Genomic DNA, 72,089 nt, shown 5'->3' on the forward strand with positions numbered 1-72,089 from the left:
ACAGATATTCTTCACAATAAAACAATTTTTTATTTGTCTTAATATTACATTTTATTATTTAATATCACGCCATTTATGGTGCCTCTGTCTAATCTCGCCAGATGGCACCAGCGGGCCTAGGTTCTGAAGTTCGTTTTTCTTTTTTCGAGGTTTTTTCTGTTTTTTTTTTCTTCTGTTTAGAGGAGGCCGTCTCAAACAGGTTTTCCAAGTCCGTTAAATTGTCCGCGTCAGCTTCCGCTAGATTCTCTTGTTCATCGGCGATTTCTTCTTGAAAAACGTCATCAAGATTTGTATAACCGTAAGCCCCTTCTTCTAGCTCTCTTTTTGGCGTAAAAAATGTCTTTTGAAAACAATTTGCCAAAACTTCGGCTTGCCGTTTCACCAGATCTCCAACATAGGTTGGTCCATATTGTTGGTAAAATTCTTCTTGTGTTGGTGTCCCAACAGCCGTTTCGCTTTTAAAAACCTTTTGCCGAGGCTCGGTTTTATAACGAGGAGGCGTGGTGAAAGAACTGCCCGACGTGCTTGTTGTAGGTGATGACGTTGCATAGCTTGGCCATGAAAATTGTTTTTTTCGCGGCGGCGTTTTAGGGGTGGCCGGTAATGGCGGCGCGCTGGCGGTGGCCATTGAAGGGCTCACGACTTCAAATTTAGGTAAGGGAATTTGTTTTTCAATACTTAAATATTTCTTAAAAGCGTCTAAATATTTATATAATTTATCGTAGGCATTCAATGGCGATTTTAAAATATCCTCAATTTCTCGATCCAAGGCCGAATGTTCTTGGGCCGCTGTTGAAGTTACGGCAGTAGCCGGTACTAGTACCATTTGTTTCATAGTTTAGCAGCTATGGCCTGGACAATTGAGGGCAAGATTGCTCCAAGTAACGTCGTGAGAAAGCCACCTGATTGATGCAAGAGCAGCTTTTTTTTGCTTTTCTGCGACAAGGTACTCGACCCCAGTTGTCTAATAATTTTCTTGTACTTTGCTAGCCTTTTCTTACGTTCTTTACTCAAAAAATGCCCCCGCCCTTTAAATTCTTACAAATTGTCTGAATGCTCTTTAATTGAGGAGCGCTACTGTTGTTCAAAAGGGTTCGCCGTTGTTTACAGCTAGTTTGACGCAAAATTTTGTAAATAAGGGACAAATTTGGCAAACTTTGTCGAGGGACGCGCTACTACGAGACGGGAGCGTTTTCCTGATCGACGTTTAACGCGCGGTGCCATTATTCAAATGACAATTAAATTTAATCGACATACACATACATAGGCGTCTCGTGAGGTAGAACACGCGATCTTAACCGCAAATTTTCCGGAGTTTCTTGTTTTAAATCAATTAACAAATAGCTATAGGGTTCTCTAGTGGCTAGTCTGTACGCGTCCGTAATACGCTTCGGGTTATCTGGACTAATTTGTTGCGCTAAATATCTAATAGAGGCATCATCTCGAGGATTTTTCATTATTATAAAATAGGAAGAGTTTTGAGAAATTATCCGCGATTGGCTACCCTTGGGAAACAGTTGTTGCGTAATAATAATGACCGTATATCCTAAATGATGCGACGTCACGCAAACTAAATCGGCAATATGAGCTTGCTTAAATAATTGACTAGCCAAATCGTCTAGTATCAAGTAGGAATCGCGATGCGTCTCCCAAAAGTCCGGATCGGCGGGTGGCAATCCTTGAATAAATTGAATTCCCGGAATCAATTGTATAAATTTTTCGTAGTTTGGTTGCCAGGCCGCGTAGCAGTAAATAACCTTTTTATGCGGCGGGTCAAACATAAGCTCATGATTTTGCAATAAATTACTTAAAAGACAACTTTTCCCCGCTTGCGTCGGCCCGTCGACTAGAAACTGGGCGGGTGTTTGGAACTTTAAAGAATGCGAGACTGACTCGGTCGGATTCATTTCGAATAATAAACATTTATTAACGTTGACATGTTATTTATAATCATTAAACAACATATATTTAAAAAAATAAACAAAAATACAATAAACCCAAAAACCCTTAATAAACACAATTAAAAAAAATAGAAAATATTTAAACAATGTAAACAAAACCCTTTTACCCAAAAATCCCCTATGAAGTAATTGTTTTAAATAGTTTTTTTTCAAATTCCAAACAGCGTTGCCGGAAGCGTTGGGCGTTGAGTAGGTCAAAATTCACGCGCGACTCGGAGGGTAGGATGTAAACACGCACTACAGTAGCAAACACGACGGATGGATGCGCACGCGCACTTTTTCGTTTCCCGACCGTTCTTCGCTGGTGGTTGGGCATTTTTGGACCAAATGGTCGCAAACATCCGTGCCCTCGTTGGTCAGGAAGTCGGGAAACCCTTGACGCAGTGGCTTATTGTTGCACGGTTTTTTGGAAACCATCGTGCACGGCGGACTGTGCTTGCGATGTTCCCTGGATGGATGGTCCGTGCAACGCCACTGGTACAAGGCAATGCCACAAAAGGCGCAGCGCGTCGTCTCTGTTTCTGCATCTGCAAGATAGAAACCGTCTTAGGCCAGGGCTTCGATGGGAACGCAAGATTCCCACAAGCCCTCAAAAGTGTCTCCGCCTAACCTCGTAATTCATGCGAAAGAGATGTTGAAGCGGGTGTTGCCTCTTTGAAACCGTACGGTCGACTGGTTCTCAAATCAGCGTTCAACAATCTCTTATTCGAGGTTTGGCGGAATTTTTTGGTGATTTTAACGGCCTCTAATTGCAGCTTGTATTTGTCCCGTTTAAAATTAAAAGGGACATTTACTGTAACTTCCTTTTCCGGGTTCATCGCTACACTTTCAAAGGTTTCAAAGTCAAGTTTTTCCAAATTTTCTCGATTTAGGGTTAACCCTTTAATTTTTTTTTACTTCTTTTCCTTTGCTAGTGCGAAACGAGTAACTTTTGCCGCCGGAACTACAAAAGGAAGTTATATAATCACCGCCGAGTTCGTCCGCCCAGCAACCAATATGATTGCCAGTCGGTATGTCAAACTCTCCCGGTAGATGGCGGTAGATTATGGAGTCGGTGTCACAATACAAAGCTGCGCGGTCTAATTGAAGCAGCATCTTGTTCAATTCGAGTCGCCCGTAGCAAGAGACAAAGCTACCCACGATCGCCGACCCTAGTTTATAGTCCGAAACGTAATCGCTTTTGGCTTTGTACGATAAGAGAGCGATCGACTCCGTAACTGGCCTTAAATCGACTAATTCCAGAGTGTAATCGCTCGCGTATCGTATTAATTCGTAATAATTGTTGATAAAGATGCTGCGAATCTTTCCCGTATTTAACGCCATGCGACCCCAAAGAGAATTTAAATTAATTTTAGCGATATTACGCAGGGAAGGATTTGATTGAATATCCGCTACGGTCAGAGAAAGCTTTTCATTCGTGTTTATATCGGCGATATACGCTTCTTTTTGCAGAGGCGTCTGCGCGTGAGTGGGAAATCCGGAATTCTTCACTTTCAAGGCGATAAAATCAGTCATGTACTGCGCGAAGAAGTATTCCGTTTTTGGATAATGGTAAACTTCGAATATATCGAGGAGTTTATAACCATGCTCCATAGCGGCATAGACTTCTACCGTTGGCCAAACTGATTCGAAAGCCCGTTCATTGACAGTGTAATCGCAGATTTCCGCTCGCAATTCTAAACACGTGCGACAGAGGGCGTAGGCTAATTTACCACCGCTGCGAAAAGGAATTAAGGGGATGTGGAGATCTTGAGGGGCCAGCAGACGACAACTCATAACGCCAAAATACCAGCCTTGCGATTTGTCAAAATCTCTGTTATAGATTATGGGGAGGCCGCTAGGGTACGGACAATCGCGACAAACTTTCGGGTACAAAGAAATAATATCCTTGTAGAAAATTTTCTCCTCACCTTGCACGTGGCAGTTAAGAACAAAATTTTCCGTTCGTCCCCCATAGAGAGCGCTACGGGCTGATATTTGAGGTCGAAAAGTTAAACTTTTGCAGAAAGCCTTAGCTTCGGCGTTTTCTTTTAAAAGCTTAGCAAATTGACACTCAAAGATGGAGGTATATTCATAGCCGACCATCTTCTCTTTAATAAAATGCTCTCTATCTATCGTCCGCTCGTACAGAAATCTGTTGCTGGCTTTGAGTTGGGTATTGTAGACGTTAAGTTTTTGGCATGGACAACCGTGAAAGTAGCAACCGTGAAAATCGTAGATTTTGGGCGGAGTTTCACTGTAACCGTCGGCTAAATAGCGCCCCACGCGATATTCACCGCCATAGCTTAAAGCGGTTCGCAATTTTATATCTTCCGTTTTCTCCACCCGAGCAAGATATTTTAAGCTAATCTGACTGATTAAATTTTGCGTTATAGCCGTTAGAAGGAACAATGCCCATGCTGTAAGGTTTATAGTAATTATTAAGATATATAGTGGTTAAAGCACCCGCCAAAGTGATATTTTTTAAGCAAAAGGGGTCTAATTTTGTTAGATCGACGTAAATTTTTCTAGAAGCTTCGACGCCTTGTCTTAGGACTTTGACGTCTTGAATGCAATATTTAATAAGCTCCTCTTTGATGTTATAAATAGATCCTTCCATTGACGCGTACCAAGTTTGAAAATCCCGATAATCATTGGCTTTCATTTGAGCCACGTTGAAGTACGAAGCTTCAGGGATGACGCCAATGTAATTGAGATTTTCCTCGGTATGAAAATCAAATGGAAAGAATCCTTTCGCCACATCGCCGAGGTTAAACATGCTAGTGAAATTACGCAGAGGTTGGCTAATGTATAGGACTGTTCACGAGCCGAGCTGAGCGAGCTTTCTAAAAGCTCGACTCGGCTCGAGTCAAAAAAACGGCGGCTCGGCTCTAGCTCGGCTCGGCTCGAAAATGATCGAGCCGAGCCGAGCTGGCTCGATTAATATATACATGTTTAAAAATTTGCTACTACCAACGTCAACCTTGAGAACGACTATCCCCATGTTTAGGAATGCAGTGGTTTAGTAAAACCCGCTCGGTAAAATATTCTCAAGGTTAGAGAAGAGAGATTTTTCCCACGCTTTATTTCATGTAAAATTACAACGGAACGCTATTGATGGAGAGTATAATGACTAAAAGCATTATATCAGTGACTAAGCTCGCGAGTCGTAGTGGCTCGATGCCTGTCGGCTCGGCTCGGCTCGACCATAAAAAAGCTCGCTCGTTTATTAATCGAGCCGCAAAAGTGGCGGCTCGGCTGGGCTCGAACTCGGCTCGCTCGTCACGAGCCCGAGCTGGCTCGAGCTCGTGAACAGTCCTACTAATGTAATTAAAGCTATCGAGGAATCTAATTTGCGGTCCCTCGAGATGGATCATTAGAATTTTACTGCCGTCAAAGATTACCGCAGGGGTGACGTGTCTATGAACTAGAGCGTTAAGAATTAAGAAGTTATCGAAAGCTTTCGCGTAATGAGCTACGACTTGCGTGTTAGTAAAGCGCGGTTGATACGTTTTACGTTTTTGTCCAGTCAAAACTACCTGCTCTACGCTAAATAAATAATTTAAAAATTGCACGAAGCAGTTGGCGCCGTAAAAAATTTTGGTTTCAAAGCCAGCTTCAGTTTGGACGTCGCAAACTAGTAAAATGGGGACGTGGATATTATTTCTGAGAATAGTCTCAATGTCGTAATAAATAAACCGCGAGGGTTTCATTTTGGTTTCCAAAGGCATAACAAAATGTTCACCTGGCGGATCGACTATTTTACATTGAGAGCATTCGGGATTGCAGTCGTGATCCTCGCCCATAAGCCGCCCACATTCTAAACATCGTTTTTGACTAGCACAGGTGCCATTAAGTAAATGAGTTTCGTAGCAAGGGCCAGGGAAAAAGTAGCGGTAGCATTCGTCGCAACGTTTTAAAACGTCCTCGCTTGTTAAATGAAAAGCTTCTCCTTGACACCGAAAACATATATAGGGTTTTGTATCCTCGGGGCATTTATGCTCTTTTAACAATTCGTATTTGTAAAAAGATTTCAAGCATAAATCGCAAGAAATACAACCGCCCATCATGCCGTGCCAAGTTTTCGCAGGGTGGATATGGTCGCCAATTTTTAATAGATAGATAAATTTAGGAGCTTGTGGTCCTTTGAAAAATATGGTAAAATTATTCGCAGCATCAACTATCACGATCCTATAATGGGGAGCTAAATAACTTTGAAATTTTTGAATGTCATCTAGAGTAACGAAACCTTCGGGGACTCCGGCTTTTCTGTGCAAGATTTTCGCAATATTACCTTGAAGGTCGCTATTGCGTCTCAGTTTGTCAAAATTGTTCTGGTTAAAGGGCGGACCTTGCTTTTTTGGTCGATAAAAATTGCGATCGGCCAACTCTTTACCCAGAACTATACTCCGAGCAAAACAGAGGTAATTGTTTTCCATAAAAATAAATTGGTTATTTTGTTTTACGAAATAATCCAAATTAACCAAAGTTCTATTTTTTATGGACTTATAATAAACTCCTATATTTGCGTCAAGGTTTAGAAAAATAATGTCAAACTGAAAATCTTCGCCATTAAAGACAAAGTCACGACTAGATTGCGTCACTCTATAGATTGTGCGCATAATTCGCTTACTGGTGAATTTGTCAATTTTTATAAATTTAATATTTACGGGGGTCGTCAATCCGGGGGAGCTTAAAACAAATCGAACTCGATTATAATCCGGGTTCTCGGTTACCAATTTGCTTATAACTTCGTCGAGAATTTTTCGAAAAATTCTAAAAAAATCTCTTGTTGGAATGTCTTCCAGATTTTTGAACGCTATACGCAAATCGATTTGTTTACAATGCCACTTGCGACTCGTTTTGTCAATCTGCCGCTCAATTGTGTAGAAACGGTTTACCTGCGCGTGTTCCTCCCTCTCACTACTCTCCGAGTCGCTGCCGCTGCTGCTGCTGCTCGAACTCATTTTTTGAATTTCTACCATAAATAAAAAAAATTAGAAAAAAATTTTGGTTTGCAAATTTATTGTTAATAAGATACTTACTTTGCTGGGCGGCTTCTATGTGGCGTCTGCGTCGTTTTTTACGTCCTCCACCAACCGGTGGAATGCGTTCAAGAGCTTGACACCGTCCCTGCTCTTGGCGTCAAGAACTCTCTTCAGCCGCTTGTGGCTGCACTCCCAGAGCTTGTCAGCCTGGGAGTCTTTGATATCTTTGAATTTGTAGACACTAATGTCTACGTAGAACTCACCCTTACGCGCCGGTACTTTTGTTTCAAAGTACTGGCCGTCGCTGCGCAAGCGATACGAGCCCTCTATTCCGTTAACGCCGACGACGTGCTTTTGCAGCACTTCCTGGACGAAAGTATCGTCGTCCGAGTCTAGCAGTATTTCAACGGGTTCGGGCTTAAGGAAAGGGGTGATGGTTTTTTTCCCTTACTGGTAGTAGGGGCTGCAAAATCTTCTTGCGACGACGGCGGTGAATTAAGAAGACTTTGAGATTCTTGAAGATATTTACTCATGGTTGCAAGTTAGATTATGATAGTCCAATGCCAATGCTCGAGCTTTTATACCAAAATCTCAGGGCCATTTTTTTTAGAATACAGGCCCAGACATGGTTTTTTTTATAACACAACCTTATTCTACTCTTATTAAGAGTTTAAAAAAATATAATTATGTCTGATACGCTATTTTTTAATTTAACCTGAAATACATTTTTACCTCTCCGTGTGACGTAGTCCAGGAGAGGCTCTGTAACGGCCGTGTCTGTCTGTCTGTCTGTCTGTCTGTGTGTGTGTATCTGTCTGTCCGTTGTTACACCCACGTGACCGCGTTCGCAGTTTGCGTATCGGAGCAAACGTGTTCGCCATTTCCGAACTGCTTTCACAGTCACGGAAATGGCTCCTCTACTTGAATTCTCACACCACCATCTTCTGATCTTTGTCCATCCCACATGAACACCAGTCTGGTACTTTTCTGGCTTCCAACACCATCATCTTCTGTTCTTTGTCAATCCCACATTGACACCAGTCTGCACTTACACTGGCTTCTAACACCACCATCCACTGGTCTGCCGTCTATTCCACTTAGACACCAATCTTTATCATTGGCTTCTACTCCATTATCATCGTTTGGTTTTAGGATATACGCGGCGATCAGCTAGGGTTACGAGAAACGTCTAGCCTCCCTAAGGTGGGATCGGCCACCAAAGGTTTTCGCAATTGCGCTTTTTCCTTACTATTATAATGGAATCGAATCGTATATATACCCCAAATTTGAAAAAAGCGGGTGAGAGGGGTACCCTTCACTTTAAACGACAATATTAGCAAAGTTTGAGATGATAATAGGTATAACTTTATTTTAAACGATTTAACTATTATTAATGTTAATTATTGAAGATTAAAATAATTAAAAATAATTATATTTATTTAAATATTAAAGATAAACCTCTCGTACAAAGAGATATTATCACTGCCTCCTGTATCAACCAAGGCCCGTGCGTGCGATATATTTCCTTCATTGCCTCCTATATCTACCGAGGCCCGTGCATGCGATATATTTCCTTCATTGCCTCCAGATCTATCAAGGCCCGTGAATTGTGATATATTTCATTCATTGCCTCCTATATATATAAAGGATGAGGGCAAAAGTGTTTTCATTGGATAATTTTGTTTATATAATCTTCTCGACACGGAGAGGTAATATTTTGGTTTTCCCAACTTGTTTATTGTGGAGTTGATACTAAAGATTAAAGAGGATATTAGTATACCTATCTATATAAAAAATATCCTCTATAGTTTAATATTAATATACATTTGTTTAGATTTAAATCATGTTAAAAAACAATTTCCGTCCCTCCCAAAGTCATTACTTTTAACCTTCACTAATAAATTGTTTTTTTCCGGTACGCGACAATTTGGTCTCGCCGCTATGGTCTTGCCGATTTGGTCTCGCTGTTTTGGTCTCGCCGTTTTGGTCTCGGGACAAATGGGTCTCGGGACAATTGGGTCTCGGGACAAATGGGTCTCGGGACAAATGGGTCTCGGGACAAATGGGTCTCGGGACAATTGGGTCTCGGGACAAATGGGTCTCGGGACAAATGGGTCTCGGGACAATTGGGTCTCGGGACAAATGGGTCTCGGGACAAATGGGTCTCGGGACAATTGGGTCTCGGGACTATTGGGTCTCGGGACTATTGGGTCTCGGGACTATTGGGTCTCGGGACAAATGGGTCTCGTGACAAATGGGTCTCGGGACAAATGGGTCTCGGGACAAATGGGTCTCGGGACAATTGGGTCTCGGGACAATTGGGTCTCGGGACAAATGGGTATCGGGACAATTGGGTCTCGGCACAATTGGGTCTCGGGACAAATGGGTCTCGGGACCTAACCCAACTCAACCTTGTTTGAAGGTAAGAAGATTATTTTATGAGTATTAAAAGCCCGCCTCTTACAACGAACCATTTATTAGCAATAATAGAAATATTTTGGAAGGTGTCAGACAATTAATAGGAGAATATTTTGGAAAAGGTGGCAGCTAATTAATTGGAGAATATTTTGGAAAAGGTGGCAGCTAATTAATTGGAGAATGTTTTGGAAAAGGTGGCAGCTAACTATTAGGAGAACATTTTGGAAAAGGTGGCAGCTAACTATTAGGAGAACATTTTGGAAAAGGTGGCAGCTAATTAGTAGGAGAATGTTTTGGAAAAGGTGTCAGATAATTAATAGGAGAATGTTTTGGAAAAGGTGTCAGATAATTAATAGGAGAATATTTTGGAAATGGTGGCAGCCAATTAATTATAGAATATTTTGGAAAAGGTGGCAGCTAACTATTAGGGGAATATTTTGGAAAAGGTGGCAGCTAATTAATAGGAGAATATTTTGGAAAAGGTGGCAGCTAATTGGTAGGAGAATGTTTTGGAAATGGTGGCAACGAATTATTGGAACCATTGTTTTGGAAATGGTGGCAACGAATTATTGGAACCATTGTTTTGGAAAAGGTAGCAACGAATTATTTGGACCATTGCTTTGGAAAAGGTAGCATCGAATTATTTGGACCATTGCTTTGGAAAAGGAGGTAACTAATTAGGTAACCAAATAATCACGAGACCAAATAATCACGATACCAAATAGTCCCGAGACCAAATAATCACGATACCAAATAGTCCCGAGACCAAATAATCACGATACCAAATAGTCCCGAGACCAAATAATCACGATACCAAATAGTCCCGAGACCAAATAATCACGATACCAAATAGTCCCGAGACCAAAGAGTCCCGAGACCAAAGAGTCCCGAGACCAAAGAGTCCCGAGACCAAAGAGTCCCGAGACCAAATAGTACCGAGACCAAAGAGTCCCGAGACCAAATAGTACCGAGACCAAAGAGTCCCGAGACCAAATAGTACCGAGACCAAATCGGTGAGACCAATTAGTCCCGCGACCAAATCGGCAAGACCAAAATGGCGAGACCAATTCGGCGAGACCAAATTTTCCTGTTCCGGTTTTTTTCTTATATAAAGCGATCTCATGAGAATTATTCAAATTTAATTATTCCAAACACACCCAAACAAGCTTTTGCATACGAATAATATTTGTCCCCTCGGGCTTCTATCAAAGTAACTCCTTTTTAACCTTCGCTAAAGGGTTTTTTTATATAAAACGATCTTGTTTGAATTATTTAAAACATGCCTAGACAACTTTTTTGCATACGAAAAAAAAACTTATACCTCGGATAAATTTCTAATTTTATGCCTATATATCTAATTAACTTTTAGCTATTTATAGAATTTTAAGAATCTTGAAAGTATTGGCTAGACACTATAAGATTTGACCTCGATAATTTAGTGTATAAACTCAACATTTCAAAATGAAAGTTATCCGTTGTTTAACAACGTTATTTTTCTAAAGACTTAAACAGTACCTCTTTAAAATGTCTTTCACCACCGCTCCTCGTTTGCCCTGCCTGCCTGTCATCAAAATCCATCCGGCAGCGCTTACTCCCCGTCGTGCCACTCCCCAGTCGGCCGGACTGGACTTACATTGTCCAGTCGATACCGTAATTGACCCTCACGGTATCAAAATTGTGTCGACTGGGTTAGACGTTATGCTGCCGGCGGACAGCTACGGCCGCATTGTTGGCCGTAGCAGCTTGACGGCCCAAGGGCTGTTTGTTGCCGAGGGGACGATAGGTATGTTTATTAGTTATTTTATGATGCCAAAAGTATAATATTTCTTAACAATAACAGACGCCGACTATCGGGGACCCCTAAAAGTGGTGATTGCCAATGTCGGGGGGACTCCCTACTCTGTTCGGCGGGGCGATAGAGTCGCCCAATTGATTGTTACGTCGGTGCTATTGTTAAGACCAGTGGAAACGGCGGTAAATATTTTTTAAGTTTTTTAATATAGGGTTCAACATGTAACACATTTTTTATGTTGTTTCTAGACTCTGACCCCTAGGTCACGCGGCATTGGGGGGTTCGGCTCGACCGGTGTTTAGTCTTTATTTTTTAAATGGTGGTGGGTTTTTTTTATATAAATATTTGTTATTTTATATTTTATTGTATATATTGTATGTTATTAAAAATTTTATTCGTATATTTGTTATTCTTTTCAGACTTATAATTATAGGCTTATTTTCTAACTCCGCCTTAATTAACCTATCCAATGAAATTATCTCTTTACTTACTCGCTGCCTAATAAGACAAGTAGGAACCAATTAGAACTGCCGCTTAACTCGCTAGTATGTTACATATAGCACGTACTAGCTATTTAAATATCATTTACTATCGTAACAGACCCAATATGCTGTGCCTCATTTTCTTTTTTGTTTACGGGTTAATAGTCAACGTTTTGTTAACTCTTTACGAAATCGAGCGGCGAAGCAGGAAACAATTGGAAAATAAACCTCGACGTCCCTCCACTAATCACCCTTCCGAGTCAAATAACGATACGGGGTCAACGTGAAAAGCGAACTCTTTAAAACTTATTTGTTTATCCTTGCTGGTTGTTGATTATTTTGTAATATATATTTTGTATTTATTTATCACGCATATCTGTACATCTTATAAAAAGGAAATATCTGATGGCTTAAAATCTGTGTTTTTATTAACTTTAGGCCTACAGAAAGCTGGTTCGGACTATCAGGCTAGGGATGACGTCAAGGCTGAATATAGCTTTAGTTTTGGTTTAAGTTAAGAAGATGATGTCATGGGGGTTGAAACTAACAGGCAGGAGCTCGGGCTAGTCCATACTTGTCTGGAAAGTTTGGTTTGGATTTGGTAGATGAGGGTCTGGCAGCCATCTTGGGGTGGCGGCCATCTTGGATCCATGCGTATTTGTATAGTCCCTACTACTAATTTATTCTTTGATTTCGCCAAAGATTTTGTGATTTCTTCTTTGATTTCGCAAAGATTTCGTAATTTATTCTTTGATTTCGCCAAAGATTTCGGAATTTATTCTTGGATTTCGCCAAAGATTTCGTGATTTCTTCTTTGATTTCGCCAAAGATTTCGTGATTTACTCTTTAATTTCGTAATTTCTTCTTTGATTTCGCCAAAGATTTCGTGATTTATTCTTTGATTTCGCCAAAGATTTCGTGATTTCTTCATTGATTTTGCCAAAGATTTCGCGATTTCTTCGTTGATTTCGCCAAAGATTTCGTGATTTCTTCGTTGATTTCGCGATTTATTCTTTGATTTCGCGATTTATTCTTTGATTTCGCCAAAGATTTCGTGATTTATTCTTTGATTTCGCCAAAGATTTCGTGATTTCTTCTTTGATTTCGCCAAAGATTTCGGAATTTATTCTTTGATTTCGCAAAAGATTTCGTGATATATTCTTTGATTTCGCCAAAGATATCGTGATTTCTTCTTTGATTTCGCCAAAAATTTCGGAATTTATTCTTTGATTTCGCCAAAGATTTCGTGATTTATTCTTTGATTTCGCCAAAGATTTCGTGATTTCTTCTTTGATTTCGCGAAAGATTTCGTGATTTCTTCTTTGATTTCGCCAAAGATTTCGTGATTTACTCTTTAATTTCGTGATTTCTTCTTTGATTTCGACAAAGATTTCGTGATTTACTCTTTAACTTCGTGATTTCTTGAAAGATTTCGTGATTTTGTGTGAAATATTTCGCGCGAAACGTACGGGATTCCTTGTAAATGTCGGACCTCTCGAGCTTGAGTAAGTTTGCTCTGAAGGAGTTGCTTCAACTATAAAAAACGACTCCCTGGGAAATCGGTTTTTCAAAAGTTGTATGAACCCTGAAGGGGTACTGAAATTTTGCATTATAGTTTGCATGGTGCTTATTGTTAAGCATATTTAATATTTTAGTAATAAAAATCCAAGTAAAAAGTTAAGAATTAATTATTCAACAGTCGTAAAGTGTGACTCTCTTGACAACAAAATTGTTACGTTATTGAATTAACATTCCTGAAATTAAAATGTCAAGTGATAGTATGCAGGGTAGTTATTGTTAAGCATATTTAATAGTTTAGTAATTAAAATTAAGTAATGAAGTAAGAATTAATTATTCAACGCTTAAAGTGTAACTATCTTAACAACAAAACGGTTGCGTTAATGAATTTACATCACTGAAATTGAAGTGTCAAAATGAACAACGTGATTAAGTGGCTTGTCTAACATGACACAATCATATATTTGAAATCAAATTCGCCCGTCAAATTTTGATTTTAAGTGCAACATTGACCTCGGAAGGGCATAGAGTTACTGTTCTAAATCAGGTTCTGTTGAGAAAGCACCATCAAGTTAAATCTGAAGAACTTCAGGTTAAGCAACTAAAATTGCAGTTGGCCGCGGCTGAACAGAATCTCTCAACGACTAAAAAGTCGTTGCAAGACCTACAGGGGCTGGTAGATATTTATTGCATAACTTCTACATATTTGCGACAAAAAATTTGAATTCAAAAACGTGAATTTTAAGGTTACTGGTTTACAAAAATCCGTTTTGAATCGCAAATCGTCCATAACGGTTTTAGAAAAAGAATGCATGACAATTGGTAAAGATATTAAAGGTCGCGGTTCATCACGTTGATGTTTGAACGTTAAATCTTAATCCACTTTAGCTTTTGTTCTAGTGCAAACTGCTTTTGAATAAGAGTGTAACAATGGCTATTTTCGAACTGCAAAGTGGAAAGTCCAATGATATCTAAGAACGGTTCCCCCTATTGTTCCAACGAATTCCCCCTATTGTTCCAACGAATTCCTACTATGGTTCCAACGAATTACCCCTATTGTTCCAACGAATTACCCCTATTGTTGTATGATAACTTTATAAAGAAAAATGTATGTACATTTCAGAGATTAAATACAATGCTAATAGACAATAATATGGTAGTAGAATAATTATACATAATACTATGGACTATAAATTCAGTTAATAGGAACAGAGCTACCATAGCTTATAACTTCAGGAACTTTTTTTAGTTGAGCTTTAAATTGTGCAACCGAACGGAGTGAGACTTGTTCGGGGAGATCATTCCACAGAGAAATAGTTTTGCGGAAGAAGGAATAGCGTAAGACGTTGGTACGCAAAGGGGGAAGAAAGAGTTTTCCACTATGACCCCTAGTGCCCTGGGAATGCGATTTAAATTCGAAATACGGCTGAGTGGGAACGCACAAAATTTTAAAGAGACCGACGAGATCTAGGAAGGAACGACGGTGGGAAAGGGATTACCAGCCAAGAGTAGATAAACGAAGGTGTCGTGGTTTATGCCGAAGGTAATGAGGGATGCGGCTAGCGCGAGCTTCGACATTGTCAACCAGCCAATTCTTAATCCTTGAAGTCTGCCTGATAACTCCCGCCAATTTGAAATTTTGACCTAAAAAAAACCATTACAATTTTTGGATTGACAGCATATTTCATACGCCTATTTATGTCTTCAATGCCTTTTTCCATTGGCAGCTAGCATTTAATCTGCCACAATGGAGCAACATTAAATTAGAAATAGATGCATTTAATGCAATTCTAAACTGAATTTCGTTCTCAATCCAAGAAAATGACTCCATAGCAACTTTTTTTCCTCCTGAGGGGGGAAACGAGCTAGGGCTGAATGAAGCCTTACAGCTGCGATTTCTTAGGTTGAAAATTGTTAAGGGAATTAAAGGTTTAAGTGTTGTTTTAGTTTGGTTTTAAATTGCACAAGTGACTCTAGGGAGATAATCTCAGGGGGTAGGGAGTTCCAGATGGGGACCAACCGATGGAAAAAAGAGTGCTTCAGTTGATTTTGACGGGCCTATTGATGAAATAATTTTCTATGGTGACCACGGGTGGGGATAGACGAGGGAGCAGCGGAAAAAATCTTTGGTGGGGACAATTTAGGATTTTGAATAAACTGATTAGGTCGAGGTAAGACCGACGAGTAGTCAAAGAGGCCAACCGAGGGTAGATAGCCTACTGTCTCTAGGTTGATGTTTTAGGTTACGCGGTAGTCGAGAGAAGGAACCCTGAATGTTGTCTAGTTGCTGAATGTCGAGAGCTGAGTGAGGGTTCCAGATTTGGCAACCAAACTCAAGGACTGGGCGAACGTAGCAGTTATAAATGCGGGGCAGAAACTCAGGGGTGATGCCTGGGAAATTGGCTTTGATAGTGGCCAGTAAACCTTTAGCGCGATCACAAGTCTTTCTCACATGGGAATGAAATTTTAGATTATGATCTATTTGAACACCCAGATCTCGACACTGATTAATACGTTTTATATTTTGCCCTGGAAAGAAAATAAGGGGATGGCGAATCTAGGTCTGAAGGGGTATTTTGTAAGGTTAGGACTAATGATTTGGTTTCGTTAAAGAAAAGACCGTTACGTTTCGACCAAACCTCAAGCTTATGGAGATCAGATTGTAGGGTGAGCACGTCAGTATAGGAGTCTATCACTCGGAAGATTTTAAGGTCATTAGCAAATAAACAAAGAGGGGATGTTAGATCATTGGGCAGATCATTGATGTATATGAGGAATAGTAAGGGGCCTAGAACACTTCCCTGAGGAACGCCACTGGTAACAGGTAGAAAATCACTCAGGGAATCACTAACCCGGACTGCTTGAGAACGACCAAGAAGATACGATTCTAGCCACCGAAGAATATTATTTGTGACGCCGTAAGCTTGAAGTTTTGCAAGGAGTCGACAGTGGGGAACTGAGTCAAACGCCTTGGCAATATCGAGATATATTACGTCAACGCGTTTGGATTGGTCTAAAGCTTCTAGCCAAGTGAAAAGGGCTGATTGGAGATTAGATTCTACAGACTTGCCATTGAGAAACCCATGTTGGAAATTGCTAAGGCGGAGGTTAAGTTGGGCTAATAGTGAAGAGTATAAACATTTCTCGAAGACTTTGCACACAGCCGACGTCAAACTAATTGGGCGATAATTTATCGCGTCACATTTACTTCCCTTCCCTTTATATATGGGGGTAACATGAGCTACGCGCCAGTCATACGGAAGGGACCCAGTGGTTAGAGAGGAACAAAGAAGGTAATGTATGGGAAGACAAATGCTTGAGGCACAGTTTTCAAGTAGACGATTGGGGATCCTATCTGGTCCTGAGGCACTTTTTATGTCTAATTTACGCAGGATCTTACGAATTTCATTAGGGTGCGACCTGAATTCAGGCATCGGAGCTGAAAGACTTTCAGGGAGGTTTTCTAAATACGGATCAGAATTATTAAAATTTTTAACAAGTGTTTGATTGAGGCAGTTCGCCTTGGCTAAGTTACAATCTGATTTTTGACCGTTCGCAAGTTTAATATTTAGGCGAGTTGGTATAGCACGAATGTCTTTCCGGACAAAACGATAGAAGGCTCGCGGGTTAGTTTTTAAGTGTTTTAGTTTACGCTCGTATGAGGCTGATTTAGCTTTGAAAAGAAGTAACTTCACAAGTTTGAGTTGAGTCTTGTAGAGAGGTTGAAGGTGGTTATACACTAACTGGTTACCAGTGTTGTTGGCGTGCTGGAGTTTCTTCCAAAGCCGTTCCTTCTTACGAATGGCACGTTTAGTTGAGGAAGTGATCCAGGGACGTTTGTTGCAGTCAGCGGAGTGGTCATAGAGCGGGACAGCCTCTGACACACATTTGAATAGAGCGGATTTAAAGTAATGCCAGGCTTTATTAATTGGGAGGTTTGTCAGGGGTGACCAATCTACGTCAGTGACCATGAAATTTAGTTTGTTGTAGTCTCCGCGGGAATAGTTGAAGTCATAGTTAAACTTTGGTTTTGGGGGTGGTATCCCAGGCAGAGGAAACTCGACTTGAATGGTTACATGATAACTGCCTCCCACTGGAGGTAATTCTGTGACAAGGGGTTTGACGTTAGCATGAGTCAAAACTAGGTCGATAGTACTGAATCCCAACGTACGTCGTTGACTGTGTCGAGTTGGGAAATTGACGCACTGATTTAAAGCTGAGGTGCTTATAGAGTCTAACAAGGCAGCATGAGATGCTGAGGAACCAGGTACAGGTGACAAGGTTTACCAGTATATGACAGGCAAGTTAAAGTCACCAGTAACGAGAACGTCCGAGCAGCGAATACTGACCAACTGTCTATCTTCAAGTAACCAGTATTTAGCTTCCAGTGGGTATTGGGAGGGCGATAGACACAACCCAAGGTGATCCAAGTAGGGGAGTGTTGTGGTTTAAATTCAACCCAGAGCGATTCAGGATGGAGTGGTTGAAAGTCAAGTTTGTGATGAATAAAGTGTTGAAGAAGATAAATTAAAACTCCGCCTCCGGGTTTAAGCAGTCTGTCCTGACGGAGCAAGACGTAGCCAGGGAGATTATAAATAGAGTCATCTTGGGTAGGAGTTGCCCAAGTTTCCGTAACACAGATGCAGTCAGCTTGCCATTTAGAAGAGAGGGAGCAAAGTTCTTTGCGTTACCATAGAGACTCTGGGCATTAAAATAGATGATTTTTAAATGTGAGTTTGGGAGTGACGTAGCAACATGGGACGAGATTGGGTGAGCAGCTAGTTTTTTTGTAAAGAGAGATCTGGAAGCATCCTTGGTGGATTGAGTGGCACTGTTTTAGGATAGGAGAGATGGGCAGAAGTTTGTGATGAGGGATAGTTTTGCAACTGTGAACTGCTTCTAGGAGGTTCCTCGCAGATAATCCTGCCCTGGCGGATAAAAAGGCCAGTCTCACCCTGATGGCGGCGGTGACGTAGCTCAGCGACGAGTCGCCTTCGAGCCTCACGCTGTTCGACCGTGCGGTCAGGGGCGATTGGGTACTAAAATTCACCAAGGTGGCGATAGTAATTGATGTATTTAATAAAGTACTGACGATGGCTGACAGATTGGAAGGTGAGACGCAAGGGACGGTTTTGACCTTGTTGAAATTGACCAAGTCTTTTAAGGACAATACGTTCACACTGGGTGTAATTAAAATCGAGATATTGAAGTGTCTCATATGAAAAATCACAATCATACATATAGTCATTGTAGTCGGGCACGTGAAAAAGTATTGCATTGTATTTTAAGGAATTTGTGGCCGACTGGCCATTCACTTGGTGGTTGAAGGTGCCAGTAGGCGGGTTGGTGCTGTTTGAGTTACGAGAGGAGTGTTTATTAGGCCAGTTTGCCTGAGAGGTATGAATGTGAGGTTCTTTAGGGGTCGTTAGATGAGGTTCTTCGACTGGGGTTTCTTTGTTAGTTGACAGTCTAGATTTAAGTTTCAAAATTTCATCACTCTGGGCTTGTAGTTGTAGTGCAAGGATCTCATGGAACGTTTTTAGAGATGCTATTTCCTTTGCAATTTGGTCATCAGCGTTGGAAAGGGGGGAGCAGTGGGTACATCATTCTTTGTAGTGTGAAGCTCATTTTGAAGTTGCTTGAAGCGATCTTCTAAGTCTTGAAGACGAGACGAGGTAGGCATGGTAGTTTGTAGGTCCTGAAGTTCTTTCTTAAGAGCAGCAATGTCTTTAGCTATCACTGGAGCAGAGGTTCTAAGGGGGACAGCAACCATCTTAGTAGAGGCAAGTTCTTGGGAAAGAGTAGCAATAACCTTGAGAATCTTGGGACCGAGTATGATACAGGACGGGCAGAAGAAAACCAGATTTTTACAGGGGTGAGAGTTGTGATAATCAAAGAGGTCATCGGAGATATTTACACAAATGGTGTGACAGCAGGCTTGTCATGCTTCACATTGGAAGGCTTTGTGATCATCTGCCACTGTTAGTAGGCAGAATGTGCAATTGTTGGCAATCAATTTTGTATTGCGCTTGACAGTAGTGGATAGAGACTTGCTAGTAGTGGAGAGAGACTTGCTAGTGGAAACAGTGAGTTTTGGTCGACCACGTTTCTTTTTTTCGATAGGAGGTGTTGTTTGGCTTGAGGAGTTGCTGCGAAGGGGGGAAAGGTATCATGGTTACTTTGACGTTACTTAATGTCATTTGAGTCTTTAGGTAATACGTTGACAATAGTATAACCTATGTTTCGAGGAAAATAAGTTTTAAATAAATAGGGTGGGGAAAAATAGAGTCGGATCTCTGATTTCAAAAGAGTGAGAAAACTGATGGGGAGATTGATCCAGTAGGAAGCAGAGTCCACATAGGGGAATTAAGTATAATTTTCGGGTTATGTAACGCACTGAGCAATTGCTTTAGATGTAGACACGCCCAGTATCGGATGAATTGTGAATTGTTTATAAAGGATTGACAATTCCGTTATCTGCTCATACAATTTGGCACCACACAGGAGGTCAAGGTGTCATATTTAACAATCGAGGCCGTAAAGGGCATTTTGGTTGAAAATTACAAGAAGCCTTTACCCGTCAGCAAATATTTTAGCGCTTCTGAACTAATTGACGGTTTAGTCTATGTTTTTGGTGAGAAGTTTCATACAAGCAAAGAATGATCCTTAATATTATTTCTAAGTAGAGATAAAGTTGATAAAGAGTATTGTAAAATAGATAGAAATTGCATTTTTTGGAAAGACATTTTCAAGAAAACTATTTCCCCACAAAAAGAATTTTTCGTGAAAATCAGAGCTTGCTATTTATTGTCATTTTTTTATGAATTTTTAAAGTATTTAAAATATGATTTATCAAAGGAAGTTGAGGTTTAAAGCCATTTTCGACTTGGCAAAAAAATTTGCCTTCCTTTTTAGCCACATCGTAAGATGTGAGCTATTTGTTTCACTGGGGAAGGAAGTGGGAGTTGCCGTTGCCGTTTCTGTTGTGGTGGCCGTGGGTGTGTTCGTCCTCCCTCGTAATACATTATAATTAATTAATAAAAAATATTAGATTTGCATTTAATTGAGCAACATAAAATTAATTATGTCATAGAAAAATTTAAACATTGTAGTTTTATTTTTAATATTGTAGTCCAACTTGGTTTAAATAGATGTCGCTGTGTAAGTTGCCCTGACACTATGAATACATTACACCCTGAAGACATGAATGTACACCAATTACACCCTGAATACATGAATGTACACCAATTACACCCTGAATACACGAATCCTGAATACATGAATGTACACCATTATACCCTGAATACATGAATGTACACCATTATACCCTGAATACATGAATGTACACCATTATACCCTGAATACATGAATGTACACCATTATACATGAATGTACACCAATTACACCCTGAATACATGAATCCTGAATACATGAATGTCATAAATGGGTTTTGTCGTAGTTTTTTACCATTTCTAGTGTTAACAATCATGCCTATGACAATGAAAAGATTTTCAATTTCTTTTAATCATTTAGCTTTAATGAAAACTTGTTTTAACTGTTCAGTTACAATAAAATAAAATTTAATACAAACATTGAGTGCTTCTTGGATATTTTGTTTTCAATTATATTTTGTTTTCAATTACTCGTTAAAACTTGTAGCATGTAGTAAAACTAAAAATAAATTGTAGCATGTAATAAAAAGAAACTAAACTTGTAGCATGTAAGAAACTAAAAAAATCCAAAAGTTTTTCTAACAAATTTTTGTTGCCGGCTTTATCATTACGATGATGTCTTGACGATCGCCGTAATCCATGTCTTTGTTGGTGGTTATCATTGCCAATCCGTCCTCGTTCACGGCGATGGTGCCCTCGTTTGACATTAGGACAATGTCTTATTAAATGTTGAGGAGATTTGCAATGATAGCAACGTTTTTCCAAGTTTCTGGAGTTTTCCTTTTTTGTTCCATTTGTCGGCGATGTTGGATCAGTAGTAGTTTTTTCTAAGTTGTTATCTTCGATATGGAGATCATTCATACGGGCTTCATCCATAGTAATTACTTCATTCATGTGTGCATCATCGATAGTATTTACTTCATTCATATGGGCTTCATCGACAATGTTTTCTTGATTCGTTTTATTGTCGTCACTGTCTTTGCCCTCTGAAAGTAACGTGTTATTCCCAAAAATATTTTGAACTATGTTAAACCAAAAAAAAAAGAAATTAATAACGTATACCTTGAGTATTTGGGAGAGACATATTTGTTTGTGTCCGCTCTTCCACAAAGATTTAGAAAGAATGGCGGATAACTCTGTTTTGTTTTTGGGAATACTATCGTAGAATCTACTCCTCTACTGTATACCCTCTATGGTAGAACAAACTCTTTTCCGAAAATGGTCCACTCTGGTGGTCTTTTTTATTTCCAAGAATTTGAAGCTCTTGCACTATAAGGGAAAAGGCTACCCATGACGTAGGTGTTTCGTTATAGGACCACAAGGCCTACGTGACAGTTTCCATCACCTCTCTATACAAATTTTACACGAAAAAAAGTCCCTTCGACCTTAAAATAGAATCCTACTTTACGCTGAAGAATTAAACTATTTTACCCATCCACCACCACCCCCACAACAGGCTCGCGGGACAAACAAAAAATTTCCTTCCCCTAAACCGTGCTATACAAATTCTCATTTCTGGGAATTTTGGTATTTCAAAAACCAGCGTAAAAATCCTGTTTTTAAAATAGAGCATTCCAAGCCTTAAGTTACAAAGTATCTACGTTATTGAAGAGTTAGCCCTACAAGCCCGAAGTAAATTGGTTTTTTGCTTATAAGTAACCATTCTGAAACAAAAGTTCGTTTCCTTAGTATTTTCATTAAGAAGAAAAAAAAAATGTCGAAATATGACTATAAGATATTGAACTGACTACATCCGTAACTTTCTAATCGAGTAACACAAGTTCAACATCTCGAAATTTGACCAGTCTCATCGGCGGCGGCTACTGCTGGCTGAGAAATAGAGTAATATCGGTAGAGACGGGGAGTGAACTGTGTATCCCCTTCGTTGGAGGCAACTTTGTATTAGAGAATACTATTTGCCTTCGGAAGGGGGGATATAACTAAGGTAAGAGATAGAGGCTTATGACGTTGCCATATATGTGAAAGATATTACTCTATGCATAAATGCCAAGAAGAGAGAAAACAAAATTCCCAATCCTGTCTTTACCCGCTCCTTGATTTCCCTAACCTAATCCCTGGTCAAAATTTCATATGTGGTCCATTAGATAGCTATGATTATACAGTGAAAAATATATTATTGTTTATACTAGTAATATCGGCTGTATTACAGCAGGCTTCCTATTTTCGAATATCCAAAACTTTTAATGTTAATTTTAAATTAAACTTCCCCATTATTTGTATGTTCACATTTAAATAAATACCTCTCAAAAGCGAGAGTATACAAACGATGTGTCTTTAATATGGGCTTTGACCATCTTGTTTCCTTAAACGAAGAACAAGAACTCCAACGGAAAGCATTTATCAACACTATCGTAGCGCTAATTGTCAAGCTTCTTCGTAAGTATTTTAAGTTAAAAAAAAAAGAACGGAACAAGTATATAGCTACCTACACTAAAAATATAGAAGAGTGCAACGGTTTAGGCCTACCGTTGCAGACGACCCATTGCAGACGACAGTGGACGGAAGCCTCACATTTTAAAACCGCCGGTTTATGCTCAGTCCACTGCCGTCGCGTAACTACATCAACCCCAAACATCCTAGATCGTTCCGGTTGCCACCCTTTTGCGGATAGGAGTTAGCATCCAAATGGAATTATACATAAAGAGAAATTTTCTATTGTATAAGGCAGTTCTCATTTACACCCGGGTAAATGTAGTCGTTATAATTTAATGAACCTCATGGTTCCGTCTCTTCAGTTATGTTTAATTTTTTATTTAGTTTATGTGAATAAAATCAAACGTTTTGATTAACTGCTTGCTATGCCTTCTAATTTAAGTTAAAGGATTTGAAAGCCCTTGTCAACGGAACGGACATTGAATCTTTTCCGTTACAAGCGATCGAGGGATTCGGGTTGATCTTCCTGACCTTTTACCCGAAAGCGTGGTGAGATGCTACGAAAACACCTGCAAAAAAGAGGCATTATGGACGAAGCCCTTTGGTCTGCCATCAAGAGAATTTAAAAATGTAGCCAAATTGCGGAGATTCAACTCATTTGGAACCGCGTTTTGGCGTCCAAGGTTAGATATGCTTTATTTATTTCAGGGTTCGCTGAAAGTTGAAAATGAAAGCCGAAGCTGAAAGATGGGCCTTATTCAATGAGGTTTTTTACGAATGTTGAAACGTTGAGAAGAAACTATCAAATGATATTGATCTTTCAGCTTCGACAGCAGGTTTCAGCGCCATTGCGAGCGCAGGTAAATCTCATCACGTTAATAATAATTTTATGCAAATAGGGGAAATCTTGAAAATGCCTGAGATAAATGTAGACGGCCCCTATTCCCAACTTCCAAGCATAATTGATGCATTGGAAAATGAAAACGCCTTTTTAGAAGCAAACAAATGGAAATATTTAAACGAAGTTAAAATGATTGAGGATAAAATTGAATCGAATCTAAAGAAAATCAACCGTTTAAAGCAAAGAGTTAATGAAGAAGAAGAGAACGAGAGGTTGGGGGCTCTAGTGAAAGAGTCCATGACTCGTTCTTACTTTCAGAAAGTATTGAACATTTTGGGCAGAATAAAAGTTCATTTCGGCGACGAAGATTTTTGCCAAACCTTAAAAAGAATTGATGTAAATCAAGGACTTTTTATTGATTCAGGTTAGTTAGACATTCGAAAATGCATTGGACCAATGAATGTTAAATGATACATGTGGGCCTTTAGGTGATGGCAACACGCGTAAGTGTAAATTTGACAGTTCATTGGTCTAATGCCCTGTGGAATGTACCTACACGAACGCGTTTAGAGGACACTTATACTCTCTACTCTTTATATTCTTTTAATTATATTTATTCTTCTAGAAAATGAAAGTGAGGATTCGTCGATTCCAGCTACTCCTGGAAGAAATTTCGAAGGTTGGTGATTTACTTACTATTATTTAAAGAAACGCTAACAAGTACATATTTTTAAAGAAGAAGGTTTGGGAGAACTGAGCTGCTCAACGACGACACTAGAGCAAAGAAAAGCGACACCTTCATCCGAAACCTCCAAAAAAAATGAAATTCCAAATGATCATGTAATTGAAAAATCAAAGCTTAAGGCAAACAAAAAAGATAGAGGAGGAGAAAATACAAAAAAATTCAAGAGGACGAAAGAAAGAAGTTACAAGAGAAAGAAAGAAGTTACAAGAGGAAGAAAGAAAGAAGTTACAAGAGGAAGAAAGAAAGAAGTTACAAGAGGAAGAAAGAAAAAATTTTCAAAGGACAAAAGAATAAAAGTTGCAAGAGGAAAAAAGAAAAATGGTAGAAAAGCAGAAAAGGCACAAGACCAAAGAGGATAACAACAAAAGGCCAAAGAGGATAACAACAAAAGGCCAAAGAGGATAAACAAAAAAATGCCGAAAAGGAGAAACTACAAAACTTAAGAGACAATGAAGAAAAGGTAAAACAGCAGATGAGGAGGAAGACGATTTAAGTGAGGAGTCAATTGCAAGCGAAGAGTCTAATGGTAAGGGTGAGATTATTAGTGCTATAAATTTAATTTCCTAATTTTATTCCTTGTATATAGACGATAACCTCAAAGAGGACGAAGAAAATGTAAGGGATTTCATCGGTAATAAAAGTGAGAGTGAAAATTCAGACTCTGATATTAGTTCGGAAATAATTCCAAAGTCTAAAAAGTAAAATTTAGTCAGTGTAATATTTAAAAAGTGTTTAAATTCATTTTGTAACAATTTTATTGTTTAATAAATATTTTCATTTTTAATTGAAGAATGTTACAAATTTATTTTGACGATACATTCAAGTTACTTTTCACTTGCACTTTACGGAGAGTAACAGAGAAAGTAACCCAGTTTCCTTTAAGTTACTTTTCGCCAAGAGTTCGCGGAGAGTAAAGGAGAAAGTAACTCAGTTACTTTTCACTTCCATTTTACGGAGAGTAACCGAGAAAGAAGTCTGGCCCTGATGAACTCTAATTTTTCTACATGTCAAATCGTTAAATAGCCTGTTCACGACTTTCGTCAGAATTATTCTCTTCCAATTAGGTGGGGTGGCGTAGCGGTTAGCGCTTTCGCCTCGCAGCAAGAGGATCCCGGACTGTGGTACCAGGTGAAAATCTGGGAACAAATCCTTCTGCGTACAGTTTGCAAGTTCTCTCCCCGCTTGGTAAAAGTTTTCCTCCGCGGTCTAACCCGGTTTCTCCTTTCCATCAAAACTTGCAGAGGTTAACGGTAATAGTTAGTATAGGGCGCTGTAGGTTAGCAGTGGCATAGAGGCTAGCCACCACCCCTCTATGCATTGTAAAGGGACCCACCTGTAAACAAGCCACAGGCTTAGTGTGGAAATCCCTTCATAGACAAAGTTAGGGATTTTTAATTTCACACACATTTACGGTGTTTTTGCTTTTGCGGTATTTAGCTTTGCACATCAGCTAATAAAATATGATTACTGCTTTGCACATTAGCTAAAAAATATGATTAATGCTTTGCACATCAGCTAAAAAATATGATTAATGCTTTGCATCAGTCACAAAACAATGGATGAAAAGACTTCACAATAAAGGGTCACGTTAGAAAAGGATGAAATCAAATAATTTACTTGTATGCTCGAGAAGTTGACAATAGGGGGAACCATGAGTTAGCTCAAGTTAAAGTGTTGACTTTGGTCCACATAGAATGATATTCCTGGACGAAACTAAACGTTTTTTCTGCCAAAATTTTGCGCCATCTTGAAACTGGGTGTACCTCGTATCATCAGTTCCCAGAAGAGCAGTTCTCGAAATAGCAGTTCTCGAAATAGCAGCCGCGATTCCAAAAAACAGCGGCGTTGTTCAAAACTGAAATAGCGGCTGATATTTTGGAAAATAGCAGTGTTTATCTTGTACCTCGAAGTATCTCAAAGGATTGACTCGTTAAAAACGAGATTTGACAACAATGAAATAACGGTAAAATAATATCTCGTAGGAATATCATAAAATATACGTACCCCTATAATTTTAAAATCATGGAAGAAAATTAAGCAAGAATAAACAAAGTTATCATAGAAGAGGCTTATTAAACATCTTTTATAATTATTTAACGCCAAATTAAAATTTTCACACCATTAATCACCCTGAAAAAGGCCATTTTCTGCAATTAAATTGTTTAATCTTCAATTATCAAGGACTCCTAACACAATAATATTACAAATATAACTTTAATTTAACTAGTAACCTCAACACAACGATATCCAAATATGATAAATATTTTGACTTTTAGTTTTTTTTAAGACTAGCATTTTTAATCGCTTTTAAAAATACAGTAAGGTATTCTCCAAATACCATTTCAATCACGATACTAATCTTAATTAAAACTAATCATTAAGTTTCATCGTATTTATTGCGGTACGATAAAAGCTCGACAGATGCCGTGAGTTCATCCGATAAATGTATCTTCAACTTAACTCCGCCCACAATTCTGTACTTATGTAAGCTTAAGCCCCGGTTGTGTTTCTTAATTATCCCGGCCTAATTAATTTAATTATTTAAATATAAAGAATTGGTATAAATATTAAAACACCCCTTTTCATCCCTTCAACTTTCCACTTTATTTTCTCAAGTAATCCTTATTAAAACCACCCCAAGCCACCCTTAGGCACCCGCTGAGTAGGATATATTTTGTCAACCAATAATTAAACAGGGTCTTTCAGCCGGGCGATTCAAAAATTCTGTACTTTAGTCAGTACTCAGTAGATCAAATTCTAGTTTATTCGCTAAAATCGAGAAAATTAGTTAAAACAATCGATTTAGAACGACTAATTAAAACGGAAAAAGACTTATTCAACATCTAGTAAAATTAGTCGACGCCAATTTAAAATTTTCGCCCCCTTAGGCACCCTGAAAAAGGCCATTTTTAGAATTTAAACGCTTGAATTTTAATTACCAATGTCTCCTAACACAATATAGATTACAAATATAATTGTAATTAAACTAATTAATAAGATTATTCTTTATTTTTACCCTTTGGTAACCTCAAAACAGCCTAAACCAAATATGAAATATATTCGACTTTTTAATCGCTTTTAAAATTACAATAAGCTAGTCTTCAAATATCATATCAATCACGATACTAATCTTCATTAAAACTAGTTAATTATTTACATCCCCTTAATTAATGGCGTTACGTAAAAGGCTCTACAGGTGTCGGGAGTGAACTTAACTCCGCCCACAATTCTGTACTTAAGTCATCATAGGCCAATTTATGTTTCTTAATTATCCTGGCTTAATTCATTTAATTTTACCAATATAAACAAGTGGTATTATTAAAAACAAATTACCATGTTTCACCCCCTGTAACTTTGCACTCTATTTCCTCAAGTAATCCTTATTAAAACCACTCCAAACCACCCTTAGGCACCCACTGAGTAGGATATATTTTGTCAACCAATAATCAAACCGGATCTTTCTGGCGGGTGAGTTGAAAAATTCGAGTTTATTCCTCTACTAATTTCCTTATCAGTCTCACCGATCATTTCCTTAAACCCTTCGACCACTGCCAATGTCTTGTGTTCTCACGCCATAAAGTCGCCCACCTTTCTTCCTACTTTTTAAGCTTTTTTCCCATAGCAAAAGCTTTATCCGGAGACCCCTGGAAACAGGCTGGCTGGCTAGCTGGCAGGACGGCTGGCTGTTTCGCGTTCGCGTACATTTTCGTAAATTTAAATTACGCGACAGAGCTCGCCGGAATTTGAATCTCCACCGCACTAGCGACATCTATACTAAATTCGATCATATTTTCGACGAAAAGATGCGGTCTCTCGGAGGTAGCGTGATTCGAACTGACGTCGCCGGTGTGGGATGCGGATACTTTACGTCTGCGCCACTACGGATTGTTGTTAAGCTATCGATACTTTTCCTATACTTTTCCACGCCTTTGCTTCGAACTGACGTTGCCGGTGTGAATATCCCTAATTTCGGGTTTCGTTAAAGACAATATCACACTGCAAAAAGCGTTAATATGCCTTGGGGCATATCTTGTTTTAATTTAGGTCCGACTCACTTTCGCCAACATCGTGCACCTTTCTTCTCATTTCTTCTCAACTCACCTTCGCCATAGTCCAATTATTTTTATCCTTTGACCCTTTTACTTTTATGGATTACTACTGTATTGGCAACCATGCAAATGGTTTTAACGTAGGAGTGTTATATTTAAAAAAAAAGAACTTAAGGTAGGTCTAAGATGTGCGTCGTGCTATTGTTATTCATTCTTTACGTCATAAAAACTCAACGCGCGGAGACGCTTTATATTAGATTCTCGTAGCCATAGAAAATATATAGTGTGGGTTCCATAGGGTTCCCTATGAGAAATAACATGGTTGTACCGCGAGTTAGAACCCCCCTTTTCTCCCTACTCCCGGGCAGACTGCCAACCGACTAATCGATAAGACCATCAAAAGAGAAGTTGGCCGAATGATCGGTTTGTTGAAATGTATTCCTTAAAAAAATGGCCAACAAAAGGAGTGTCGGCAGACCGCATATAATTAGAGCTCAGAAAAATTTGTAGAATCACACTGATAAACGCTGTTGGCGAACAAAGTGATTTGACCTCTAATATAATATCAAGATTGTACGTATCTAGCCCGACTGCTGAGACTCTATCCCAACTCTCATTAGAACTTCACGTGCTACTGGGGTATATTCAAATTTGGTGAAAATGAAACTTTATGTTAACATCCCTACATGAACTCAACAATCGTCCTCACCATTGAGGGTGTAATTAGCTGCTGGAATCAATTTCTCGTAGGCTCATTTCATTTCTACTTCTCGGTTAGATTTCGCAAGGTGGCATATTTAAATCTAGGTAAAATAATAAATGAATTAAATAAGTTTTATGAGTCGGTGTTTCTGTTGCAATTAGGAGGACCAATTTAGTAAACAATTTCTTGTTCTTCTTTTTATTTTATATGTTTAAATAACGAAGAATATTGACAAACATGGACATTTAATATTTATTTAATTGCAAAATACAAGGTGTATGAAAAATGTTTTTGTTCCAACTCTTACAGATAAAACAAAATAAACTATGTACAACGTCAATGAAACACATTTGCTATAAATCGAATCATCGTCTTTTCCAGCGGTGTTCGTCATGAAATTCACCTAAGGACCAGGGGAAATTATCTTGTTGACAAGCAGAGTGGGCGAGTCACTATTTTTGTACTGTGCCTGCTTACTACGTATCGTTCTGTCGAGTCTCAGTTAACAAGAGCATTTATTCCCCTTGCTGTGTTCCCACCACAACTTGGGAGGGGTTGTTCGAATCCATCTATTTCCGTCTAGGGTGAATACCATGATGATCTCCGCGGAAATTGTTGCCCTAAGCAAAAACAAATCGATACTTTCGACATTATTGATGGCGTCAACTTTTAGATTAAAAGTTAAACAATTCTAATGATGGCTCTGATTTAAAATCCGAAACAATTTCAAGTAAAGCCCAGATTCCAAATTATAGAAAATCCCAATAAACGCTCAAGCTACCTTCGCAAAGGAATGCAAATCAGAAACCTAATTTCAAAAGCAGACGATCAAATCAGGTCTTTTTAAACCAAAAATCAATTTCATTTTGATATTTCACGTGAATTTCACTAGCCAATAAAGAGAAGGTAAAAGGAAGAAAAGGGGATATCTCTTTTTTTTTGGCGCAAAGTGATCTTTTCGTGTTGAGCCATCACAATTAATGCTATAGTCAAGTTCACCATATGGGATGTTCCCACGATCGCACCTTTTTGGTTTCTTGTTCTCTTTCTGTAGCAGAAATTATTTCCATTACAATAATAACAGTAATAAAACTTCCTTGTTTAACGTCAGCATTTTACTTTGACCGATTTCTTGTTTTTAATTAAACCCGATTCTTAAAACATCTCATTTGCAAAAGGTCCGATGGGAAGATGAAAGTGGTTTCGTAAACTCAAAATTGGTTTCCTACAAAAATAAGCAAGCTTTTAAGACCAGTTTCAGCTTCAGCTTTAAGCTTTCCTCACCTTATCTGCTTCCTTGCGAAGGTAGCTTTAGATTCAAAATCCTTAACAGTTCTATAACCGTTCAGGTTTAAAAATTAAACAATTTGAAAATAAAATTTGAATTGTTGGTTAACTAGAATTTGTGTTTAAGTCTTAATAGTTAACTAAGTACATCCAATTGCAGACCTGCATAAGAATTTTAAAAACGCTATCCCTTTTACCGCTTGAATTACCGGTAAATAGTAGATCATTCTTATTAATGCACTATTACTGTTCTTACACTCTAAAAAATACTGTGCATTCAAAAACCGTGTATGCTTTTTTTGACGCCAACTATTACACCATTTAAAGTGTTTTTAACACCATTTTTATGTTTAATTTAAAAATATTATTTACAAATACTAAATAATTATTACGCATTTATAGTGCTTTTTAACATCTTCTTTGGGCAGTCTGTTGGACTTCTAATATTACTACTAAGTTAAATGGTGTTAAAATTAGGCAAAATCACGCCACGTCACATTACTAATCCAAATGAAGTGAATTAGTTAAATATTTATTTTTCTATATTAGCCGCACGATTGTGGTGTAAAACAAACCCATTAAAACACCATTTCAAGTCCCTATTTCTCCCATTTCAAGTTCCTATTTCTCCCATTTCAAGTTCCTATTTCTCCCATTTCAAGTTCCTATTTCTCCCATTTCAAGTCCCTATTTCTCCCATTTCAAGTCCCTATTTCTCCCATTTCTAGTCCCTATTTCTCCCATTTCAAGTCCCTATTTCTCCCATTTCAAGTCCCTATTTCTCCCATTTCAAGTCCCTATTTCTCCCATTTCAAGTCCCTATTTCTCCCATTTCAAGTCCCTATTTCTCCCATTTCAAGTCCCTATTTCTCCCATTTCAAGTCCCTATTTCTCCCATTTCAAGTTCTTATATACCTCATTTTTAGTCTACATTTACCTCCCTCCCGTTCAAACCTTTATTTATCCCTTTGAAAGTTCCTATTTACACCATTTCAAAGCGGCCCTAATCATCATATTTCTAATAATTGTTTACACCATTTCAAAGCGGCCCTAATCACCATATTTCTAATAATTGTTTACCCCACTTCAAGTCCACATTTACCCATATTTCGAACCTTTATATAATAAAACCAATTCAAACCCCTATTTTCCTTATTTTAAGGCCTAATTCATCCCATTTCTAGTTACTATTTGATGCACTATTTAAATTTCATTGAATAAATGGTGGCTTCTTTACGCTTATTATTTAATCAAATGGCATATAAGAATTTAGCTTCTGTTCCAAATTAGTTTAACACCTTTTATTGTGGTGTGCAAAGGGGTTATTTTATTTAACATAGGTATCATTTGCGCACCTCTAAATGGAGTTTTTTTACACCTTATTTGTGAGCAAATGGTTTTTAAAGAATTAGCTCCAATTTCATGTTATCTTAACACCATTTATTGGTATAATCGACGGGGTTATTTTAATCCATTGAGCACCTTTTATCGAACGATGTTTTTTGAATACTTTTTTTATTCCATTCATTATAGCTAATGCTGTTAATAAAATATGGCACTATTTTCATACCATTTCAATGACCGGTCAAGGTGTATAAATAGTGCCGAATAACATTTTCACCACTACAACACTATCATAATTTTTTTAAGTGTAGCTTTACCAATAATTAACCAATACACGTTACTTAACAGTGGATTAACCGAGTGGAATTTCAATAGGTGCAAATTTACGCTTAAAACACACGCTTAGTAAGTTCGTATCTGAACAATAACTGGATATTTTAATTATGTAGTAACGTTGGAATATTGATGAGTTAACACGTTTTGTTTTCTGATGATTGACACAAGCGGGAACAAAGGGAATATGCTAATTGTCTAATTTAAGCTTCGAAAAACTTTATAGGTCTTGGGAAAAACACAAAAACCAATGGATTTCTTTATTGATTAATTTGAAATTCTTTTTAGCTATGTTCAAAATTACATGGGAATTGGTTCAAAACTGGTTTGTCCAACTAGTTTTGAAATTTCTTCTAAGGTTGAAATTTTAAGCGATTTTGACAGTCCTAGCTCACACTTAAAGACGTTCTAATAATTACTGTCTGCAGAGGCTCTTATTATTCTCACTGGAATAGGGTGGTTTCGGTATTTGTGGCCAATAGCTTCTATGGGATAGTAAAAGTCTACAGAATATATATATTTTCTTTGGTGTTGCAAGAAGCTAACGTGTGTACTTAAGACTATCATAATCCCAGTTGACAATATCCTTAATAGTAGAACTTAAACTCCAAACCACCTTCAAGTTGGTTCGTAGAGAAAGTAAGGAAAGAGTAGTTGTAATTAGGTTCACGATTATCAGTTTACAATTAAATTTGGAAGGTTTTCGAACCTCAAGTGTGAATAAGGACTTTAGGTTTGACAAAGTCCCTTAAACTGTTTAATCGCTGCAACATCGTTTTACTCTACATTTCTAGCCTTTAATGTAGGGCAATGTCAAACGTGCACTATTTGAGTTGGTTTGAACTTTCGCGTCAAGAGCAAAAAAAATATTTATACATCGTGGCATGCAGAAATAATAACTTTAAACAATTGTTATTGTTCCACTTAAGTCAATATTTACTGTCTACACCCAAAAATGTAACGTGGTACGTTTTAAACACGTTACAAGTTTTTGAAAAAATTGTGTGATTATTTTTGTGAGGAAAGTCACTCTTAATAAAATTTAGGGAATTCAAATGTACAACGAAAAATGTTAGATGTAGGTGTGAGCTCTAATCTTTTTGTTGCTCAAAGGGAGAGTGAACTATATATAGATATTCTTGCTGCAAAAAATTCTAAGTTTATTTACAAACATAATCAAGTGAATCAATGAAAGAAGGGGACGTTTGAGACAACACTACAGTCTTTGAGAAGTATAAAATTGAACTTCGATGGAGAAAATAAACTTGAATAGAATGTACTTACAGGAAAAGCAATTTTCAAGATTTAACCGAAATACGTATCCTGTTCCATTTCTCTGAGAGGTCGCTCCAAGCTTCAATTTTTCGAGGCGTACCAGATTTCACCGATCAAGGCCAGAATGGAGAGCATGGTCAAAGCCCCGAATACTATAAACAAGACGCTGATATCATGGAAAGACGTCTTCGAAAATTCCATATTTCCTTTTTGAATCATATATCTCGAGCACCGTTGTCGGTTCAGAAGGTAATTCGCTCGGACCATATGTCCAGTTTCCCAAAAATGCATTATTCTGCAATCGGAATTACATACATTACTAAAAAGGCTGAAAAAATCTAAAGGACTTGGCGTTTCATTGAAATCGCTTCCAATATTGCGCTAGCTCGCTTTACAATGACATTTATTTGATCCACACGTGTAACATTGACGAGCGAAAGAACCGAACTACATTCAAAAATCAACGGACTGTCATCTCAACCACAAAATCCGAGTCCTTATATCGGTTTAAAAATATATATATAGAATAGAATAAAACTTTACTGTCTGTCAACAGAATCTTGGTTTAGGTTCCAGCAAGGGCTGGCACATTAAATGTAAAGGAGGGATTAATTTAAGGGGGATAACATAATTAAAGTTTTAAATGTTTTGTTCGATAAAGGTTTGTGGGAAAATCGAATTTGCGTCGATAATGTTAGAATTGTTTAAGATTATAACAAAATATTGACCTTTTTTGTGTTTTTCCACTATATTCACTTAGCAGACAATGAACATCGAGTTCTTGCCAATCACATACAGTTGGCAAGTCATTTAAAAAATGCACCAGTCCATTAATGAGGTAGGAAATATGTAACAGTAGACAAACGCTAAATATCTATTTCCAAAATGGACAAGCAACGGTTCACTATTTTGTCTTTTTTGAAGTCTTATCTCTGTAACTTACACAGTGTTTCTACTATCGACCCTTTGGCTACAACTCAGCTAGCCAAGGGTTAACAGAACAATATCAGGGATCCAAGAGAAAAACGTTGATATAATGCGAAAAAGGAACTATTTTTGGAAATACGAACTATGAAACCACACTAGAGACGGCGAGTTTCTTTTTTTGAAACGTTTTGAGTTGTAAAATTCTTACATTGGGAAATAGTGAGTGAGAATCCCTTACACTAAAAATTGCAATGCGTTCAGTACGAAAAACCAAATAGACTGCTTTTGCAAAGCAATCCCCAACTAGATATCTGGCAGCCCGGCTGTATGAAAGCCCTAGTTCTATATATTTTTTTTTCCTTTAAAGTGTGGGATGAAAATCTTACGAAAAATTGGAAGGGAGTATTTTTTACGGTCCGTGACATTTAGGCGCCGCCACTTAGGCGCTGGTTATTTAGGCGCCGAGACAATAAGGCGCCGTGACATTTAGGCGTCGCGACATTTAGGCGCCGCGACATTTCGGCACCGTGACACTTAGGCTCCGCGACATTTAGGCGTCGAGCCATTTACGTGCCAATAATATTTCCATTATTTCTTCTAAATATTCGTAAAGACTTCTCAATTTGGCAACCCGTGTATTGTCCCTGTGCGTCACTGCATGACTATGTTCGCAATCCCCATTAAAGGGCACGAAACCTTACTTGTTTTCACAAAACAATCTTGAAATAATAAAAATAAACATAACCTAACCTAACCTAAGTTGGGAAGTCAATGAATATAACCAGAAAAAATATTTTGGAAAAGCCATATTATTTTGGAAGTCAACGCACATGAACTACAATATTTTGGAAAAGGCATATTATTTTGGGAATTTAATGAAGATAAAAACAATATTTAGGAAAAGGCAAATTTTTTGGGAAGTCAATAAAGATAAAAACAATATTTAGGAAAAGGCAAATTTTTTTTGGGAAGTCAAAGAAGATAAACAGCAATATTTTGGAAAAGGCATAATATTCTGGGAAGTCAAAGAAGATAAACAACAGTATTTTGGAAAAGGCATATTATTTTGGGAAGTCAAAAAAGATAAACAATAATTTGGAAAAGGCATATTATTTTGTGAAGTCAAAGAAGATAAACAATAATTTGGAAAATGCATATTATTTTGGAAAGTCAATGAAGATAAAAAACAATATTTTGGAAAAGACATTATTTTAGGAAGTCAATGAAGATAAACAACAATAATTTGGAAAAGTCATATTATTCTGGGAAGTCAAAGAAGATAAAAAAAAATTTGGAAAAGGCATATTATTTTGGGAAGTCAATGAAGATAAACAACAACATCGTTGAACTCTGATGTCAGTTGAATTAAAAGAATATAAGCCTAAAAGTACTTGTCATGTTCCTTTATTAAATATCTCAAATCTTTCACGAAAATTTTACGGCAATGTCGCGGCGCCTAATTGTCTCGGCGCCTAAATGTCTCGGTGCCAAATTGTCGCGGAGCCTAAATGTCGCGGAGCCTAAATGTCGCGGCGCCAAATTGTCGCGGAGCCTAAATGTCGCGGCGCCAAATTGTCGCGGAGCCTAAATGTCGCGGCGCCTAAGTGGCGGTGCCTAAATGACCGGCGGCTAAAGGTCGGCGCCCAAATGTCCGGTTCCGTATTTTTTATCCCATGCATTTGAAACTGGCAGTGATGTTCTTGTTCATTTCATCGTGTACGGTGAATGAGTCGGTGAGTCACTATTTATTCTACTCGAAAACTGTTTTAAGCGTAAAGATTTTTAGCACCTCCAATTATTGGTCTTTTACAAAGGGACGTAATTCTAACACTATTTATAAAACTAACCAAATCTAAACAAATTTCCAACCGTGATAAAATGGGTTTTTCATATAACAAAAAAATTGTAGCCTCGGAATTTCAACACGACTCAGCCAACTACATTATTGCTTTTGTCATAAGTACGCAAAAAATACTTGAAACAGCAAGTAAAGTAACAAGTTTTAGGCGTAGATCTCTTGATTGTTTCCGGGACTCGCAGGGCCATAGATTATAAGAACCCTGGGGAAATGGAAGAAATCGTGCCCCATAAAGACAGCATTAACGTGGCCCTCAAAGAATGTACGTGACAGGCCTAAGTTACTTTCGCCCCATTTTTCACCTAACGCCGGACCTATGGTCTTAAGTTCGGTCGATTTCAAAGAGGATAGGGCATTTATAGAACGCGTATGACCTGGCACCCTTTCGCCCCCTTGACCGAGATATTTTTGTATATGTGTATATGTATAAATACCTTTACTATTGAGTGCGCTTATCTTTGCTACCACAGGTTTAGGAAGCACTTTAGGTTGGAGAACTCAGGACGTAAAAATCATAAAGCATGCTCTGGTTACCAAAAGTCTTTCCGCTTAACGTTTTTGCCAATTAACAGTATTTGCTATAAAAGCGTATAATAAAAGTGGGATAAAATTTGTCTTTTGCACCTGAAAACCCTTTTCAAGAACTCGTTTCAAAAGAAGTTCCGCCGCATCGTTTGTTTTCTATAGGAATAAGATGGAACAACCGGTATATGGATCCAAAGAGGTTAGCTAGGGGCTTGAAAGTTACCAGTCCACTTAAATCCTTTTACATATTTAACGTCTTTGGATCCACAGACTGGATGACCGCTCTTAGGAAAATAAAGTGGTCAAACAAGAGGCTCTTTTTACCCCTTACTTTTGGAAAGGATCTATATTGTGCCTAATTTTGACGCTGTCGAATAGCAGTGCATGCTTTTTTACGTTTTGGTTCAAAAACGAATACTTAAAGTTACCGTTTATGCTTCCCGCGATGTAGTTTTGGACAAAATAGAGCCCTAAGTGCCTAACTTATGATATACCTGTTCCTTCATAACGAGTGGAATATTTTACCTCATGTTTATGACGTTTTTGATAAAAGTAGATGCGTTATTTGACATTGTAACACTTGAAAATATCGATAAGAAAGGGTCTTTCCCGTAGTATAACGCCTTTTTCTGTTTGTAACCATGAAGACAAAAATATTCCAGATGAGATAGAGTGCTGATAAAAACTGCGTTTCCCTTGTTGAAGATGAAATCATTGCTCCCCTCCGTCTTGAATTGCTTCGATCTTCTTCTGTTTTCTTTAAAGATATCCTGGCGGGTGGCCTATTAATGGAATTTTTTTAACTCAACATTGCATTCTCCAAATCCATTATAAGCTAGGTTGGCATGATAATGTTTTATGGGTTTGGTCTATACATCCTTCTGAGCCTCAGAAAACGAGTTGGTCCTTTACGTCTAATGCTAGGTTCTCACTCGACAGAAAAATCACGACGGAAATCATGAATCCGCCGGTAGAAATTATGACCGTTCACACTTGACGGAAGGTATCTTGTCACGTAATCAATGGGAAGGATTTTCTCGCGTTTTCACGAAATTGGCGCTAAGTCGCGAGATAGAGAGTGTGGCGAGAAAAAACGAAAATGGAGGATTTTTCAGTGACGATAAAAGGTTTTTAAGCATTTACAACTTCAATTTTGTTTGTTAAATAAACAATAATTGATTTTAGATTAATTATAATAAAACTTTTCACATTATTTACTTGATCGATATTTTAAAAAAGCGCTCTAATAGATCTCCATCACTTCTCTTTTAAAATTGTATCTTTGTATTCCTTATGGCTTAAATTATAGAGATATGGACATTTTCTAAACTTCTCTCTAATTATTTCCTTGTTTTCATCCAAATTTTATTCCTTCGCTTGAATCAGAGAGTTTCTTGTTTTTCTTGGCTGGCATTATAAGGCCGAAGAAAAACTACGCATAGATTTCCAAAAAACAAAAACCAAAGTTCATCCCAGGCAGCCCGTACATCATAGGTAGCTCGAAATCTCATTGGACAATACCCCAGCCTTACGCCGCGCTCGACGGAAAAAGTAGAACACGATTTCTGTCCGACCGAAGAGCAATTCCGTCGAGCTCAGCGTAAGAAAATTTCCGTCGAACAAATTTCTGCCGTGTTTGCGTCGTGTTTTCTACCGAGTGAGAACCTAGCTTAAAGCTATACTATTGCCAAATTAAAAAATGGGGAAAACCGGAATTATGATACCTCCCAACCCTCACTTCAAAGAAACACAGAATTTAACATGGCACTAAACTTGAAGCCACTTTGTACCTTAACATAATCGTAGCTGGCAACATCATCATGTAAGAGAATACGCAAGTCCGGATATTTCAAAATATCGTCGAAGTTATTTATGTTGCGATCAATGTGTACCGTCAATTTCGTTGACAGATGTGCCTTAAAGTTTTCTACCAAAATAAAACAACCGACGAAATAGATCACAAATATAAACTTCTTGGTAGTGTCGCATTTCTTAGCCAAGATAAGAGGAACCAATCGTAGTCCGGGCACGAATCGACCGGCATATGCAAACAAGAGATTCCAAAGTTTGAAATTGAACATGATGAGGAAAAGATTGATTAAAATCCACACCTAAAAAGTAAATTTAAAAAATCTTAAATGTAAAAATGGTTAGCTTCTGCCCATTGTTATTTGAAATGTGAAATTGTGGAACACAGCTCTAGTCATATTCATCCACCTGCTGACCAGTTATAAAAAATTAGAAAACAAACATGCCTGAGGACGAAAGACTTCGAGGACTCCAGTCAATGATATTTGGTATTCGGCTTCGCGGAAATACGAAAGCATGTTGTGCTCTGTGAACCAAAAGGGGTGCGTGCAAGTTTCGTTATGTTCATTCATTGAATGAACGCAAGAACTGTCAAGTCTACGATAATCAATTTCTACATCGAAGGGCTAAAACGAAACATAAAATCAATATAATTTTCCACAAGTGTGTCATGTAGAAATAATACCTCTGCGTAATTTTTTTCCATCACAGCAATGAACGTAACATTCACCCTGAAATAGAGAAAAAATTATGTTCTCTGGTAAAATTGTTAATGTTGACGATGGAAATATTACCTCCCTGTCGGAAACACGAGGAATTCATGGAAAATTTTGTCCGCTGTATGATAATGATTCAATTCGTACGTTCTCGTAATAAAATTGTACTGGTTCTAAGAAAACAATGCATTATAGTATATTGTAACATAAATCTTTTTCTTTTAATTAAGCTTATCTGTTAAGTAACAGACAACCCCAGTAGAACCACAGCCTTTCGAACGATTGGTTTAAATTTAGTTTCGTGGCTAGCCGGTGCGACGTCGAAATGTCCCAAGCGCCAAATAGTGAACCTTTCGTTGAACTAAAACAGACCTTTGTCCTTCTCTTTACTGTCATACTAACCGGTGGGAATTGTATTAGTTAACCGATTTCAAATATGCGAGCAAAACATTCTATTTTTTGGGCTTTCAACTGTTGGCCGTTAGAACTTTAAGCTTGTTGCCGAAGCTAAAATACCTTTATGAAATCAATTTAGTAGGCTTTGAAATTTTCCAAAATACTACTTTCCATCTCAAATTACAGCTTGCGGCCAACTCTTTTACTGACTTTAAATGGCATGAGTAGGGAGGAGTCTTCGTTCAGCGGATTTTCTAGCCGGATAATTACGCCTTGCGCACCTTGTTTTACCTCTGTAAAGTTTACTTTCCAGCATTACCAACCCTTGTAATGTAGTGTTTCCGGTATTACCCGTAAAATTTACTTTCCAGCATTACCTACCCTTGTAACGTAGTCTTTCCGGTAATCCCCTTAAAGTTTACTCTCCAACAATACCTACCCTTGCAATTTAGTATTCCCCGTGAAGTCTACTTTCCAGAATTACCTGTCCTTGTATCGTAGTCTTTCCGGTAATTTCCGTAAAGTGTACTTTCCAGCAATACCTACATTTGTAATGTAGTCTTTCCCATGAAGTATTGCTACTTGGAAACCCCCAGTAAAGTTGACTTTCTCGAAATGCACACACCTTTACCCTCTCAAGCGTGCTAGCCGATAAATTGCTATTGTCTTGGAGAACTATTGAGTTTCATGAGAATAGAATGTAAGAGTTAAGGTGGAGTCTTTTGTTTATGACATTATTGGGCAAACCACAAGTTGTAACAATTTTTATTTCTCAAACCTCGTTAAGTTTACTTCCAGATATATCCACCCTTGCAATGTAGTCTTTCCCGTGAAGTAACGCTACTTGGTTATTTTTTTCACAAAATATTTTAAATTTTTTTAATTTTATATTTTACTAAGTAATTTCTTTTATATTCACGTCTCCCTTGCGCCAAGCAGGAAAACGTACTTTTCTTTCCAAGAGCGAATAGATTTTGTTGAGTTTTGCGTTTTTTGGATAGTCCATTATTTTCATGGCCCATCCCATAAAGATCGACAAGGCGTTTAAAATTGGTTGGTCGTCTTCTACGTTACTTAATAAAGGTAAGGTCATATCTAGTTGACAATGACGCCACCATTCTGACGAGTATTCGTAAGCTATTTCAGATGTTGGATAGTATTTAATTACCAGAACGTCCGATGAAGGTATCACTTCTGAAGTATATGTAGTTAGTTCACTGTCGTCATGTAATTTTATACATGCGGAAAGGAGTCCGGTTTTTGGTTTTGTATGTTTGAACCGGGAAAACAAAACGTCAATGGGAGATTGAGGAGTATTGTTAATATCGGATGTGCTTGTTACACTGCCCTTATTGGATGTGTTCGCTCCACTGTCCTTCTTGGATGTATTCGCTCCGCTGTCCTTCTTGGATGTGTTCGCTCCACTGCCCTTCTTAGATGTGTTCGCGCCGCTGTCCTTCTTGGATGTGTTCGCTCCGCTGTCCTTCTTGGGTGTGTTCGCTCCACTGTCCTTCTTGGGTGTGTTCGCTCCACTGTCCTTCTTGGATGTGTTCGCTCCACTGTCCTTCTTGGGTGTGTTCGCTCCACTGTCCTTCTTGGGTGTGTTCGCTCCACTGTCCTTCTTGGATGTGTTCGCTCCACTGTCCTTCTAGCATGTGTTCGCTCCACTGCCCTTCTTGGATGAATTCGCTCCACTGTCCTTCTTGGATGTGTTCACTCCGCTGTCCTTCTTGGATGTGTTCGCTCCACTGTCCTTATTGGATGTGCTCGCTGGACCGTTGTTACTAGATTTTTCCAATTTGTCCTTAATGTATGGGCCATAAGTTTCTGATACGTCCATAATGTTCACATTTAATTTTGCAACACATTTTTCTAGCCATGAGGTTAAAGTTTTGCGAAAGTGCGTAGGTAAAGGGCCTTGGAAGAAACACCTTACCACAAGTTAAACCATTTTTCAGTCGATCTTTCTTGGTTGTCGTTACTTATACCGAATTCGGAATTGTAGTGACGAAAGTGTTCATAATGCAAGCAATCATAGTGTTGTGCTGTTCACATTGCGCTTTCAGCATGTCGGTAGCGTCCAATTCAGAGAATTCACTAAGTGCCAAAGGTTTTTTCATAATCGGGTATAGTTTTGTCAATCGCAAATGTGTGAGGGGTAGTAGTACCTAAGTGGTAAATTATATTTAAGGTTAATAAATCTCGTTTATGTCTTCTTGCCTGACTCTCATTTTATTATTACTTAATTGTAAAATACCACTTACCGAGGTTAAAAAGGACAGAAGCGTCATAGCAGTCTTTTTTGTAATTCACTGAAAAGAGCCTGCAGAAAAAGATTTTCGGGTCCCAGAGCTTCCTTTGTATAATCAATAACTGCTTTATCGGGTCTGATTATTTTTAATTGCACGCGGAGAAGTGTTTTGGATATGTCTATGTAAGTTTCCAAATTTCCAGGAATAACAAAGGTAATGGTCGAATTTTCGTCCACATTAGATAAAGGGCTATATTCAGCCCATTCTCCGCCAATAATTCCCGACTGGGTAAGGGGCACCTCGAAAATATCCAGGTCAGAGATTTTTTATGTACCTGACTTCGGATGAATTAACGCCATTCAAAAGTTATTATCTTCAATTCATGAAAATATCGCTGACCTTCTCCTTTTCGTTCCCAGAGCTGAACTAACTAGGGTAGACGATTTTCTTTTACTTTTAACACCAATCTTCTTTCTCTTTTTCCTTATCCCGCTTCCAGTCATTTTATTCTTAATTTATACCTTCAATTCCGAAAATGTTTCCTTTCTAGCTTCAGTTCCACGTGTTTTCAACGCGGCAGTGTTTAATAATTTTTTCTCAAGAAAAATTGCTCCTTTCTTGAATAATGGTGCAGCGCGTTTAAAGGCCGAGCTACAGTCGCGCCGCCAGCAGTAGGCACGGGTAGGCACGTGCCTACGTTGAAAATTTTTGGCCTACTTGGGGGGCCTCGATATTTTTAAAAACGTGCCTATAGAGGCCTTCAAATAAAATTTTATTTCTTACTGTAACAGCGTTTAATTACTTAATGTACTTTCACGGTTTATATTTCTATTTGTTAAAATCAAACACAACATCACACACCTGCATTCACTCCCCTAAGGGTCCGTTAGTATCTGTTTGATATTTTCGCTACATTATGCCTTTTTAATGTACAAGAGAGCATTTCAAAAACCCGTTTTCTTTATATTCTAAAGAACAAGATCCCCCCGCTAAATTGTTGACCGTTGACCCCCAGGTTACACCTCTCGCATTAAAACTAGAAAGGACCTGAAAACGTAGGCGGCATACGTCGCGCAGAGGAATAAAATTTTCCAACTATAAACTAGTATCGAGAACACCCGAGTAAATTTTTGGGTCTTTCAGGCTTCGCTAGTGGTGTCAAGCAACAATGGCGAAGACGAAGGAAAGAGGCGTTGTGCAACTTAGAGAGGACAATATATTCACGTCCCCGTCCGACAGTCGTCCCCCCCCCCCCGCCGTCACATTTCTCGTAGTGGATCCGAAAAATTCCGTTCCCACTCCCTTTGTTCACAGGTTTGATGCAAAAGGCGCCTCTTTGTGAAAACCATGTCATATTTTTCATTTCGTCTTGTTGAGCAGAGCAAACTAGTCATCTTGTAGTAGAGCTCAAAATTTTAAGACTAAACAAAACAACAGTCTTTTGTAAGACTAAACAACAGGCTTTTTAAGGCTAAACAACAGTCTTTTTATTTTGCACACGACATCTAGATGGCGTTTGCAAAATATTACTCTAAACGGAAAATTTGACGAGGGAGAAGCCATTCTGTAATAAAGTCTTTCTGAGGGTGTAAGATGGGAAGCGTATAAGGCCGTTTAACGCGAAAATACACTCGGGATTACTTTTTACAGTTTTTATTTCAATATTAGAACGGATTAAAGGCATATCGCCCGATTTTACGGCATTAAAACTTCCAAAGAGGTAATACCGGGGGAATACGCCAGTGGCTGATCCCTCGGACGAGGTTGTTCGCTTTTCAACTCTTTCGAGCGATGTTCGGGGCTCGCGAAGTTCGCCTAGGCGCCTCGCTATCACGGCGATTCGCTATTATGTACGTAGGTAACCTCGTATTTTAAGCTTAAGATGATACTGAGTGGAGATTGCAGCTGTGAAGAACCGCGCGCTATTAGGGGCGCCTCAGCTTTATCGGGAGACGGGAGTCTATAGTAATGTACGCGGGAAGCTAATATTTTCAGTCGGCAGCTCTAAGCCTTTGCTTAACTGAATTTTCTACTTTGATTTAAATATTAATTTTTTAAATATTAATATTTTTTTAAGTATAATTTTTGTGATCTAAGTGAGACCATTTTTGTTCGTAGTATATTCTTTTACTAATAACTCAAGTGTTGTTTATTTACTACTTGAAGTTCCGATATAATTTTATAAACAGATTAGCATCATTAGCCGAGCCGATATTGTAAATTAACGGATGTCAATCTCCTTCTTAGATACACCTCTCATTAAAATTTTAGGACATTTAAGTATTAAGATAAAAGACTAGTTTACGAAGAAATACTCATGGTAAACAATGAAACTTTATTAGGTGTAAAAATTTCTAATAAAGGTGGAGAGCTTTCGACCCGAGGGTCTTCATCAGTCCAAGCCAACTGTTAAGAGCCAACAGTTGGCTTGGACTGATGAAGACCCTCGGGTCGAAAGCTCTCCACCTTTATTAGAAATTTTTACACCTAATAAAGTTTCATTGTTTACCATGAGTATTTCTTCGTAAACTAGTATTTTATCTTAATATTTTTACCATGGCAAAAGTAAAGTTTAACATTTAAGTATAATGTTTGTGGTCTAAGTGAGGCCATTTTTGTTCGTAATATATTATTTTACTAATAGCTCCTTAGAAGATTGCGCCACGTGTTCTTTATTTACTAAAGAGGAATTTTAGCTGCGCGAGCTTTCGGCTTTGAGTTTTGACGGGACAGTGGAGACCGGGAGTCTTATGTACCGTCGGGCTCGGGAATCTCGTATTTTCATTGCCACGTCATTGACGTCAATGCTCTAAGCCTTTGCTTAACTGAATTTTCTACTTTGATTTAAATATTAATTTTTCAAGCTAAGTATAACTTTTGTGGTCTAAGTGAGACCATTTTTGTTCGTAATATATTATTTTACTAATAGCTCCTTAGAAGATTGCGTCAAGGAGAGGAATTTTAGCTTGACCATTGCAAGCAAAACTCTGAGGCCATTGCCCAACGTTCACTGAGCTTATCTTATTACATTATCACATATAATGATAAGTTTAACCACGGGTATCCTGTTGAGATTGTTTTAAAGTTCCTAACTCTCGATTTTGAAGTTATATACTGTCTAGTGACACTTGAAGTTCCGATTTAATGTTATAAACAGACTAGGATCGTTAGCCGATATCGTAAATTAACCGATGTCAATATCAAAGCTTAACTGAAACACGGATACCAATTTTTTTAGCTCATTAATCTAAAATAAAAATATAATGTTTCATATTTAAAAAAATATTCAGGTAGTATTTATAAAATATTAATTAAAAGACGCAGTAATTGTCTAGATTAGTAAAATCCATTATCGGTAAGTGTACTCATACAAATGGCCATTTGATTAAAGTTCCTTTATAGAAACTAGTTCAAAAGTAACGAAAATTATATTTATATTTCTCCTTTAATATCACAAAACGTTAACATTTCTATTTTGGAATAGAAAAACTTCGGGAATTATGCAAAGAAGCCAATTTGAATAGTATAATAATTATCTTAGCCAGGATGATAATTCGAGTCAAATTTCCCTTGGTTTAAGTAATACCTAACGTAGTCTGAAGTCATGATTCTCCTTTTCAAATGAACTATATGAACTTTACCACGTTCAAATTGAACTGGAACTCTCAGTTCGCTAGTTAGAGTTCTTATTTTGAAAAGAATTAATGTAATGAGGACGTATGAAGTCTTTATCTATATTTCCCCCGTCTTTTCCTTGTACACTCACAATTCGAAAAAGAAGCGCACTAACGTCACCTACGATGCGATTTTCCACAATGTCGGAATAAACAAATAATGAATCCATTCCAACATTCAAATCGACTGTAAAATCTCCTAAATTATAATCAGTGATACTGAAATTTTGAACCATTTCTTTTGTAAAGCCAAGTGCAACCGCCAAGAACCCTGATATGTTAACTATATAGTCCTTCTTCAACGTGACTGAAAATATTCAAATATCATTGCTTCTTTATCAGCATAATGTTTCGACATAGATATAGCTTTTTCTGTTTCAGATTTTAAAAAATGTAGCAAAGCTGTAATTGAATCATAATTTGTTATCTATAATCTAATTTTCACCACAAATTGATTTTTTTAACAACGATATTACGTCATCGGTTTGGATATTGCTCCAAGTTCTAGAATAACTTATTTCAGCTAGTCCAACTTCGTAAGGCCCGTTTAAATTAACAGTTTCTGGCAAATACGATTATCGGGGAAATAGTCCATTGATAAATCGAAAGTCAAAGTAATGTAGAAACTCATGATATTATTTTACCACTATTTCTTTCACCCAACTATCGAAGGACGGTGGATAACCTTTCCAAGGCTCCAGTTTTTCAATTGAACCGTCAAATTTATGACTTTGTTTCAAAATTTACTGACCTTTGTATCTCTTCCTCTTAGAAAATACCTAACATGGGTTCGGAATTTAAATCCTCCAACTTATATACTTTCTTACGACCAATTTGGTATATATCCTTTTTCGAACGTTCTCTTAATTTTGCTGATTCTAACAATATCTCCAATATCAAAACGATACGAAATAGGGGGGGTAAAATCAAAATCCCCGTACATATTTTTCCAAATTTCTCCGGAATTCTCATGTGTAACATCAATTGGTTCACATTTTTTAGTTTTTAGCGCCATCTATTGATGGGCTAAAAACTTATGCATTTATACCGAAGATTTACTACCACCACTTTTACCCCTTTCACCCCCTCTTTTCCCCCCATTTCCCCCTTTTTTAGTGCCTTTCCCCTATATAACCCCCTTTTTCCCCCATTTTAGCCTATGTTACGGCTGGTTGGGCGTCTTAACCCCGCCCTATCCCCGCCCATTTTCGCATTAATTTATTCAAATTTATTCACAATTCATAAATAATGCTCTAAAACGCTAACAGATGGACCTAAGGTAGCTAAGCTTTATATTATTTTATTTCGTAAATTTCCAAATCCCCGGTGGGACTCGAACGTACCAAAGTTAACGCTACGGTTCGGAAACCCGGCACGCTACAAATGCGCCACCGAATTCTTATATGGCTCATTGGCTTTCTAAGTTATAAGCTGGGATAGATAAATCCACCTCGAGTCTAGGCGCGTTTCGCGCTTAGAGAGAGAAATTAAATAATCGTCCAATACCACGTTAATATGACGTTAAGTCGGCCTCAAAGTCACGTCTGAAGCTTAGAGTTCTTTTCCTAAAACCTTATCAGTCTTGAATGTAGAGAGAAACGAGTTAGCCATATGCCTGATAAGCGCACAGAGGGCATAGCGGCCAAAATTGGAACTATCATAAGGATGAGCTTAGAGTAGTGGCACTCTATGTTAACTACTTATAGGGCATAATAAGTCAAACCCTCGGATATGCCATTACTCCATTTTATACGGAAACAATTTTTTCCGCGATTCGCGGAGCCGTGCTAAGAGCGGAAAAACGTATTTTATAAATTTTACACCTGTAAAATCTTTTAAAAAAACACTTGGAACTTGTATTTCTACTTACTTTCGAGGAAATACTACCGTTTTCTGAATGAAAAAGTCTTTTTTTATACATTTATTAGTAATAAAAACATTTAAGGCAAGCTAAGCCTTGGTCATGGCCATAATGTAGATTTGCACATAGAGTGAAAGAGGGCAAGAGGCTGTACTTTTGTAACTTGGAAAATTTCTTTTTTAGGTTTTTCGAACATTTCTATGGCAAAATGAGGTAGGAGACTAATGAAATATTTAGTGGATAATTTTGGAGAGTCAGTTTAGGGATAATTTCATCCGTTACATTAATTTGATCTCCAAATAAGGATGGAATCGCGAACGGTTCTTGCTGACTACTTGGTCTCTTTCCAGTGGTGGGAAAGAAATCTGATTTTGTAAAATGTTTTGAACAAATCCGTAAACTGGAGATATCAGTGGACAGAGGTCCTACAGCTGTTGTTATAAATCCCTTAGAGGACCCCAAATGTGAACAATCGCTGGTAAATGTAAACACCCTGAAGGAGGTAGTGACTGAACACTGGACCCAAATGAGAACAACAATGATAATCAAATGGGAGGAGTAAAAAAGGCCCTAGGAAAGGCCACAGTACCTGGAAAATCTGGAAAAGTCCAAGAATTTAAAAATGGGCCGAAAAGGTCAGGGAAAAGTCAAGGGATTTTAAAATTTTCAGCAAAGTCAGGGAACCTAGTTTAATAAATATTATTCTGTAATTTAATTAAGATAAAGTTCTGTAGGTAAAGTTTAAAATGAACCTAATGAGTAAGTTACTGTAGTTTATTACTAGATTGATTTTATTCATAATAGGAATGCTATTTTATAAACAATGACAAGTTGGGAAAACCAAAATATTACCTCTCCGAGTCAAGAGGTCTACTACTACAAAGTTATTTACCTAGATATGGAATTATTTCTCTTTTTTGAAGTAAAAATTTACGAAATATTGAAGCAGTATTCCAAGCATAGCGAATATACAGTAAAGCAGACGACATTTTACTTCCAATAAGGATAAATCTTGGACACATGGAAATCAGTTAATGGCAAAAAGAACAGGAAATGAAGTCTACGCTTCAGCTGTTTACCCTATATTCTGATAGCTACATTCACAACTGGTTAGCAGTGTAAACACTATCGTCTCGTCTCACCTCAACAATATTCTTAGTTTGCCAACATGAGTGTTAACGTTAAATAATACCAAAGCTAAATTGTAGCTAGACGCACTGATAGTCAATGCGCACCATAAAGAGAATAAAAACTCTGTACCTTAGCCCTACTAATCTAATTGCCACCACGATCTCTTCTTCTATTATAAAATCTTAACCTGATTATTTAAGAGTGTATTTAACTTTCGGCTCACTCTGAACAGTTGATGTCTCTTCATTTCAGACACGAAAATCAAAACCCAAAGTTTACTTCATCTCAGGCCTCAATTATTTACTCTAAATTTCACTAAGCTTATTGCCGGAGTCTAGATCTTAGCTTTCTTCATGAAACTACTAAACCAAGGATTATTCTATATACAGATATAGTATAGCTTAAGTAATATATAAACAGCCATTTCAAATAATAATATTAAAAAAATCTTTGGAATATCAAAATGAAACAGAGCTTTAAAGCTACAAAAGCACTAAATGCATCATAATTACGAAAAATATTTCATCATATTCACTTTATGTTAAGGATAAAGGGAATATTATGGTTCTGTAGGATTTCTTTACACATCAAAACAAAACTAACTTCTAACGCAGCGCACTGCGGCACTAGTGTAATAACGGACGGACACACACAGACAATAACATAGACTGCTTTTTAACTCTTTCCGTATTAATTTTGAATTGAGAAACAAGATTATCTTAAATATTAAAATAAATATAATTAATATTTAATATTTTCTTCGTTAGTTATTCGCCTTATTGAACGTTACATCGCTTTAAAAACGAACAATTAAACATTCTTGAGAGACTTGACTAATATTGGCGTTTGAAATAAAGCATACGCCGGTTGCTTCGCCTAACTAAAATAGGTAGTATATAAGGGTTTCGAATCGCAGCTATGGATAAGAACAGCGCAATTGCGTGAACCTTTGGTGGAAGCCCCACCTTAGGGAGGCCGGACGTTTCTCGTAACCCTGGCCGATCGCCGCGTATGTCTTAACCTTAAGGATGATGATGGAGTAGAAGCCAGGTGTGCAGACTGGTGTCCATGTGGGATGGACAAAAACAATGACCAGAAGATGGTGGTGTGTAGAAACCAGTGTGTACAGACTGGTGTCCATGTGGGATGGACAAAGACTAGAAGATAGTGGGGATTAGAAGCCACTGTTTACAGACTGGTGTCCATGTGGGATGGACAAAGACTAGAAGATGGTGGGGATTAGAAGCCACTGTTTACAGACTGGTGTTCCATGTGGGATGGACAAAGACCAGAAAATGGTGGTGTGTAGAAGCCAGTGTGTACAGACTGGTGTCCATGTGGGATGGACGAAGTCCAAAAGATATTGGTGATTAGAAGCCAGTAAGTACAGACTGGTGTCCGTGTGGGACGGACAAAGAACAGAAGATGGTGGTGTTAGACAGGTAATGGAAAATAGCTATGGTTAGACAGGTAATGGATAATAGCTATGGTAAGTGGAATACAATTTTCCAAATTTCCGGGATGCGGTCCGGAATTTGGGAAAACGTTTGCTCCGATTTGAAAACTGCGAACGCGGTCCCCTGGGGTGTAAGTCAATAACAACAGACAGACACACAGACAGACAGACACGTCGAAATTAGAACCTCTCCTGGATATACGTCACTCGGAGAGGTAAAAAAAAACCCGAAATTCTAAATTAGCTGGGGTCATCTTATAATGAACATACTAATACTAATTCTTGTCACTAGAGGGCGGTAAAAACTTATATGACTGGGTCATCTTGTTATAACTATGGTAACTCTTGTTATAAGCGTCAACAAGATCCTTAAGAATCTTGATATAATTACGAGTGTTGTTTTCGGTAAAATAACGAAACATACGTTCTTTTAAAGTACAATTAAAACGCTTCACTACAGAAGCTTTGGTTTCAGAATTGGTAGTAAAATATTTTATTCAAAATTGATGTAAAATTTTTTGCACAACCGAAGAGAGAAATTCTTTCCCTTTATCGGATTGGATTGCGTTTAAATTTATGACTGAACACCCAAAAAACTATTTTAACTTATTCTTAGCTAAACACCAAGAATATACAAAATATAATAATTTTAGATCTGGTTAACTTCCGTTTATTCGAACAGTGTTTAAGAAAAAACACGTTTTAGTTTACAAACCTCTGAATGAAGCCCGAAGGAATTGATTTTATATTGGCATTCAAAGTGGGGCGCAAGGTTAAATTTGGAACGGCCACAAATCAGCAGACCTAAGATACTTAAAGTCGGTTAATGAAACATTTTGCTTTCATATATGCTATTGGTTAACTAATGCAACGCTCTTGGGTCAACATGACAGTTAAGAGAAGGACAATGATCTGTTATTATTCAAGATAAAAGAAGTTTGCCGACGGTTTGGCAGTTAGACATTTCGAATCGGCACCGGACAGTTTCACTCGTTTCTTTCGCTATTACCATCACTTTCTCGTTTTGAATACTACGTGTTTGTAAGTGAAATACCAGAGTTGGAAATATGGTAATACAATATTTTTCACACGCGTTATCCCTATTCTTGAAAAAATGCACTTACAAGAAATTACCAACAACTGGAATCTTTAAATCACCACGAATAATCGAGCACTTTTAAACCTAGCACGCAGATAGAAAATTATCTTCGAAGTTGTGAACAAATCAAATTACAACACAACTTTTAAGTATAGTGCGAGGACAGAATTAACAACTTGAATAAAACCTTTACTTACGAATAGCAATAAGACTTTCAGTACAGTTCTATTATCCATGATTTAGGCTTTTGTATATTTGTAAAACGTCTCGAAATAAATACCATACAAGTAACATGTGACTCTGAATTTGCAAAGAAAAAATTCGAAGTTAAACAGTATTTACACTGATTCATTAGAAATTTCTTATGTATAAAGTATAGAGTAGTGTCAGTACTACGAACGTAAAAGTCATACCCTTCTATCTCTGAACTCAGTGTTACCCCAATACTAGACGCCTACAGTATCCCCTCTTACCAAATGTCAGCTTATGTGGCTTTGGTGTTAGATTATGTGAGTGTAAGAATAGAATATTTAAACAACGCCCAATATTTGTAAATACCTTCATAACGCTTGGATACATCATAAATATCATCTTTAAGAAAACTAGAAAGCGTAAAAAGTAAGTGAACCAATTGGATTGACTGTCCCAGATATTGAAACGTTTCAGATAAGAGGCTTGATTATAAAACAACAATTATTAAAAAAATGCTTATCTTCGTTTTTAACACCAAAATTTCATTTTCTCAAAATATTTTATCATATATTTTTGCATTATTTTCGAAAGGGCTCGTGTCGAAGGACTAATATTTATCAGACAAATGGGAGATCGTTTACATTTTCCGCTTGCATATCCATTGCAGTTCTTGGAAGAAATGCTAGCTGATTAGGGATATTTAAATGCGACTTGAGTTAACTTAAACGAAATAGATACTCAACCCGCCGTTTGTCTGTGCACTCTACTGAATTTCGTAATTAACATTCGCCCTAAAGTGAGTTCCTCGTAAAATGAAGTCAATGTTACTTTCTTAATTGTATGAACCATAGAGACGAAAGAGAGGGAAATAGGGGATTGATCTTGCTCATGCCCTGACCTACAAGACAGAACCATATGACGGTTCTCTAACGTAACGCTCCTATAAAATAATCATTGAGACCAACCGGTAGTAAAAATATTACCGCCTTCTTTGGCAAAGTCTTAGGTTTCATGAATAATAATGGTATTGGTTTATTTTAGTCTAATGGCCCTATCTTAGCTCTAAAAACTTTTCATTCTATTTAAACATAGTAAAGCTCTTACTTTTAACACCAAAATTATATTGGAACTATTTGCATTCCTTTGCAACTTTCAAAGCATCTATATCGGAATGTAAAATATTAAATTGGCGAAAGTTTGAAAACTACTTTTAGATGCAAATCTGTTGTTTCTCCAAGTGAGAAAAGGGTACCGAGGGTACTGTAAATGGTTCACTAGAGTTTTTGCCGATCAACAAAACGGAGAGCAGTGATCAGAGAGGCACCGAATATTAGTACTTTTTAAAATGAATTAAAAATAGTTAAATTATTAAAACTAATAATTTATTTAGCCAAAATATAGATTGTTTTCCTTTAACACCATGGTGGAGTCAAAAGCCAGACCTCCGTATGTAGTATGAATAACGGGTCGTTATTTAATGTAATGAAGACAGATTTTGGTGAAAAATCGGGCTTCTAGATAAGAAGTTGTAGTTGTGTGTTTCACGTTCCAATGAGATCTGCGGAAGAGAGTATGTGTTGCCCGAAGGTAGAACGACTGTAGGATTTTTAGGTCGAGGAATGCACATGACACAATAACTGATTACAAGTAATCGGGTTACATGTTCATTATCAATTGGCCGCGCAACACTGAATGCCGGCTTCGTTATTTGAGTGTACATTTATACCCCCTCTTATCGATTGGTTGTCTTTTTATACACAAAAAATGGCCAGCACACTCATAAAATACTCCCCTATTTTTTATAGTCCTAGTCTTTCAGCTGGTTTTTTTTCTCTGGTGCTCCTTCGTAAAAAGGGGCTTGTACGTTGGGTAGTGATTTGTGTGTCGTAAGTACTCGTTGGTGCTGAGCATATCCGTTAACCAGGCGTGGAGATAGTCATCGCTGGGGGTTCTTGTTTCTTGACGTCACTGCTGAAGGATTGGCCAATGGTGTAGATATCGTTTCCGGTTGCGTGTGCCCAAAAAGATTATTGTGTTGTTTGCTCTGCCCGTTTCCGATGTTGAGGTCTCCGACCTTTCTTGTCTCGGTTCAATGGGTGCTGGATTGCGGTGACTTAGGAATCTATTGCTATTTTTCAATTTGTCCCCGATTTGATTCCTATGTCGGCGTATCATTCCATTTGGCATTTAATTTCGATCTTCATTTTTTTTCGTCTTCGGAGTACATTGTCTTCTATCCAACTCGGCCCCCTTCCGTTCTACCTTGCCATGACTTCTTGTATAGTTTTGGAAATCTCGTCCTTAGTCAAGTAATATGGCTTGTTTGTTGCTGGCAAGGACGAAATTCAGTTTCGTCAAGATGGTCCTGTTTAGGATGTATTCTGCCGGGGATAAGCCTCCTTCAACGGGCGATCGTATATGGTTTAAAAGAAATCGGGCTAGTCTCTATCGAAGAGATCCTTCATTATATTTCACCAGAGTACTTCCAATCAATTCCGTTTCTTCCGAAGAACCGCCAGCTATTCTCTGTATTACCGTCTTGACTGTCCTCACTTACCTTTCTGCCAATCTGTTAGATGCACTCAATGAGCGTGGTTTAAGCATTCAAAAAGATTGGCGACCGTTCAATTTTTAACAGCCTCTATTGACGAATTGAGATTTAATCAGAAACATTCAATTTTGAACAAGGATTGTTTTATGCGTTCAAAACTAACCTTGAACATACAATTTTGAACAAACTACCGTCATATCGATCAAAACTTAACGCTAGAATTCATTTTTGAACAGCTTATATTTACCATTCAAAAATACATCTTTATCCCATTCAATTTTAAATAACCGCCTTGCTCAAATGAAACGTTCAGTCATGGTCGTTTTGGCGTTCTAATAGGATTTTATTAGTATTCAAACTAGAGCCTTTTAGGTGTGCAAACGTTAGTGTTTTTGGTGTTCAAATGAGAGCATTTTTGGCTTTTTAACGAGAGCGTTAAGTGCGTTGACACAGGAGCTTTGTTCTGTTCAAATGGGAGTTTCTTGGCATACACACAGGAGTTTTTCAGGTGTATTGTTAAAAGAATTCAGGTTTACCTCTTATTTAATCACGAAGTAAATGCACTGGTTTAATTAAGATTTTAATAATATAATTAAACAAGTTATTTTTGTTATATTTAGATGTCCAAAAACATTATATTTTGCCAGTTTTTCTTTACCATTAATTCTTCAGTCGATTTTCGTTTTCGGAAACTAGGCTAGGACGTCGAATTTTTCCATGAACACAGGCACACACAAATTACGAAAATTATAAGAAAATGGAGGCTATAGCTAAACTTAATTACTTGCTTAAGTGACTGATTATTTACATAGTAAACTAAACTTGTTTGGTGATGGTCCCCTCTAAAGTAAAGAGTGTTGTAAGGCCATCAAAATCGTTCTTGTTTGAACGCCAAAAGCACTTACATTTAACGCCAAACACTTTCGTTTGAACGCCAAATCGCCCTCGTTTAAACTCTAGTACAATCATATTTAAATAGCAAAATGACTTAATCTACATGCTTCCTTAGCGTGAAATTTTGAATGTCAATATTAGCATTCAAATTTAAACATATCGTTAACGTGTACAATTAAATACCACTTTATGCGTTAATATTTTATTGACAATGCGTACCACAACAGTGGCACGGTATTGAACGCAAAAACCTTCAATTTCGAATGTAGTTTTTTACAGGTAAGGTATTATCGTGATTTACTAGATCCTATTTTCGATCACGATATTCTTGAATTCCTTGCCCTTCTTGGGCAATGCCTATTCCCTCCCTGCCCCAAAACTTCCCTTCTTTGCCACTGTCCCTTCCCAAAAAATGAAGGTAAACACCCTTCTCCAGCCAGTTGCCTTCTTTAATTCTGAAGAGATATTTCTTCCCAAAAAAGAAGGCTCACCTCCCTTCTCGAGGGAGTGCCTTCCAAATCTTAGAAGGGAGGCTCGCGATAGCTATAGCTCCATTCCATGCATTTTTCGGTCTGGGAAGGAAGGTAGGGTAGTAGGAAGGAAGTTGTGCCTTCTTTTACCCAATCCTCTTTTCAAAGAAGGCGCCCTTCAGCTTCTATAGTGTTGCCCTCTCTTCTACGGAAAAGAAGGGTTAGAAGGCGTGATAGCGCCCTTCTAAGGAAGATTCTTCTGAAAATTTCCACCACTGCTGTCAAGTGACACTTAAAGTTCCGATTTAATCTTATAAACCGACTAGCATCCTTAGCCGATATCGTATATTAACCGATGTCAATATCAGAATTAACTGAAATACCTATACCAATTTTTTTAACTCAATGAATCTGAAATATAATTATAACACCAACTATTTCATAGAGATGGGCCGATACCGATATTGAAATCGGTATCGGTACCGAAATTTGGCTAAACCGATTTATTGGTATCGGTTTAAACAGGGATTGGCAAATTATCGGTAATGGTCACTTGGTTAAATTTCCTATATAGAAACTAGTTCAAAAGAAACTAAAGTAATATTTATATTACTTAATAGAACTGAATGTTAAAAGTTCTATTTTAGAGTAGAAAAACTTCGGGAATTAAGTAAGAAGCTGCCAATTTTTGTGTCAGAAAATAATAAAATTTATCTTCTTTTGAATCTTATCATGAAAAATTGAAGAATAGCTTGATATATTTTCCCGTAGATAATTAGTTTATTATTGATATTTTTGTTCAATTAAGTTAAAAAATTAATATCGAAAGCGTAACCGATATTGGTAAACTGACCATCACTAATTGCTTAACTAAATAATTTCAACTAAACTGTTCAAAACATTTGGGAAAGGTTTAGTTTTGAAATGAGTTGAGTTCTAATTTTAAATATATGGGCTAAATAATTTATCGTAAATGATTTATAGCCTTAGTGTAATTTCTGCTTAAGTAAAATTAAGCAATAAAAGAAAAAGTGGCGATAAATTTGGGATGAGTAAGTGTTTAGCTGAGATAGAAATACCATTTTGGATTTGGGTTAGAGAAATAAGAGAATACGGTTTTAAGCACCCTCTCCAAATGGAACCAACCCTAATGTTAACTAGTTATTGCACTTTTTAATGTTTCATATGATCTAACCAAGTTTACAGGTTCCCGAGGAGACATTTAAAGAAAGAATGAAAGGTTTTGTCTCAATTCCAAATAATTGAGAAAAAGAAAGTCCACGCAATCGAGAAAGACTTATTGAAAAATGGGTTGCTACTTTTTCTCACTTTACGATCTCCAGTCTCTTTTCGTTAGGTTTGTTTTACTGAGTTATTATGTCGGTAATCTTCTAAGCAGGGACAATAATAAGATAACTTTGACAAAGCTATAGGGGAAATTGCCTCACTGGACAAATTTCCTATAAATTTCTTATTTGTGCAATAATGTTTTGGTGTGACGGGCCCATCTTGTTTGCTACCGTTTTTCATTGATTTCTAACTTCAATTTGAGACACGAAAATCAAAACCCAAAGTTTACTTCATCTCAGGCCTCAATTATTTACTCTAAATTTCACTAAGCTTATTGCCGGAGTCTAGATCTTAGCTTTCTTCATGAAACTACTAAACCAAGGATTATTCTATATACAGATATAGTATAGCTTAAGTAATATATAAACAGCCATTTCAAATAATAATATTAAAAAAATCTTTGGAATATCAAAATGAAACAGAGCTTTAAAGCTACAAAAGCACTAAATGCATCATAATTACGAAAAATATTTCATCATATTCACTTTATGTTAAGGATAAAGGGAATATTATGGTTCTGTAGGATTTCTTTACACATCAAAACAAAACTAACTTCTAACGCAGCGCACTGCGGCACTAGTGTAATAACGGACGGACACACACAGACAATAACATAGACTGCTTTTTAACTCTTTCCGTATTAATTTTGAATTGAGAAACAAGATTATCTTAAATATTAAAATAAATATAATTAATATTTAATATTTTCTTCGTTAGTTATTCGCCTTATTGAACGTTACATCGCTTTAAAAACGAACAATTAAACATTCTTGAGAGACTTGACTAATATTGGCGTTTGAAATAAAGCATACGCCGGTTGCTTCGCCTAACTAAAATAGGTAGTATATAAGGGTTTCGAATCGCAGCTATGGATAAGAACAGCGCAATTGCGTGAACCTTTGGTGGAAGCCCCACCTTAGGGAGGCCGGACGTTTCTCGTAACCCTGGCCGATCGCCGCGTATGTCTTAACCTTAAGGATGATGATGGAGTAGAAGCCAGGTGTGCAGACTGGTGTCCATGTGGGATGGACAAAAACAATGACCAGAAGATGGTGGTGTGTAGAAACCAGTGTGTACAGACTGGTGTCCATGTGGGATGGACAAAGACTAGAAGATAGTGGGGATTAGAAGCCACTGTTTACAGACTGGTGTCCATGTGGGATGGACAAAGACTAGAAGATGGTGGGGATTAGAAGCCACTGTTTACAGACTGGTGTTCCATGTGGGATGGACAAAGACCAGAAAATGGTGGTGTGTAGAAGCCAGTGTGTACAGACTGGTGTCCATGTGGGATGGACGAAGTCCAAAAGATATTGGTGATTAGAAGCCAGTAAGTACAGACTGGTGTCCGTGTGGGACGGACAAAGAACAGAAGATGGTGGTGTTAGACAGGTAATGGAAAATAGCTATGGTTAGACAGGTAATGGATAATAGCTATGGTAAGTGGAATACAATTTTCCAAATTTCCGGGATGCGGTCCGGAATTTGGGAAAACGTTTGCTCCGATTTGAAAACTGCGAACGCGGTCCCCTGGGGTGTAAGTCAATAACAACAGACAGACACACAGACAGACAGACACGTCGAAATTAGAACCTCTCCTGGATATACGTCACTCGGAGAGGTAAAAAAAAACCCGAAATTCTAAATTAGCTGGGGTCATCTTATAATGAACATACTAATACTAATTCTTGTCACTAGAGGGCGGTAAAAACTTATATGACTGGGTCATCTTGTTATAACTATGGTAACTCTTGTTATAAGCGTCAACAAGATCCTTAAGAATCTTGATATAATTACGAGTGTTGTTTTCGGTAAAATAACGAAACATACGTTCTTTTAAAGTACAATTAAAACGCTTCACTACAGAAGCTTTGGTTTCAGAATTGGTAGTAAAATATTTTATTCAAAATTGATGTAAAATTTTTTGCACAACCGAAGAGAGAAATTCTTTCCCTTTATCGGATTGGATTGCGTTTAAATTTATGACTGAACACCCAAAAAACTATTTTAACTTATTCTTAGCTAAACACCAAGAATATACAAAATATAATAATTTTAGATCTGGTTAACTTCCGTTTATTCGAACAGTGTTTAAGAAAAAACATGTTTTAGTTTACAAACCTCTGAATGAAGCCCGAAGGAATTGATTTTATATTGGCATTCAAAGTGGGGCGCAAGGTTAAATTTGGAACGGCCACAAATCAGCAGACCTAAGATACTTAAAGTCGGTTAATGAAACATTTTGCTTTCATATATGCTATTGGTTAACTAATGCAACGCTCTTGGGTCAACATGACAGTTAAGAGAAGGACAATGATCTGTTATTATTCAAGATAAAAGAAGTTTGCCGACGGTTTGGCAGTTAGACATTTCGAATCGGCACCGGACAGTTTCACTCGTTTCTTTCGCTATTACCATCACTTTCTCGTTTTGAATACTACGTGTTTGTAAGTGAAATACCAGAGTTGGAAATATGGTAATACAATATTTTTCACACGCGTTATCCCTATTCTTGAAAAAATGCACTTACAAGAAATTACCAACAACTGGAATCTTTAAATCACCACGAATAATCGAGCACTTTTAAACCTAGCACGCAGATAGAAAATTATCTTCGAAGTTGTGAACAAATCAAATTACAACACAACTTTTAAGTATAGTGCGAGGACAGAATTAACAACTTGAATAAAACCTTTACTTACGAATAGCAATAAGACTTTCAGTACAGTTCTATTATCCATGATTTAGGCTTTTGTATATTTGTAAAACGTCTCGAAATAAATACCATACAAGTAACATGTGACTCTGAATTTGCAAAGAAAAAATTCGAAGTTAAACAGTATTTACACTGATTCATTAGAAATTTCTTATGTATAAAGTATAGAGTAGTGTCAGTACTACGAACGTAAAAGTCATACCCTTCTATCTCTGAACTCAGTGTTACCCCAATACTAGACGCCTACAGTATCCCCTCTTACCAAATGTCAGCTTATGTGGCTTTGGTGTTAGATTATGTGAGTGTAAGAATAGAATATTTAAACAACGCCCAATATTTGTAAATACCTTCATAACGCTTGGATACATCATAAATATCATCTTTAAGAAAACTAGAAAGCGTAAAAAGTAAGTGAACCAATTGGATTGACTGTCCCAGATATTGAAACGTTTCAGATAAGAGGCTTGATTATAAAACAACAATTATTAAAAAAATGCTTATCTTCGTTTTTAACACCAAAATTTCATTTTCTCAAAATATTTTATCATATATTTTTGCATTATTTTCGAAAGGGCTCGTGTCGAAGGACTAATATTTATCAGACAAATGGGAGATCGTTTACATTTTCCGCTTGCATATCCATTGCAGTTCTTGGAAGAAATGCTAGCTGATTAGGGATATTTAAATGCGACTTGAGTTAACTTAAACGAAATAGATACTCAACCCGCCGTTTGTCTGTGCACTCTACTGAATTTCGTAATTAACATTCGCCCTAAAGTGAGTTCCTCGTAAAATGAAGTCAATGTTACTTTCTTAATTGTATGAACCATAGAGACGAAAGAGAGGGAAATAGGGGATTGATCTTGCTCATGCCCTGACCTACAAGACAGAACCATATGACGGTTCTCTAACGTAACGCTCCTATAAAATAATCATTGAGACCAACCGGTAGTAAAAATATTACCGCCTTCTTTGGCAAAGTCTTAGGTTTCATGAATAATAATGGTATTGGTTTATTTTAGTCTAATGGCCCTATCTTAGCTCTAAAAACTTTTCATTCTATTTAAACATAGTAAAGCTCTTACTTTTAACACCAAAATTATATTGGAACTATTTGCATTCCTTTGCAACTTTCAAAGCATCTATATCGGAATGTAAAATATTAAATTGGCGAAAGTTTGAAAACTACTTTTAGATGCAAATCTGTTGTTTCTCCAAGTGAGAAAAGGGTACCGAGGGTACTGTAAATGGTTCACTAGAGTTTTTGCCGATCAACAAAACGGAGAGCAGTGATCAGAGAGGCACCGAATATTAGTACTTTTTAAAATGAATTAAAAATAGTTAAATTATTAAAACTAATAATTTATTTAGCCAAAATATAGATTGTTTTCCTTTAACACCATGGTGGAGTCAAAAGCCAGACCTCCGTATGTAGTATGAATAACGGGTCGTTATTTAATGTAATGAAGACAGATTTTGGTGAAAAATCGGGCTTCTAGATAAGAAGTTGTAGTTGTGTGTTTCACGTTCCAATGAGATCTGCGGAAGAGAGTATGTGTTGCCCGAAGGTAGAACGACTGTAGGATTTTTAGGTCGAGGAATGCACATGACACAATAACTGATTACAAGTAATCGGGTTACATGTTCATTATCAATTGGCCGCGCAACACTGAATGCCGGCTTCGTTATTTGAGTGTACATTTATACCCCCTCTTATCGATTGGTTGTCTTTTTATACACAAAAAATGGCCAGCACACTCATAAAATACTCCCCTATTTTTTATAGTCCTAGTCTTTCAGCTGGTTTTTTTTCTCTGGTGCTCCTTCGTAAAAAGGGGCTTGTACGTTGGGTAGTGATTTGTGTGTCGTAAGTACTCGTTGGTGCTGAGCATATCCGTTAACCAGGCGTGGAGATAGTCATCGCTGGGGGTTCTTGTTTCTTGACGTCACTGCTGAAGGATTGGCCAATGGTGTAGATATCGTTTCCGGTTGCGTGTGCCCAAAAAGATTATTGTGTTGTTTGCTCTGCCCGTTTCCGATGTTGAGGTCTCCGACCTTTCTTGTCTCGGTTCAATGGGTGCTGGATTGCGGTGACTTAGGAATCTATTGCTATTTTTCAATTTGTCCCCGATTTGATTCCTATGTCGGCGTATCATTCCATTTGGCATTTAATTTCGATCTTCATTTTTTTTCGTCTTCGGAGTACATTGTCTTCTATCCAACTCGGCCCCCTTCCGTTCTACCTTGCCATGACTTCTTGTATAGTTTTGGAAATCTCGTCCTTAGTCAAGTAATATGGCTTGTTTGTTGCTGGCAAGGACGAAATTCAGTTTCGTCAAGATGGTCCTGTTTAGGATGTATTCTGCCGGGGATAAGCCTCCTTCAACGGGCGATCGTATATGGTTTAAAAGAAATCGGGCTAGTCTCTATCGAAGAGATCCTTCATTATATTTCACCAGAGTACTTCCAATCAATTCCGTTTCTTCCGAAGAACCGCCAGCTATTCTCTGTATTACCGTCTTGACTGTCCTCACTTACCTTTCTGCCAATCTGTTAGATGCACTCAATGAGCGTGGTTTAAGCATTCAAAAAGATTGGCGACCGTTCAATTTTTAACAGCCTCTATTGACGAATTGAGATTTAATCAGAAACATTCAATTTTGAACAAGGATTGTTTTATGCGTTCAAAACTAACCTTGAACATACAATTTTGAACAAACTACCGTCATATCGATCAAAACTTAACGCTAGAATTCATTTTTGAACAGCTTATATTTACCATTCAAAAATACATCTTTATCCCATTCAATTTTAAATAACCGCCTTGCTCAAATGAAACGTTCAGTCATGGTCGTTTTGGCGTTCTAATAGGATTTTATTAGTATTCAAACTAGAGCCTTTTAGGTGTGCAAACGTTAGTGTTTTTGGTGTTCAAATGAGAGCATTTTTGGCTTTTTAACGAGAGCGTTAAGTGCGTTGACACAGGAGCTTTGTTCTGTTCAAATGGGAGTTTCTTGGCATACACACAGGAGTTTTTCAGGTGTATTGTTAAAAGAATTCAGGTTTACCTCTTATTTAATCACGAAGTAAATGCACTGGTTTAATTAAGATTTTAATAATATAATTAAACAAGTTATTTTTGTTATATTTAGATGTCCAAAAACATTATATTTTGCCAGTTTTTCTTTACCATTAATTCTTCAGTCGATTTTCGTTTTCGGAAACTAGGCTAGGACGTCGAATTTTTCCATGAACACAGGCACACACAAATTACGAAAATTATAAGAAAATGGAGGCTATAGCTAAACTTAATTACTTGCTTAAGTGACTGATTATTTACATAGTAAACTAAACTTGTTTGGTGATGGTCCCCTCTAAAGTAAAGAGTGTTGTAAGGCCATCAAAATCGTTCTTGTTTGAACGCCAAAAGCACTTACATTTAACGCCAAACACTTTCGTTTGAACGCCAAATCGCCCTCGTTTAAACTCTAGTACAATCATATTTAAATAGCAAAATGACTTAATCTACATGCTTCCTTAGCGTGAAATTTTGAATGTCAATATTAGCATTCAAATTTAAACATATCGTTAACGTGTACAATTAAATACCACTTTATGCGTTAATATTTTATTGACAATGCGTACCACAACAGTGGCACGGTATTGAACGCAAAAACCTTCAATTTCGAATGTAGTTTTTTACAGGTAAGGTATTATCGTGATTTACTAGATCCTATTTTCGATCACGATATTCTTGAATTCCTTGCCCTTCTTGGGCAATGCCTATTCCCTCCCTGCCCCAAAACTTCCCTTCTTTGCCACTGTCCCTTCCCAAAAAATGAAGGTAAACACCCTTCTCCAGCCAGTTGCCTTCTTTAATTCTGAAGAGATATTTCTTCCCAAAAAAGAAGGCTCACCTCCCTTCTCGAGGGAGTGCCTTCCAAATCTTAGAAGGGAGGCTCGCGATAGCTATAGCTCCATTCCATGCATTTTTCGGTCTGGGAAGGAAGGTAGGGTAGTAGGAAGGAAGTTGTGCCTTCTTTTACCCAATCCTCTTTTCAAAGAAGGCGCCCTTCAGCTTCTATAGTGTTGCCCTCTCTTCTACGGAAAAGAAGGGTTAGAAGGCGTGATAGCGCCCTTCTAAGGAAGATTCTTCTGAAAATTTCCACCACTGCTGTCAAGTGACACTTAAAGTTCCGATTTAATCTTATAAACCGACTAGCATCCTTAGCCGATATCGTATATTAACCGATGTCAATATCAGAATTAACTGAAATACCTATACCAATTTTTTTAACTCAATGAATCTGAAATATAATTATAACACCAACTATTTCATAGAGATGGGCCGATACCGATATTGAAATCGGTATCGGTACCGAAATTTGGCTAAACCGATTTATTGGTATCGGTTTAAACAGGGATTGGCAAATTATCGGTAATGGTCACTTGGTTAAATTTCCTATATAGAAACTAGTTCAAAAGAAACTAAAGTAATATTTATATTACTTAATAGAACTGAATGTTAAAAGTTCTATTTTAGAGTAGAAAAACTTCGGGAATTAAGTAAGAAGCTGCCAATTTTTGTGTCAGAAAATAATAAAATTTATCTTCTTTTGAATCTTATCATGAAAAATTGAAGAATAGCTTGATATATTTTCCCGTAGATAATTAGTTTATTATTGATATTTTTGTTCAATTAAGTTAAAAAATTAATATCGAAAGCGTAACCGATATTGGTAAACTGACCATCACTAATTGCTTAACTAAATAATTTCAACTAAACTGTTCAAAACATTTGGGAAAGGTTTAGTTTTGAAATGAGTTGAGTTCTAATTTTAAATATATGGGCTAAATAATTTATCGTAAATGATTTATAGCCTTAGTGTAATTTCTGCTTAAGTAAAATTAAGCAATAAAAGAAAAAGTGGCGATAAATTTGGGATGAGTAAGTGTTTAGCTGAGATAGAAATACCATTTTGGATTTGGGTTAGAGAAATAAGAGAATACGGTTTTAAGCACCCTCTCCAAATGGAACCAACCCTAATGTTAACTAGTTATTGCACTTTTTAATGTTTCATATGATCTAACCAAGTTTACAGGTTCCCGAGGAGACATTTAAAGAAAGAATGAAAGGTTTTGTCTCAATTCCAAATAATTGAGAAAAAGAAAGTCCACGCAATCGAGAAAGACTTATTGAAAAATGGGTTGCTACTTTTTCTCACTTTACGATCTCCAGTCTCTTTTCGTTAGGTTTGTTTTACTGAGTTATTATGTCGGTAATCTTCTAAGCAGGGACAATAATAAGATAACTTTGACAAAGCTATAGGGGAAATTGCCTCACTGGACAAATTTCCTATAAATTTCTTATTTGTGCAATAATGTTTTGGTGTGACGGGCCCATCTTGTTTGCTACCGTTTTTCATTGATTTCTAACTTCAATTTGAGATTTTTTTTCACTCTCAAAATACTGACAGCTAGCTACCGAGTATTTGACTGTAAATTTTACGGTAATTTCTTAGTGTACTTATTGCATAAAGAGTTAGTATCAAACTCTCGCGTTCTATGAGGGCATCGTAAGACCTTGAACAAAAAGAGGTAGTGGTTTCGAAATTTGGCTCGTGCAAATAAAAGCTAAGCTTGACAAATTTTAAGGTCTTTGCGAGTGACAACTTACCTACCAGGTTAACCCTTTTTTACGATATCACTCCCGTGATAAATTAAAACTGCAAAAAAACAATTTCAGCACCTTGTTTCCAATTAACGCGAGCAAAATCTCGAGGCAACCCATGTTTTTTGTTCAATTTTGAAGACAGTCTAGACCGACTTCTCGCTTTTTATCTTACAGAGCCGCGTATTAATGCGCGAGATGAACAGTAACCTTTTTGTCGATGGATATCTCTCGCGATTACTGCCTATAAAAATTGCAGAATTTACGCCAAGATGTCCGCTAATTTTTACTTACAATAAGCGTTTAAACATGTAATGCTTCCCGATAAATCAAAAAGATTAACACTGAGTTGCATCCAAGTGCCGAAACTGATGACCCAAATTGACTTGAACCCCTCTTCCCCAATATATCTCGTTCAATAAGTCTCTTCGATGCAAGGAAAGGGAAAGGCAAAGATCGGTATAAGAAAGCTGACCCTTAGCCGCCTCTGCACACTCTCTGGACCCAAAATGCCTAGAATGCAGGCACCGCAAAGCGGGATGGAAGTGAAGAGTTATACCAATCTTAGTTACCTCGACGAGGCTTTTTGGAAAATTAAATGAACATACCTTGAAGATGAACAGTTTAGGTTAATATCTTCCAAGATGATTTCTTCAAATTTCAGTCTCAATATTGACTGGGATTCTTGAAAAACGAACGCTGCTCGTTTTGATGAGCGATCTAACGAGTGACGAAATGGAAATTTTGGATTTACGCCTGGATTCCGCTCCTTGATCTTCCATAAAATGTGCAATCTCACTGAGGGGCCCGTTTCCGAAACACTTCAAAGTACATAAATTTAACAAATGAACTCGTTGCTTACACCGAGAGAGAGAAATAATGATTTTTTGAGTTTATTTTTGACTATCTAGATTACGAATGCATATTTTAATATTGCTTCATAGATTAGTAATATTATTCATATATATTACTAATATATATGAATATATATATTAGTGCTTAATAATATGCATATATATTCAACAAATGAGCTTGGTTTTTACCCAGAGGGAGAAATAATGATCTTTTTGAGTATATTTTTTACTACCTTGATTAAAAATGCATATTTTAATATTCCTTCATACCCAGGCAGCAAAAACCCGTTAATATTTGATTTATATTTCGTGTCAGGGGTTTATAAAACTTTTTCATGGATTTTATAAGCAACGAGTTTTATGAAACGCTAGATCTAGTTGCTCACTCAATCCAACGTTTCTGAACGTCTAAATAACGTCGAATCAAAACTTATCAGAATTTGGTCCGTTCTAAACTGGTTGCACACGTTTATATGTAGTTTAAATAACACTTATTAAAATTAGTGATTTACAAACCTATTTTATACGTTCAGTTATTGCTATGTATCGTAAATATAACACTTACTCTAATCACTCATTTTCAAACCATTTACATACGTTTAGTTTTGGTTGATAAATCGTGACGATAACACCCTTCATAATTAATCAAAAATGTCTTCATTAGAATCAAGACTTAAAAAGTATCGATAAGACTGAGGTTATCACTTGTCTGAAGGATCAGATATTAATTTTTCTTTTTAATTGAAACTTAAATGCATGCTTAAGAATAAACAACGTTCCATTACCGTTTTCCGTTGAAATAAATTATTTTACTGGTAATCAATTTCAAAAATTTACTTATCTCGGCTTTTCGACCACAATTCCATTCCCCCAAAACATTTTATCATTACTTTAATTACTTTTGGGAGAGTACGTGTATGGTTTAGCGTTTTGAAAGGTTCCTAAAGACGTTACATCCCCATTCGAGACCGGCATGCTTCGCAGTGGAACCTTTTAATTATTCTAAAACCAATGGCGCCAGATTCAAAAGGGACAGTAAGATTTTTACTCGCGGTTTTGCAAAATGATGTAATATCAAGTGTACTTTAGTCAACCGTCATATTGTTCTTTCTCATATTTCAGGGCATGATCAGTTTTACTGCCTAATTTCTCTCTCTAGTTTCTAACAATGGTTACAAGCACCCACAAGTACCTACAAGCACCCACAAGTACCTACAAGCACCCACAAATACCTACAAGTACCCACAAGTACCTACAAGCACCCACAAGTACCTACAAGCACCCACAAGTACCTACAAGTACCTACAAGTACCTACAAACACCCACAAGCACCTACAAACACCCACAAGCACCTACAAACACCCACAAGCACCTACAAACACCCACAAGCACCAAACAAGTACCTACAAGCACTTACAAGTACCTACAAGCACTTACAAGTACCTACAAGCACCCACAAGTACCTACAAGCACCCACAAGTACCTACAAGCACCCACAAGCACTTACAAGTAACTACAAGCACCCACAAGCACCCACAAATACCTGCAAGCACCCACAAGTACCTACAAGTACCTACAAGCACCCACAAGCACCCACAAGTACCTACAAGCACCCACAAGTACCCACAAGCACCCACAAGTACCCACAAGCACATACAAGTACCTACAAGCACCCACAAGTACCTGCAAGCACCCACAAGTACCTGCAAACACCCACAAGTACCTGCAAGCACCCACAAGTACCTACAAGCACGTACAAGTACCTACAAGCACCCACAAGTACCTACAAGCACCCGAGCTCAAACGCCATGTTTTTCTTACTTAATATCCCTCTAACGGCGTGAATCACGACAATAACGCCGTAAGTCCAATATAAAAAATTAGGGCCAAATGCGTGTCTCTAACAGTGGTAAAACGCCGTAACTTCAATATCCAAAGTATGAGTTAATAATGATAAAATCAATACTTTAACTTAATTGATCTTAATAAAACTAAAAAAAGGCGCTACAATGAACTGTTCTCTTTCATTTAAGATGGTTCCCAAACGTATCGAATAAATAGTTTCCCTTTTATCCCTGCGGGGTTGGCCCCCACTTTCTATAAACTTCCCATGTTATGTCTATGGAAAAATATAGTATTTTTCACCGAATGTCTGATTAATTTTATGGATTCTAAAACCACCCTTAACAACTTTATACTTTATAGAATTAACTATTAATTGGACATCTTTGAAATTTTAACCACATAATAAGGGCCCAAATGTTAGTTCACTGGCAAAATTTCAAAGCAGCAAACACAATACGAAAAAAGTTACGGTCAATTAAAAAACCCTCCTTTAGCATTAGAGGCAGTATTAAGTCTTATCTAAGAGAGCGACCTTTCTCCTAGAATTAGAAGCGCTTTTCGAAAGAATGGATAATTTGAGTGTCAGATAAGGTGTGAGTCTTGCTTCTAAAATGTACACATAGTTTGCGGTTAGTGAACCTTTGCATCACTTTAATACAGTTATGACAGTACTGCATATGGAAACGTTATACTCTTCTCTCTTAGCTCAGTGTCATCCCCCTACTGGGCACGTACAGTATCCCCTCTTACAAGAGAACGCCCAGATGGAGGGATACACAGTCTAGGCCCCTCTCTACTGCCAGTAGTATATAGGCTTAGTTAATTTTGTCACAACGATATTAGTTTTTAATTTATTTAGCTAAACTTTTCCTAAGACTTTATATCGCTAACCAACTTCGATATTAAAATGTATATGACAACAGAGTTAAGTCTTCCTTAATCACCCTAAGAAAAAAATCAAGTTAATCGAAAAAAAGACCACCAAGAAAAGTTCTTAGTAGAAAAAAGCGCCACCTTCATTATAGGAAGAAATATTACTCCAATACCATGTATTAGACTACGACCACGTCTCTTTTCGACGCCAGACCGTTTGTGAGCCAAACAAAATGCAGAGAAGAAGGCTAGCAGTTCAGTTTCACTCGCTACTTGACTAACTTGGCTCTTTCAGAGGGCCTGACAACACTGCACTGCAGTTAAAGCTGAGAGAGGGCGAGGAAATTTCTCTAGCCCTTTTAGTGGAAGCTATCTATATTTAGAATAATGAAATAACATAAAAATTACTTTAAATTAATCTAAATCGAATAAAACTGGTTGTATGACCATTTCTGACTCCCTTTAGTTATTAAAAATCATTTAGTAAAGCAAATTTTATTTGAACACCCGGGAGAGGGTCAGTGAGGCCTAATTTCAAGAAGGATAAAGAAGAATTTTGTTGGTGATAAGCGGGAATAGCCCCGAAATCCACGAGCAGCAAAATTCTTTGACGAAGCGAATGAAGCCTTTCTAAATGGCATTCATAGTCTCCCGTATATACCCCTCCCCTCGGTAGTTCTGTACAACAAAAGAACTTCAAAATCTTGCTGCGGTGGCCAGTTTTACCTTTGACCTTCGTTCCGCCAGTCTTTATGCCTGCATAGAAGGAAAACTTCTATATGGCAGGAGAAGTTCAGAGTTTAGCCTATACCCAGATAGGGTGCCCTCTAGGAATTAAGTATTGAAGCTGTTTAGATTTGAAGTTTTTCTGGTGCAGCTCTTTTATTAGTGGACGGATTTAATTCAAAATTATTTTAATCGATACAGCTCAAACTTGTCTTTCGAATGACATATTGGGCAAATAATTAGGTATTGAATTGTAAGAGCTGGTCTCGAATTACTACATCCAAAACTTCACCGGCGGAAAAAATATTCTGACTTAAATATTGAGTTAAAAATAATGAAAAATATTTTTATCGTTAGGAGAAGGTTTGAACTATAAGTCAGTAAAATTTCATCCGTATAGGGCTATTATTTTGGGGACTGGACTCGAACTAAAACGGGCTATTTTGATTAGTCTTCAGTTGTCTTCCCCCTTAACTTACTAGATGGATCAGTTGTTGAATTTTTATCGCGGGATGCAAGATGTCCATAAATTTAAACAAGAAGGTTAAATAACTTTTTTTACACTTTTTATGATTTTGGGTAAATTAGAAAATACTGTATATTCCTTATCTGTACAGTTTTGTACACGGCAAACGAGAGGTTGGTCGAAGAAAACGTTCAGCTGTCTAGTAAAGTGAACACTTTGACTGTGGAAAATGAGTCCTTGCAGGCCCAAATAAAGAACCTGCAGGAAGCTCTTAGACAAAGACGTAAATACTTTTAATTAAATGTTCTTATTAGGTTTTTTCTTTTGTATTTTTCCTTAAAAAATATCTTGGCAGAATCGGAAACCCACTTTTCGCGCGCAATAACAGGGGAAGGGTCGGAACTGGCGTCCTCTAGCCGTTGCGGCTCTGTTCCTTTGGATGAGCGGAAAGCCGCGAAAATGCCGCGATTGGACAGTCTTGATGAGTAATTATATTTAACTATGGCGAATTTTAAGCGCAGTAAAATAGTTTTACTACTTTATTTTTGCAGTCCAGAAAAAGGGAAAGTGGATGAGAAAAATTTTAATTTTCCAGTGCGGGGAAAGGCGGCTAGGATGCATTTACCTGGCCATTCTTGCGAAGACTGCGATGGGGTATATGGATTTATTATTAGACTGCGATGAGGTATATGGATTTATTATTAGTAATCGTATTCTGTCGCGGTGTTTAAAAATATTTTTTTAGTACTACTCATCTTTACCCGATAATGAGCGGAAGCGGCGGTAGAACCTATGTTCACGACATAGATCCGTCAAAAAAAGACCCCGCACCCCTGAAAGCTTTTGGTCCCTGGATTTCGAAAAGCTTTTTAATCAACCCAGCCCCCCGCCAAAGAGTGGGTAAAAACAAATGGAAGGAGGAGGCCACTTAGGCCAGTGGCGGCGGCGTAAACCGAAAAGAAAAGATCGGAAAACTAACTTTCAAAAACGGCCCTTTTGAGGGCCACCTTATATCATTTTTACCCTTTTTATATTCAAAAGGCAAGCTAATATTTGCTCCTGGGCACGACAGATTAAACTGCCCAAAAACGGCAATTTTAATGGCCACCTTCCATCCACCGGATATTAACGTTTCAACATAGGGCGTGGTTGAAACCCTTTATTGAATTCAACTCGCCAAAAAGGAAGATGGAAGTCAAGGATTTCGAAAAGGATTTTTTCAAGTTCCAAAATAACGCTGTATACGGTACGTAATGACCAAATTGACCATATTCATAACCTAACCCTAACCTATCCTAACATAACTTACTAAGCACTAAGAACCATTTTTATTATAGGTAAAACAATGGAGAAAATGGATCACCTTCTACCTTCACCCCGGAACGTGCTATAAAGAAAGCCAGCTCTCCAACCTTCAAGCGATTCACCATCTTCAAAAATGACCTTGTGGGTATTCACCAACTAAAGAAGTGCCTCATGCTTAACAGACCTATCTACACCGGGTTTGCGATTTTGGACCTATCGAAGTTACTCATGTATCGCTTTCATTACGATGTCATCTGATCTCAGTACGGGAACGACGCCAAACTTCTGTTTACGGATACAGAATCACGGACGTATCTAATCCAGACGGACAATCTCTACAAATATTTCGTCGCGAAAAGTGAAGTGTATGATTTTTCGGTTTATCCCAAAGATCACGTACTTTTCAGTGATAAAAACTAGAAATTGTTCGGCAAGTTTAAGGACGAATTAGATGGAACTCCGATCCAAGAATTTTGTGGCCTAAGACCAAAGATGTATTCCATCATATTAATAATAATGTGATATATTCCCTGAATATCTTGTACTATGTCGCGATCGAGTTCGGTATTCCGAAATACAAATATTCCGAGCGAATTTTCGAGGAGTAGAAATTAAAATCGTTGATATTTGATTCGTCATTTTTGACCACGGTCTCGGTGTAGGCTATCCCTTTAAAAACTCTCAGGCCGCTGCGATGAGTGCATTTGGCCTCTCCTCTGTATATTATAGCCGAAGTTTTCAAATAATAATATCTGATGAGGAACCCAATAGTTGTTGGGTCAGTCCACGTGCGGTTGACAAATCTGGGTCCCTTCAGATAAGGTGGAATAACTTTGCAAATATTCAATATACTTTCATGAAAATTTATTTTCTAATGTAGTTTTACACGGGCAATCGACTGGTGCTGCTCAAATATTTCTGAAAATTCGCGTATAGGCGTTATTAGCGCATAAACCGAGAAAATATATTTTCAGGGGGTCCCATTCGCGGCCCAAAATGGCGATGTCAGAAGGTGACATTCCCAATTCTAGGAGCTGTTTTCACTAGCCAATGGGCAGGCCTTTCTATTGATACCAAAATATTTCTATATATTTGGTTTTCTCTACGATTTCCTGGTGAAATGCTGATTTCATGATTTCTCCTAAAATTCAGAATATTGCTCTGGCTAACAAATTTAATAAAACGGAATAA

At 37.6% G+C, this 72,089-nt stretch overlaps 1 protein-coding gene and 2 long non-coding RNA genes across 3 annotated transcripts; all 3 read right to left on the reverse strand.

The window, feature by feature from the left end:
* Positions 1-33,333: 33,333 nt before the first annotated feature.
* Positions 33,334-34,321, reverse strand: LOC149640171 (uncharacterized). The gene is made up of 3 exons (XR_016372198.1): positions 34,225-34,321; positions 34,010-34,155; positions 33,334-33,576 (listed from the first exon to the last, which is right to left on the reverse strand). It is a non-coding gene; the product is annotated as an uncharacterized LOC149640171 (long non-coding RNA).
* A 2,716-nt stretch (positions 34,322-37,037) lies between these two features.
* Positions 37,038-38,783, reverse strand: LOC149640172 (uncharacterized). The gene is made up of 2 exons (XM_089850618.1): positions 38,382-38,783; positions 37,038-37,373 (listed from the first exon to the last, which is right to left on the reverse strand). Exons 1-2 carry the CDS (start codon positions 38,670-38,672, stop codon positions 37,113-37,115), a joined length of 552 nt encoding a protein of 183 aa, XP_089706744.1. The 5' UTR covers positions 38,673-38,783; the 3' UTR covers positions 37,038-37,112.
* Positions 38,784-41,425: 2,642 nt separating this feature from the next.
* Positions 41,426-42,302, reverse strand: LOC149640173 (uncharacterized). Its single transcript, XR_016372199.1, has 2 exons — positions 41,777-42,302; positions 41,426-41,680 (listed from the first exon to the last, which is right to left on the reverse strand). It is a non-coding gene; the product is annotated as an uncharacterized LOC149640173 (long non-coding RNA).
* Positions 42,303-72,089: the final 29,787 nt, after the last annotated feature.

The sequence above is a fragment of the Phalangium opilio genome, unplaced genomic scaffold, assembly GCF_054372755.1.
Source record: "Phalangium opilio isolate 3A_F unplaced genomic scaffold, DU_Popi_V2 ptg000093l_1, whole genome shotgun sequence".
Classification (NCBI taxonomy): domain Eukaryota; kingdom Metazoa; phylum Arthropoda; class Arachnida; order Opiliones; family Phalangiidae; genus Phalangium; species Phalangium opilio.

Excerpts from the sequence above, each read along its gene's own strand:
- LOC149640172 (XM_089850618.1), bottom strand. The coding sequence starts at position 38,672 with ATGTTCAATTTCAAACTTTGGAATCTCTTGTTTGCATATGCCGGTCGA. Across the intron at positions 37,374-38,381 it reads CCAGCTACGATTATGTTAAG|GCCACCCGCCAGGATATCTT; the intron begins GTACAAAGTGGC and ends TTCCATTAATAG.